The following is a 72089-nucleotide window of genomic DNA, read 5'->3' on the forward strand; positions in this document are numbered from 1 at the left end:
ACAGACTATCTATGTAAGCAGTTTGCAGTTGTTTACTTCAAAACCACTTCACCGACATGAAACTTCCTGACTTAACAGTTGCTAGACTCTTTGAAGTAAAAGCTTTACCAACTGTTATCTGTATCTAATGGATCCTTGCTACCCGTGTTGATTACCCTAAAGCTAAATCACTCATGGGTGACGTCATTACTAACACTTATTTCCTTACACAAGCACTTTACATCTCAGAAAACAAGCAATGCATTCCTTTTATGACGCTTCAAAGTCATCCTGTTTACATACTGGAAAGACAGGAAAGCCTGTTAATCCAAGGTACAATGAAGTTCGACTGTTAACCATTAACTCCCTAAGATGTCCAAAATAAATCTCTCCAGGATGTCCAGCAATCCCCACTTCTGACCCTATGATGGAGGGAAGTTTGTTGATGAAGCAGTTGAAGATGGTTGGGCCTAGGACATTGCCCTGAGGAACTCCTGCAGTGATATCCTGGGGCTGACATGATTCGCCTCCAACAACCACAAGCATCTTCCTTTGTGCTTAAGCAGTTTAAGTAAAGTGGAAAAGTTAAATATTTGGGATTCTGTTGGTTTAAGAAGAGTAAAACAAGGTAACACTGCAGTAGGAGTTAATTGGCAGGCAGTGAAAACCAGTTCTCTAACCAATCAGCAGGGGTGAGTCAATTGGCTACAAACAATTGAGTTAGGGTAAGTGGGGTGTTAGGTGCTGTTTCTGTTTTGTTTCTGGCCTTGTTTTTCCTGCCAGTCTCAGGATTAGCAGACATCGCAGAGGCGGAGCAGTGAGGCGAGGCCCAGTCACAGAAATCACAGAAATCACAGAAACCCCACAGTGCAGATAGAGGCCATTTCGGCCCATCGAGCCTGCACCGACACATATCCCACCCGATCCCCGTAACCCCTACACCAACACATATCCCACCCTATCCCTGTAACCCCACGTATTTAATCCCCCTAACACTAAGGGTCAATTTATCATAGCCAATCAACCTAACCCGCACATTTTTGGAGGCAGCCAAGAGCAGCAGCGGGTGTTGAGTCGAGTCAGAGCAGTGAGGCGAGGCAGCCTAAACAGGCTCCACAGGCAACATTCCAAGGGGAGGTCAGAATTCAAAAGTGACATCACAGCCAAGCTGGTAGGTGATTGGCTGGTTGGTGAGTACTTTTCCTTCCCTTTTAAACCTTTATAAGTTGGTAAGTTCAATTAAATAGAGGTGTGATATTCATCATCTAGAATCGGGGCAGTGGGTATTTAAAAATAATATTAATAAATTTAATTAATTACATAGAATGGGAGAGCAGGTGATGTGTTACTGCTGCAATATGTGGGAGCTGGTGGAGACCATTGATGTTCACAGTGATCACATTTGCAGTAAGTGCTGGCTGTTCGAGGAACTCCGGCTCCGTGTTGATGAGCTGGAGTGTGAGCTTCAAACACTGCGACACATCAGGGAGGGGGAGAGTTACCTGGACTCTGTGTTCCAGGAAGTAGTCACACCAATTAGATTAACTAATTCAGATGTAGTCTGTGGTCAGGGACAGGAGGGTGTGACTATGAGTGAGGCAGGTACGGGGATCCAGGAGGTAGTGTTGGAGGAGTCGCAGACCTTGCTCTTGTCCAACAGGTTCGAGGCTCTTACTCCCTGTGAGGACGGGAACGGGGACTGCAGGGAGGATGAGCAACCTGGCCACAGCACCGTGGAACGAGGGGCCATTCAAGTGAGGGGAGTAAAAAGAAATGTTGTAGTGGTAGGGGATAGGATCATTAGGGAGATAGATAGGGTTCTTTGCAGCTGAGAGCGAGAGTCCCGAAAGTTGTGTTGCCTGCCCGGTGCCAGGGTTAAGGACATCTCCTCTGGGCTGGAGAGAAACTTGGAGTGGGAGGGGGAGGATCCAGTTGTCATGGTCCATGTTGGTACCAACGACATAGATAGGACAAGGAAAGAGGTTCTGCTGAGGGAGTATGAGCAGCTAGGGGCCAAATTAAAAAGCAGAACCACAAGGGTAATAATCTCTGGATTACTACCTGAGCCATGAGCAAATTTGGCTAGGGTAAATAAAATCAGAGAGTTAAATGCGTGGCTCAAAGACTGGTGTGGGAGAAATGGGTTTTGCTCCTTGGGACGCTGGCACCAGTACTGGGACAGGAGAGAGCTGTTCCATTGGCCGGACTTCACTTGGCCAGTGCTGGGACTAGAATCCTGGCGAATCGAATAATTAGGGCTGTAGAGAGGGCTTTAAACTAATTAGTGGGGGGGAGGTTTCAAGAGAGCCAAAAATAAAAATGTCAACGGAGAAGGCAATAGAGCAAGGTAGCAGTGGGGGAATTAAAAACCAGAGCATGTCAGGAAGGGACAGAATATATAAAGATAAAGGTAAAGTAGTAAAGGGGGTAAAAGCAGGAATAAATTGTCACAAAACATATTTAAAAGTTCTTTATCTGAATGCACGCAGCATTCGTAACAAAATAGACGAGTTGACGGTACAAATAACTACACATGGGTATGATCTGGTGGCCATTACGGAGACATGGCTGCAGGGTGACCATGACTGGGAACTAAACATCCAGGGGTACTTGACTATTAGGAAGGACAGACAGGAAGGAAAGGGAGGTGGGGTGGCTGTTTTAATAAAGGATGGAATCACTGCAATAGTGAGAAATGATATTGGGTCAAAGGATTAGGATAGTGAAACAGTTTGGGTGGAGATAAGGAATAATAAGGGGAAAAAGTCACTAGTGGGCGTAGTCTATAGGCCTCCTAACAGTTGCAACTCTATTGGTCGGAGTATAAATCAGGAAATAGTTGGGGCTTGTAATAAGGGAACAGCTATAATCATGGGAGATTTTAACGTTCATATTGACTGGACAAATCAAATTGGGCAGGGCAGCCTTGAGGAAGAGTTCATAGAGTGCATTAGGGACGGGTTCCTTGAGCAGTATGTTACTGAACCAACCACGGGGCAGGCAATCTTAGATCTGGTCCTGTGTAATGAGACAGGATTAATAAAAAATGTCCTAGTAAAGGATCCCCTTGGAATGAGTGACCATAACATGGTTGAATTCCAAATTCAGTTGGAGGGTGAGAGTTGGATCTCAAACTAGCGTACTAAGCTTAAATAAAGGAGACTATGAAGGTATGAGAGCAGAGTTGACTAAAGTGGACTGGGAAAATAGATTAAGGTGTAAGATGATACATGAGCAGTGGTGTACATTCAAGGAGATATTTCACAACTTTCAAGAATATATTCCACTGAAGAAAAAGGGGCGTAAAAGAAAATACAGCCATCCGTGGCTAAGTAAAGTAATAAAGGATAGTATCCGACTGAAAACAAGGGCATATAAAGTAGCCAAATCTAGTGGGAGGATAGAAGATTGGGAAGCATTTAAAAGCCAGCAAAGAATAACTAAAAGATTAATTAAGAAAGGGAAGATAGATTATGAAAGTAAACTAGCAAAAAATATAAAAACAGATAGCAAAAGTTTCTACAGTTATATAAAAAGAAAAAGGGTGGCTAAAGTGAATATTGGTCCCTTAGAGGACGAGACCAGGAAAATAGTGGTGGGGAACATGGAGATGGCAGAAACGCTGAACAAATATTTTGTATCAGTCTTTACAGTAGAGGACACTAAAAATATCCCAACACTGGACAAACAGGGGGCTATAGGGAGGGAGGAGCTAAACACGATTAAAATCACTAAGGAGATGGTACTCGGTAAGATAATGGGACTTAAGGTGGATAAATCCCCTGGACCTGATGGCGTATATCCTAGGGTCTTGAGAGAAGTAGCGGTAGGGATTGCGGATGCATTGGTGGTAATTTTCCAAAACTCCCTGGATTCAGGAAAGGTCCCAGCAGATTGGAAAACTGCTAATGTAACGCCCTTATTTAAAAAGGGAGGTAGACAAAAGGCTGGAAACTATAGACCAGTTAGCCTAACATCTGTGGTTGGAAAATGTTGGAGTCCATTATTAAGGAAGCAGTAACAGGACATTTGGATAAGCATAATTTAATCGGACAGAGTCAGCATGGTTTTATGAAGGGGAAGTCATGTTTGACAAATTTGCTCGATTTCTTTGAGGATGTAACAAACAGGGTGGATAAAGGGGAACCAGTGGATGTGGTGTATTTGGACTTCCAAAAGGCATTTGACAAGGTGCCACACAAAAGATTACTGCACAAGATAAAAAATCATGGGATTGGGGGTAATATACTGGCATGGGTGGAAGATTGGCTATCTAACAGAAAACAGAGAGTTTCATTCTCTGGTTGGCAATCAGTAACTAGTGGTGTTCCGCAGGGGTCAGTGCTGGGACCCCAACTCTTTACAGTCTATATTAACAATTTGGAGGAGGGGACCAGGTGCAACATATCCAAGTTTGCTGACGATACAAAGATGGGAGGGAAAGCAGTGAGTAAGGAGGACATAAAAAACCTGCAAAAGGACATAGACAGGCTAAGTGAGTGGGCAGAAATTTGGCAGATGGAATATAATGTTGGAAAGTGTGAGGTTATGCACTTCGGCAGAAAAAATCAAAGAGCAAGTTATTATCTAAATGGAGAGAAAGTGCTACAGTACAAAGGGATCTGGGGGTCCTGGTACATGAAACACAGAAGGTTGGTATGCAGGTACAGCAGTGATCAGGAAGGCCAATGGAATTTAGGCTTTTATTGCAAGGGGGATGGAGTATAAAAGCAGGGAAATCTTGCTTCAGTTATACAGGGTACTGGTGAGGCCACACCTGGAATACTGCGTACAGTTTTGGTTTCCATATTTAAGAAAAGATATACTTGCTCTCGAGGCAGTTCAGAGAAGGTTCACTCGGTTGATTCCGAAGATGAGGGGGTTGACTTATGAGGAAAGGTTGAGTAAGTTGGGCCTCTACTCATTGGAATTCAGAAGAATGAGAGGTGATCTTATCGAAACATATAAGATTGTGAGGGGGCTTGATCGGGTGGATGTGGGGAGGATGTTTCCACTGATGGGTGAGACTAAAACTAGGGGGCTGCCATTTCAAAACTGAGATGAGGAGAAACTTCTTCACTCAGAGGGTAGTAAATCTATGGAATTTGCTACCTCAGAGAGCTGTGGAAGCTACGACATTAAATAAATTTTAAAAGGAGATAGACAGTTTCCTAGCTGATAAGGGAATTAGGGGTTACGGGGAGTGGGCAGGGAAGTGGATGTGAGTCTAGGTTCGGATCAGCCATGATCCTATTGAATGGTGGAGCAGGCCCGAGGGGCCGTATGGCCTACTCCTGCTCCTACTTCTTATGTTCCTATGTTCTTATGCTAAGTATTACTCCAGCCAATGGAGAGTTATCCCCCTGATTCCCATTGACTAAAATTTTGCAAGGGCTCCTTGATGTCACACTCGGTCGAATGCTGCCGTGATGTCAAGGGCAGTCACTCTCACCTCACCTCTGTAATTCAGCTCTTTTTTCCATGTTGGGTCAAGGCTATAATGAGGTCTGGAGCCAAGTGGCCCTGGCGGAACCCAAACTGAGCATCAGTAAGCAGATTATTGGTGAGTAAGTGCCGCTTGATGGCACTATCGATGACAACTTCCATCACTTTGCAATGAGAGTAGACTGATGGGGTGGTAATTGTCCAGATTGAATTTGTCCTGCTTTTTGCGAACAGGGCATAACTGGGCAGTTTTCCACATTGTTGGGTAGATGCCAATGCTGCAGCTGTACTGAAACAACTTGGTTAGAGGCGCGACTAGTTCTGGAGCACAAGTCTTCAGCACAACAGCTGGGATGCTCCCAGGGCCCATACCCTTTGATATATCCAGTGCGCTCAGCCATTTCTTCACATTACATGGAGTGAACCAAATTGGCTGCAGACTGGCTTCTGTGATGGTGGGGACCTCAGGAGGAGGCCAAGATGGATCAGAGACATGGGTACTGAATTTAAATAAAGGAAACTACAATGGTATGAGGCGCGAGTTGGCTAGGATGGATTGGGGAATGGCACCCAAAGGGTTGATGGTGAATAAGCAATGGCAAACATTTAAAGAGCACGTGGATGAACTACAGAATTTGTTCATCCCTGTTTGGCATAAACATAAAACAAAAAAGGTGACTCAACATTGGCTAACAAGGGAAATTAGGGATAGCATAAGATCCAAGGAGAGGACATATAAATTGACCAGAAAAAGCAGCAAACCTGAGGATTGGGAGCAGTTTAGGATTCAGCAAAGGAGGACAAAGGGATTCATTAAGAGGGGGAATATAGAGTATGAGAGTAAGCTTGCAAGGAACATAAAAATTGACTGTAAAAGCTTCTATAGATATGTGAAGAGAAAAAGATTGGTGAAGTCAAGCGTAGGTCCCTTGCAATCAGAATCAGGGGAATTTATAATGGGGATCAAAAAAATGGCAGACCAATTAAATACATACTTTGGTTCTGTCTTCACAAAGGAGGACACAAATAAACTCCCAGAGGTGTCGGGGAACATAGGGTCTAATGAGAGGGAGGAACTGAGTGAAATCAGTATTTGTAGGGAAATGGTGTTAGGGAAATTGATGGCATTGAAGGCCGATAAATCCCCAGGGCCTGATAATCTACATCCTAGGGTACTTAAGGAAGGGGCCCTAGAAATAGTGGATGTATTGCTGGTCATCTTCCAAAATTCTATCGACCCTGGAACAGTTCCCATGGATTGGAGGGTAGCTAATGTTACCCCACTATTTAAAAAAGGTGGTAGAGAAAAAACGGGGAATTATAGACCGGTAAGCCTGACATCGGTAGTGGGGAAAATGCTAGAGTCCATTATAAAAGATGTAATAGCAGAGCACTTGGAAAACAGTGACAGGATCGGACAAAGTCAACATGGATTTACAAAAGGTAAATCATGCTTGACTAATCTACTGGAATTTTTTGAGGAGGTAACTGTTAGAATAGATAAGGGAGAACTAGTGGATGTGGTGTATTTGGACTTTCAGAAGGCTTTCGATAAGGTCCCGCATAAGAGACTAGTGTGCACAGTTAAAGCACATGGGATTGGGGGTAAGGCACTGACTTGGATAGAAAACTGGGTGGCAGACAGGAAGCAAAGAGTTGGAATAAACGGGTCTTTTTCTGAGTGGAAGGCAGTGACTAGTGGGATACCGCAGGGATCAGTGCTAGGACCCCAGTTATTCACAATATTTATTAATGATCTAGACGAGGGAACTAGATGTAATATCTCCAAGTTTGCAGACGACACAAAGCTGTGTGGGCATGTGTGCTGTGAGGAGGATGCAGAGAAACTCCAGTATGATTTGGACAGGTTGGGCATTTGGGCGGCTGCATGGCAGATGCAGTATAATGTGGATAAATGCGAGCTTATCCACTTTGGTGGCAAAAACAGGAAGGCAGATTATTATCTGAATGGCAATAGATTGGGAGAAGGGGAAGTGCAACGAGACCTGGGTATCCTTGTGCACCAGTCGCTGAAGGTAAGCATGCAGGTACAGCAGGCGTTTAAGAAGGCAAATGGTATGCTGGCCTTCATAGCGAGAGGATTCGAGTACAGGAGCAAGGATGTCTTGCTGCAGTTGTACAGGGCCTTGGTGAGACCACACCTTGAGTATTGTGTGCAGTTTTGGTCGCCTTATCTGAGGAAGGATGTTCTTGCCATGGAGGAAGTGCAGCGAAGATTCACCAGACTGATACCTGGGATGGCAGGAGTGACGTATGAGGAGAGTTTGGGTCAATTAGGCTTATATTCGCTAGAGTTTAGAAGAATGAGAGGGGATCGCATTGAAACTTATAAAATTCTAACAGGACTAGACAGACTAGATGCAGGAAGGCTGTTCCTGATGGCGGGGAAGTCCAGAACCAGGGGTCATATTCTAAGGATAAGGGGTAAGCCATTTAGGACTGAGATGAGGAGGAATTTCTTCACCCAGAGAGTGGTGAATCTGTGGAATTCTTTACCACAGAAGGCAGTTGACGCCAATTCATTAAATATATTCAAGAAGGAGTTAGATATATTTCTTAAGGCTAAGGGGATCAAGGGATATGGGGAGAAAGCAGTCCCAGGGTACTGAATTTGGATGATCAGCCATGATCGCATTGAATGGCGGAGCAGGCTCGAGGGGCCGAATGGCCTACTCCTGCTCCTATCTTCTATGTTTCTATGTTTCTATGGTCATCCTCTCTGCACTTCTGGCTGAAGCTGGTTGCGAACGCTTCAGCCTTGACTTTGCACTCACGTGCTAGGCTTCACCATCATTTAGGATGGGGATGTTCATGGAGCCTCCTCCTCCTGTTCTTTGTTTAATTGTCCACCACCATTCATGAATGGATGTGCCAGCACTGCAGAGCTTTGTTCTGATTCATTGGTTGTGGGATCGCTTAGCTCTGTCTATACATGCTGTTTCCACTGTTTAGCATATATGTAGTATGTGCTGTAGCTTCACAAGGTTGCTCCTCATTTTTAGGTACTACTGGTGCTGCTCCTGGCATGCTCTTCTACACTACTCCTGTCTTGATGGTAATGGTAGCCTCAGGGATATGCCGGGCCATGAGGCTACAGATTGTGGTAGAGTACAATTCTACAGCTGCTGATGGCTCACAGTGCCCTATGGATGCCCAGTTTTGAGCTGCTAGATCTGTTCTGAATCTATCCCATTTAGCATGGTGGCAATGCCACACAACACGATGGAGGGTGTCCTCAGGGTGAAAATGGGACTTTGTCTCCACAAGTACTGTGTGGTGGTCACTCCTACCAATGCTGTCATGGACAGATGCATCTGCGACAGGTAGATTGGTGAGAACGAGGTCAAGTAGGTTTTTCCCTCGTGTTGGTTCCTCTCACCACCTGCCGCAGGCCCAGTCTGAAAGTGATGTCCTTCATGACACGGCCATTTCATTCAGTAGTCATACTACCAAGTAGGGTTGCAAAGGGGTGGAAAGTTTCCGGTAAATTTCCGGAAATTTTCCACGGGAAGTTTAGCTTGGGAATTTTGGGAATTTTGCCCAAAAAAGCACATGCTAGCATAATATTGTTTTTTTTGTATTTCTTTCCTTTTTTTCCACAGGTCCTCTCTTAAAATTACGAACAGAGATGGAATCTTAATTATTAAGGAATTTCTTAATCAATATATGTTTATCTTCTTACTTGGCTTGTTTTAATAATTACAAGTTTTGTGTGTGACTGTGAACAAATGTGTCCTGATTGGTTGGATGAGTGGATGAGCGATTAGCTCCCTCTATTTGTAATATTTGCATATCGAATTGTGATTGGCCTGCAGGCATCTTTAAGACTGCTATAGTTTTTTTAAGATCCAGGTTAGGGGTCCTGAGGGAAGTCATTTTGTTTTCTGCTGATGTTGTGATGATGCAGTAAGTAAGTCAGACTTTATACCAAATAAACCAGTTACTTGTTGAACTCTGTTGTCCTTCAATTTAAAATATACAAAATAATACACTATTGGTGATGTAGCGTCATGTGTGTACAGGTCATGCTTCCATCACATGGAGCATCAGCAAAAATGTACTCACCCTGTTGCAATCGTGCTGATCGACCGCAGTTTGACACAGAGATGAATGCCCTTTATTTCTCTGCATAGAACAATGCCACGTTTACCGTCGGATGTGTGGAAGCATTTTACCCCAGGCATTAAAGATGGAAAGACTGTGTACATGTGCAAACACTGTAGAAAGCCATATGTAAAGATTGCCACAAAGATGCAGCAGCATTTATCCAAATGCAACAACTTCACTCATATTACGTCTATTGGGTGCGCAGCTCATGGGCTTAACCTGCTCCCCAAGGACATCATGGGTTTGAGAACCATGGAAGCACTGTACAAGAGAGCCAAGCAAGTTGTTGAGTATGTCAGGGGAAAACAGGTAGTTGCAGCAACCTACAACTCCAAGCAAATGACAAAGAACAAGAACACCACACTGAAGCTGCCCAACAACACTAGATGGGGTGGTGTTGTCATAATGTACAACAGCCTTCTGGAGGGTAAGGAGTCGCTGCAAGAAATGGCAATATCCCAGTCTGGGGATATGGAAACCACCATCAAGAAAATACTGCTGGATGATGTGTTTTGGGAGAGAGTGGTTAGCAGCCTTAAACTACTCTCACCAGTAGCATTTGCAATTGCTCAGATTGAAGGAGATGACGCTGTCTTGTCAGATGTTCTCAGGCTTTTTACTGATTTAAAAGAACAAATCAGCATTGCCCTACCAACATCCCTGCTGCTCAAAGCAGAGGAGAAGGCAATTGTTCAATTCATACAGACGCGTCAAGAATTTTGTGTCAAGCCGATTCATGCTGCAGCATACATGCTGGACCCAAAGCATGTTGGGAGACCAAGGGCTAGATTTTCAGTTGCTTGCGCCAGCAGTTAGCGCCTTAAGAGAAGTGATTTCCGGGCGCTATGCGTGTAGCGCCCGGGCGCAGCGCAGTTTGCGCCCCGCCCCAAATTAAGTTGCCCGTTAGCGCCGGCGCAAAGTTTAGCGCCCGCCCGGATGCGCGCGCAGAAAATGACGTCACATCCTCGTGCAACGCCCTTTGGCCGCCCCGATTGCAAACTTCAGTCGGACCGCCCCATTGTGCGGCGGGCGGCCGGAGCGTTTGGAAAAAGGAACGCAACACAACCAGCGCGGGCCCCGGGGGGCGCTAATTAAAGGGAACGTCCTCTCCAGTATAAAGGCCATCCTTTTTTCAGAAAACAGTCTTGTGCAACGCATTTCTGGAGACACAACAAGGAGGATAGCTAGCTGGTTTCAAGCAGCAAGAGCCAGGTATTTTTGGACTCAGGCAACAGCGCTGCAAGTGGCCATTTGGAAATTAGAGTGTTTGCCAGGATTTGATGGGGGTTGCATGGGGTGCCAACGCGGAGCTGCAGCTCCATGTCCGTAGGGCTCGCAGACGCATTGTGAGAGGGGCAGCCCTGGCTAGAGGCAGAGGGGGCTACAGGCGTCGGCCACGTAGGCCTTACCCAGTCAGGCTATACCGCCAGCAGCGCTCCTACCTAAACATGAGTGCCGCGCGATGTGTTAAAAGGCTCCGATTCCGAAAGGGGGTGATTGCAGAGATCTGCCACCTGCTTCGCCGAGATCTGCGGCCAAAGCTCAGGTGCAGGACGTCTCTGTCGGTGGAAGTGAAGGTGACAGTGGCATTGAACTTCTATGCCACCGGCTCCTTCCAATACGCTGCTGGGGACATAGCAAACATCTCCCAGTACGGCGCGCATCGCTGCATCCGCCAGGTGACCGAAGCACTGTTCAGAAGGAGAAGCCAATTCATCTCCTTCCCCATGGCCCTGGAGAGCCAGCATCAGCGCGCATTGGGATTTTCCAGACTCGGGGAATTCCCCTTGGTGCAGGGCGCCATTGACTGTAACGCATGTGGCTTTGCGGGCCCCTCTGGAGCATGGCGAGCAGTATCGCAACAGGAAGGGCTACCATTCTCTGAATGTGCAGCTGGTCTGTGACCACAAGCAGCGCATCATGGCAGTCAATGCCAGCTTCCCAGGCAGCAGCCACGATGCCTTTATCCTGCGGCAGAGTACTGTGCATGACATGTTCCAGGCACAGCCTCCCCCAAGAGGATGGCTACTCGGGGACAAAGGCTATCCTTTGTGCACCTGGCTCATGACCCCGCTCCGCGCGCCCAGGACCGCTGCTGAAGAGGCCTACAACGAGAGCCATCAAACCACCCGCAACATCATCGAGCTAACTATTGGGGTCCTCAAGCAGCGGTTCCGCTGCCTTGATCGCTCCGGAGGAGCTCTCCAGTATTCGCCGGACCGGGTCTCCCAATTTGTGGTGGTTTGCTGCATGCTACACAACCTGGCTATCCGCAGGACTCAGGCACTGCCACCTGACGTTGGACCAGCACCTCAGGAGGAGGAGCAGGAGGAGCATGAGGAGGAGGAGGAGGAGGAGGAGGAGGAGCAGGAGTACGTTCCCAGGAGGGAGCGACCAGGGCCAAGGGCCGCACGACGCCACCTTATTACACGGTACTTCTAAGCCCCCTGTCAGGGAATGGCCAGGGGCCATGAGGGAAGATGAATGCAGCCGCTCCGCAAGCCCTCAGCCGGCGAAGCCAACAAACACTAAGAAGAACAACCATGGAGACTGCATGAATAAAGATAATTTTTTATTACACAAAAATGAAAAGCCCTTCCCACATGAATCCCCAAAAACAATAAACGGGCCCCACAAAAAGCCCAACAAATGACTCACTCCCACAAACTGGGGAGGAGCCACTCCACCTTTATTGAAACCGGGCCTCAACGTCGGCCTAACGCAAAAAAAAAGCCCTCCAAAAGCACAACCATGGGCAAAATAAAGATGGCCACCGCCATATTAAAGGAAAGCTGGCCACACCCTCTACTGAGTGGCCCGCGAGGGCGAGACCTTGGCCAGCATTTTGCCTCCCCTGCCCTGCCTGCTGCTCCTTCGCAAGCTCTGCCCAGTGGCTGCTGCGAGGCTGGGGGAAGGTGCCTGAGGCTCAGATGCCCTTCCGCCAGATGCCGCTGGTGGGCGGCCTACACGGCGTTTGGGCCTCGAGGGGCCGTCTCCTGAGTGGCGCACCTGAGCCTGGCCACCATCAGCTGCAGCCGCTTGCCCTTGACGCCCCAGAGGGGGAATGGCGGCGACGGATGGCGCAATGTGGGCCAGCTGGCGTCTGGGATGCGCTGGCTGGTGCTGTGGCGCGGTGGCACTTGGCCGGGCCCGCACTGCAGGATCCGCAGCAATCAGCCGACGGCCGGCTTGCTGGGATGGTCCAGCGCGGCGCCTGCCCTGGCGATGCCTGCCTGAGACAGCGCGTGTGGCAGCAGTGAGTGGCCCTGTGGTCCTGGTGTGCGCGCGCATCACATCCGCCAGGGTCTTGACGGCATCAGTTAGCATGCGGCCAGTCGCGGCAGTTGCTGCCCCGAACTCGCGCACACTGGTCGCCAGCGACTCGATGGCCTCAGGCATGCGCCCCACCACGCTCATGAGCTCCGTGTGGCGCCGGTCCGAGTCGTCGGCCATCTGATCGAGCTTCCGCACCTCCTCCGAAGTGAAGGTGTCCGGACTGGAGTCGCGACTCTCCCGCTGGGGAGGAGGGGGCCGAACTAGGGGGCCGAACTAGGGGACCCTTGCCGCGTTGGTGACAGCGAGTGTGCCGAGCAGCAGCACTCCCCTCTGATCCTTCCCCCCTTTGGGGGGAAGGCCGCGGGCCACGCGCACGGCTGCTGGGTGGCTGGACGCCACTGGTCCCAGAAGCTGCATTGCCCTGCGACAGTTCCTCCAGGCACTCGTCCAGTGAGGAGGTGTCGAGCATTTCCTCCTCTCCTGCGGGACGTGACTGTTCCCCCGAAGGTCCGGCTTGCTCCTCCTCCTCCTCCTGGTTGGAGGTGCTGTCACTGGCAGCCTCAGGGTCCTGGTCGTCACCAGCTGAAAGCAGGAATGCACAAGAGTAGCTTCAGAGTGAGGAGACGGCGTCAGCGAGGGAGTTAGGACTGGTGGGATTCAGCGCATTGGTGGGACAGTGGCAAAGGAGGTAGCTCGGATGGGCCAGTGCGACGCGAGAGGGCCAAAAGGCGAGGTCCTTACCATTGCCGGGCAGTGGAGGGTCGGATACACCGCACGCTGTGGGGACAATCACACGGGCTCCCATGAGCACACACACGCGCTCCTCCAGCCGAGTGAGCTTCTGCAGCTTAGCGCGGCCACCCCTGGCACGGGCCTGGTGATTAAACGCTACTTTAGCCTGCAAGAAAAAGGACGGGCTGTAAGTGCGCAGTGAAGCCCTGATGTAGTGTGCACTGCCTCCCATGGTGGAATAGCTTGGACAGAGTGAAGCCCTGATGTAGTGTGCACTGCCTCCCATGGTGGAATAGCTTGGACAGAGTGAAGCCCTGATGTAGTGTGCACTGCCTCCCATGGTGGAATAGCTTGGACAGAGTGAAGCCCTGATGTAGTGTGCACTGCCTCCCATGGTGGAATAGCTTGGACAGAGTGAAGCCCTGATGTACTGTCCACTGCCTCCCATGGTGGAATAGCTTGGCCAAAGTGTAGAGTGCCGAATGGCCATTTGATGCTCATGACTGTCCCAATGCTGCTGGCTGAGGGCTGGCCAAAAGGACTTTCAGGTCCCTTTGCCCATCATGTCAGGTGTACATGCAAGAATGAGGAGGAGACTGGAAAGGCTACTCACCCTCACAATCCTGGTCAGATCGTTGTATTTCTTACGGCATTGTTTGTGGGTCCTGGGGGCCTCGCCGGTGAACGTCACCCTCTGGGCGATCTGCTTCCAGGCTTTGGTGTAGTCGTGGTGGGTTGGATTCCTCCCACTCTCTGGAAACAAGATCTTGCGCCTCACCTCCAGAGCTGTGACCATTATGTCCAGATCACCCTCTGAGAAGCGCAGGGCACGCTGACGGGCCTTCTCTGGCGTTGCCATGACTCCCTGGGGCTGAGCAGTAGTGTTGAGGCCTCTTTGCAAGGCTGCAGTGTGCAGGGCGTGGCAGCAGACCAATTCGTCCCTTCCCCCTTTAAGAGCTGGTCGGCACCACGGGGTCTGCTGTCAGTGCAAAAATGACAGCACCCGTGCTGCGCCCCGCCTGGGCGCTATCCCTCTGGACCGCCGGCTTAGCGCCTAAAGAGAGTAGTGGAACGCCTCTTTTAGCGCTCCACCAACCTCTTAGGGCGAAGCCACTGAATTCCCGGCAACGGGGCGCTACTTTGGGGCGGGCGCTAACTTCGGGCGGGCGCTAAGGTTAGCGCCCCAAAACTGCCTATACTGAAAATCTAGCCCCAATACTTTCTGGAGAACAGATCAACAGCGCTTACAGTGTGATTTCTACCCTCTCACACCATCTCAATCTGGATGTGGGCAAAGTTCTGGGAAGTCTGGCAAAGTTCTCTACCAAGCAAGGTCTTTGGAATGGGGATGGGATATGGGAATCATGGAAGCATATCAGTGCACATACCTGGTGGAAGGGACTTTGTGCATCTGAGGCCCTGTCACCTATTGCATCGGTGATACTCCAAATCCCACCTTCATCAGCGGCCTCTGAACGAAACTGGTCACTTTTTGGGAATACGCATACAAAGGTGCGCAACAGGCTGACTAACAAGAGAGTGGAGAAACTGGTGGCTATCCGGGCGAACCTACAACTTATTGAGCCAGATACAGAAGTGTCCACCACACAGCTAGACACTGACACAGAGGAGGAAATGGACACGTCAGAGCCAGAGTCAGAGAATCAGGAGGAGCAATGAGGAGTAGAAGACTCAGAAGACTCATGAGTAGAAGACTCAAAGGGACAAAATAAGGACAAATTACAGGCTAAATAAGCTGACGCTCTTTTTATTTTATTTTAGATGGGTCTTTTTTGTGGGGGTTCAATAAAGTTCAAAATTATAACCTAAATAAAGTTTTGAAAGCCTGTTTTTATTTGTATGGAACAGTATGTCTATTTTGACGACAAAGATAATATAAGGGTCAGAGACAAAAACCATCAGTGTGCAAAAAAACTCAAAATTCCCATAAATTCCCATAAATTCCCAAAATTCCCATAAATTCCTGAGAATTCCCATGGAAAGTTTCCTCTTTTAAAAATTCCCAGAATTTTGCAACCCTACTACCAAGCCACTTTTGGTGATTGACATTGAAGTCCCCCACCCAGTGTCCGTTTTGCTACCCTCAGTGCTTCTTCTAAGTGGTGTTCAACATGGAGGAGTACTGATTCATCAGCTGAGGGAGGGTGGCAGGTGGTAATCAACAGGAGGTTTCTTGCTAGTGTTTGATCTGATACCATGAGACTTCATGGGGTCTGAAGTCAATGTTGAGGACTCCCAGGGCCACTCCCTCCCGACTGTAAATAACTGTGCTGCCACCTCTGGTGGGTCTGTGCTGCCGGTGGGATAGGACATACCCAGGGATGGTGATGGAGGCATTTGGGACATTGGCTGAAAGGTATGATTCTATGGGTATGACTATGTCAGGCTGTTGCTTGACTAGAATAAAAACAGAAAATTCTGCAAATACTCAGTAGCTCAACTTGACTTGTCTGTGGGACAGCTCTTACAATTTTGGCACAAGTCCTCAGATGTTAGTGAGGAGGACTTTGCAGGGTCGACTGGGCTGGGTGTGCCATTGTCGTATCTGGTGTCTAGGTTGATGCCGGGTGGTCCGTCCAGTTTTATTCTTAGTATAATTCTCTGTAGTAGTTTGGTACAACTGAATGGCTTGCTGGGCCATTTCAGAGGTCAGTTAAGTGTCAACCACATTGCTGTGGGTCTGGAGTCACATATAGGCAGACCAGATAAGGACAGCAGATTTCCTTCCCTAAAGCACATTAATGAACCAGATGGGTTTTTATGACAAGGCTGTCATTACTTTTATTATTTTATTACTTTTTATTCCAGATTTATTTAATTGAATTTAAATTCACAGCAACCATGGTGGGATTTGAACTCATCGGGCTGGATTTTACCATTGGGGGCGGGTCAGGTGGTCGGCGGTTCCTGCTTCCGCCTCCGATGTCAGGAGGGATAATTTAGCAATTTTACCCTAATTGAGCAATTGATTCCCAGCATGTGCGAACCCCTGGTCCAATGATTCTTTTGGTCCTGAAACTCGCCTCTGATGATGTCATTTATGCAGCTGCATTCAAGGCCTGCAAGCAGCCTTGGTTCATTTTCTGCCTTACAACTTTTATTTGGGATTGTTCTGAGGGATTTGTGCTGCGGAGATGTCAACTTCAAGGTCCAAGGCCGCACCCTGCTTTGATGAGGACTCCCTACATGCTCTGAAAGAGGTGTTGTTTCCTTCCTCTGGGAGGAAAAAACCTCCCCAGCAGACCAAAGCTGTGTGGCTGCAAGTGGCACAGGAGGTCAGTGCAATATCAATGTGCAGCAGAACCTGGCTGCAGTGCAGAAAGAAGTTTAATGACCTTCTCCGCACAGGAAAAGTGAGTATGACATCACCATGACCCTCAATCTGCTCCCCATCGCCTCTCATGACCAGCATTCTGCATTGTCAACCTCCTCCTCCACATCCCACATGACAATTACATCCCTTGCACCCTTTACCATTCCCTCTCTATGTACACATTCACTGAACTATTCGACTATGCTGCCCTCACACTCCCTATCACTGTTATGCTATGATAACAACTTACAACACACAGGGAGGGCCCTTGGTCTTGGTACCTCACTCCATCTTTGTGTCCTTTTAAGCATCTATGCTATGGATTCTCTATACTTACACCATCATTCTCCAGTTGCGTCCCTCATTGCAGGAAAAGAGAGCCCACAATAATAGGGAAAGGGCAAAGACAGGAGGATGGCCACCCTCAATAGCCCAGCTCACCACTGCAGAGGAGGTGGCCCTCGAGATCGAGGGAGCCGAGGAGGATGTGCAAGTGGGGGACGGACAGATGGGTGCATCAGAGCAAGCTGGTGACAGAATAGTTTTCCATCTCTCTCATTTACATTGCATGAGTGACTGATATTGATTCTGGTGCTCTAACAGATTGACTTATGATGATCTGCACAATTCCATGTGCATGCAATGTTTATATCACATGTCTAACTCTTTCCTTTACTCCCCCACAGGACCATCGACAGCCCCCCTCCCCATTGCCCAGGAGGAACAGCCTGAGCCAGAAGACTCCTCAGAGGAAGCTGCAAACTCTGAGGGCGCAGCATCACCAGAATTAAGTGCAACCAGCACCAGCGCAGACACTCACACCTCGGTGGGACCTTCGGGAGATAGAGTAGTACTGTCACCTGGTGTATCATAGCTCACAAGTGAGCATCAGCAGATGGTGGAGACAGGGACAGCAGTGGAGAGTCCTCGTCGAAGACCACAGGGCGTTCGCAGCTCGGCTCAGCTGCATGTCGACCCTGTGCCTCGGGTCCATCCAGAAGGAGAGCAGTGATGGAACTCCAGGAACAGGTGCAGGAGTCTGCAGGCTTTGTCTCCAGGGTCACTGTGAGTGTGGAGAGGATAGAGGAGTCTACCGCTAACATGAGCAGGGTCTTTGTGGGGGCATTGGCACATGAACGCATCACCACAGAAAGGATGGCAACCTCTGTGGAAAGGATGGCTACCTCCATGGTAAGGATGGCTACCATAGAGGAGAGGATGGCTATGGTAGAGGAGAGGATGGCTACGGCCATGGAGGAGCTAAGTTGCCAAGGCCTTGAAAACATGGTCAGAACAGACTGATATCTCTGGAGGAGCGATGGTCAGCTATTGAGCAGAGAAACCAGAGCTTCATGGAAGTCCTCTGGAGTAGGACTGCCAGTGCAGAAACGGGTCCTCATGGCCCCCTGATGAGCAGCAAAGTGCTGTCAAGCAACTTGCTAGCTCTGAAGTGGGGCTGACCCATGAGAGGGATGTTGGTGGCAGACAACAAGGACTTGGTGGCTCCTCTCCAATCGTTCAAATGACCATGCCACTGCAGAGTCCTCGGTCAGAGCCCCACCAGGGTCCTCACCCAACTGAGATGGGCGTCTCAGCCCCTGCACAGCCGCAGGAGCAGCAGACTGTTGGCGAGCCCTTGCAGGCTGGCAAAACCCCAGAGGATGCCCGCCAAAGTGTCGAGGCAGGAGCAGCAAGAAAGTGAGCAAGGGGCCTCCACATCTGCTGAAGCCACAGGGGAAGCACCACGTAGGAGAACGCATGAGAGGAAGATAAAGCACAAGCAGTCACAAGGGTAGTCACTTGGGTGTTCTGTTGTGTTTAATTGTGAAATGCCATCCTTGACTGAATGTTATAAAATAAATTGATGGCAAAATGTTGAAGTTGTGGGCTGTGTCATTTCGCAAATGGGACTTCCACATTGAGGGCTCAGGGTGACTTGGATTTGTCAGTATGCTGGTCAGAGTGATAGGAAACCGCAGGTTCTTGTCCATTGTCGATGGTGTGGTAAGAAGGTGCGAGCCAAATGTGTTTGATTGGGCGATTTGGTTGATGCGCCTCTGCAAGGTCTTCGTTCTCGCTCTACTCATCTTCCTCCTCCTCCTCATCCTCATCCTCATCTGAGGAGGCTATGCGATGAGCCACTTGTACCTCAGGCAGCTGCAAGCCATGATGCTGTGCCATGTTGTGAAGTGCACAGCAGACCACAACAATTCTGGAGACCCTGGCTGCTGAGTAGTGCAGGGCTCCACCTGATCTATCCAGGCATCTGAATCATATCTTCAGCAAGCCGATGGTTTGCTCGATAGTGGATCTGGTGGAAATGTGGCTGGAGTTGTAGCGCTCCTCAGCTTTGTTGGATGGCCTCCTGAACAGCGTCATTAGCCACGTCTTCAAGGGATAGCCCTTGTCTCCAAGGAGCCATCCGCAAAGTTGGTTTGGTGGACTGAAGAGCGGAGGAACACTAGACTGCCACAGGATGAACGAGTCATGGCAACTGCCAGGGTACTTGGCGCAAACATGCAAAATTTCCTTCTTGTGGTTACACACCAGCTGCACGTTGAGGGAGTGGAAGCCCTTGCGGTTGACAAAAATACCTGGATTGTGATGGGGTGCCTTAAGGGCCACATGTGTGCAGTCTACGATGCCCTGCACCCTTGGAAAGCCTGCCATATTAGCAAATCCAATCGCATGCGCGGTTATACTTGCTTGATCTTTGGGGAAGTTGATGTAATTGTGTGTGATGGCAAAGAGGGCATCGGTTACCTGCATGATGCAAGTGTGTGCGGCTGCCTGGGAGACGCCACTGATGTCTGCTGTTGATCCCTGGAATGAACCTGAAGCAAAAAAGTTGAGTGCGGTGGTGACTTTGACGGCCACTGGTAAGTGGTGTCCACCCACTCCTCTGGGCTCCAGGTGTTGGTGCAGCATTGCGTAGATGTCACCCACTACCTCTCGCGAAAGTCTCAGCCTCCTTTGGCACAGCTGCTCAGCCATGCTGAGGTAGCTCATCCTCTGTCTGTAAACCCTGTTTTGGGGGTATCTCCTGCCGTGACGTCTTTCCATCCGCTGGCGCCTTCTGGCCTGTGCAGCTTCAGGTGGGTGAGCAGCAAATTGGCGCTCCTGTTGTTGCTGCTGCTGTTACTGCTGCTGTTGTTCTGGGTTCTGCTGCTGCCATGGCTGGTCTTCGTCCGAATCTGATGTCCAGGAGGAAAGGAAATAAATGGTTCCCATGCTGCAGGTATATACCTCAGTTGAGGAAGCGCTCAGTCAAGGTGGGGAGAGGGTTTTCCCAGGAGGTCACAGTGGAGATGGATCTCAGCTTCAACACTTGCAAAACCAGTAGACCTGCAAAAAGTTCTCCAAGACCTGTGAAAAGAAAGTTCTGCCACCTGTAAATGATCATTGTGGAAAATTCTGTTTTTATGGTGGAGCTGCAGCTGTTAGTAAGCCAACCACTTATGAACCCGATAGGATTAGCTGGCATGTTCCAGCGGAAACATGCAGCACGCGGGAAATGTGATAAACTCTGAAAGGCCTCTCAAAATAGGATTATAGAGGTACTTAAGTGGTAGTTAAGTGCCTTAAGGGCCTATCCCGCCAGTTGGAGGCAGAACCGAAACAGAGTCTGCAAGCCCGCCTTTGGGAAAGTTGCGCAGAGGCGGGTTGAAAGCAGGATCGGAGCCCGCCATCATTTTTTGCAACTTTCCTACCTGACCCGCCTTCAAACCCGCCTCCTCGGGCCTGGCAAAATCCAGCCCATAGTCCCCACATCATTAGTCTAGGCCTCTAGGATTACTAGTCCAGTAACATAACCACTATGCTAATGTGCCCACGCGACTCTACAAATGTTATTATTTCATTTTGTTAATACCATCAAGTTTAAACTATCTGAGCAAGAAATGTACTATATTGTACAAAAATAACAACAGAAAATGCTGGAAATACTCAGCAGGCCAGGCAGCATCCATGGAGAGAGAAACAGAGTTAACGTTTCAAGTCTGGGACCCTTCATCAGAATTTCAGCATCCGCAGTATTTTGCTATTGTACTATATTGTACACATCATTAAAAATGTAACAATTTCCATTATCGGAATATATTCTGTTACAAACTATCTGACTGTAATGCATCTTACATAAAGGTACTCATTAAAAATACAATGACCTTGTTCAGAAAGTTATAAATCCTTTGGGGAAAATATACAGTGGTGAAAGAAAGGATTTATAAAGAGTTTTGTAATAACCATATTTATTACATTAGAAAGAGATAATCAATTGAAAAAAATGTATTGAATGTGTCTACAGTGAGACGGTATCTTATTATCAGGAGACAGGTCCAGATCTAAAATAGTTATAGCCTGGACAAAGCCACTCACATGGATTTCAGCTAAATCAATATTAGCCTCTCCTCTCACTTAACATGTTAAAGCATCCTTACAAATTATTTGAAGTTAGCCCATGTTGTGTTTGTTTTGGATGTTGTTTACTTTTTGGACAAAAGTATGTTGTGTAATATTTTAGATATATAGGGTAATCTGTCCATAAGGATTAGCATTTCATGTTTTGCCTTTAATAGCTAAGAAACAACATATAAATCTGAATATTTATAAGATTAGTTATCAACTTGTCCCATTTGATCATTAGCAGATAGATTCTCCATTTGAAGAATTAAAAAAAATATTTGCCCATTTATCATCATGGCACAAACAGCACTGAGTTAATCCTGGCAACCTTTGGTATATTGAAGTGTATAGGTGCAGTCAGACAAATTGTGTTGCAGAAATAATAACAGAAAATGCTGGAAATACTCAGCAGGCCAGGCAGCATCCGTGGAGAGAGAAACAGAGTTAACGTTTCAGGTCTGGGACCCTTCATCAGAACTGGAAAAAGCTGGAGATGTAACAGATATTAAGCAGGTACAGAGACAGGGGGCAGGGTTTAGGAGGGGAGGAAGGAATTGAAAGAACATACAGTGCTTATGTAAGAGGCAGGAAAGATAAAATGTTGCAAATGGGAATGGCAAAATCATACAGCATGAAAAATGAGGGCAGGGATTATTGTCTGAAATTGTTGAACTCGATTTTGAGTCCGGAAGGCTGCAAAGTGCCTAATCGAAAGATGAGGTGCTGTTCCTCGAGCTTACGTTGAGATTCATTGGAACAATGTAATAGGCCGAGGACAGAGAGATCAGAGTGGGAGTGAAGCAGTCGCCCAATCTGCGTTTGGTCTCCCCAATGTAGAGGAGCCTGCATCGTGAGCAGCGAATACAGTATATTAAATTGTAAGAAGTACAAGTAAATCGCTGTTTCACCTGGAAGGGGTGTTTGGGGCCCTGGACAGTGGGAAGGGAGGAGGTAAAAGGGCATGTGTTGCATCTCCTATGCTTGCGGCCTCCTCTACATTGGGGAGACCAAACGCAGATTGGGCGACCGCTTTGCGGAACACCTCCGTTCAGTCCGTAAGGGTGACCCTGAGCTTCCGGTCGCCTGTCACTTTAATTCTCCACTTCACTCCTACTCTGATCTCTCTGTCCTTGGCCTATAACATTGTTCCAATGAAGCTCAACGTAAGCTCGAGGAACAGCACCTCATCTTTCGATTAGGCACTTTACAGCCTTCCGGACTCAACATCGAGTTCAACAATTTCAGACAATAATCCCTGCCCTCATTTTTCATGCTGTATGATTTTGCCATTCCCATTTGCAACATTTTATCTTTCCTGCCTCTTACATAAGCACAGTATGTTCTTTCAATTCCTTCCTCCCCTTCTAATTCCCCCCCCACCCCCCCCCCCCCGTCTCTGCATCTGCTTAATATCTGTTACATCTCCAGCTTTTTCCAGTTCTGATGAAGGGTCCCAGACCTGAAACGTTAACTCTGTTTGTCTCTCTACGGATGCTGCCTGGCCTGCTGAGAGTTTCCAACATTTTCTGTTGTTATTTCAGATTTCAAGCATCCGCAGTATTTTGCTATTAAATTGTGTTGCAGTATTGCTTGTGAAATCTCAGTTAGCTTGCGTCACTAAATACTATATCCTGGATATGAGACTATTCATTACATTCTCTTGAGGCTTTGTAAAGTTTCTGCTTAGGTCTTGGTTAATGGCAGTGAAATATTTCTTCATTCATTTATGATTGAGAAGCATTTAGTTTGAAGCTATAAGGTAAATGGGGCTTTTTAAGACCCTATATTGAGCAGATACTTGGGCCGCAATTTCGACGATCGAGGCGGGTCCGGGCTGGCCGGGGTTGGTGTCGCGGTCCCAGCCCGCTGCCTACTGCAGCCCACACTCTCCAAGAGATTTTACGTTAATAGGGTTTGTTAAGCCCTCCCAACACGTTTCCCGGCCAATTAATAGCAAGTGGGTCTGATGACATCATTTGATGACGCGTCATCAGCCGATTTCCTTAAAGGGGCCATGTCCAAATTGATCTTGACAATTCTGCTGTCAGTGTTCTACAGCATTGAGGTGCTGCAAACACTGACAAGCACTGCACGGCTGCACCCAGGCTCTCCCATGACTCCCTCCATATGCTTATGGAGGGAGTCACAGCAAGCAGGGAATTTCTCTTCCCTTCCCATGGGTGGAAGAGACCTCCCCAGGAGATCAAAGCAGCCTGGATGCACAATGCACAGGAAGACACAAGCAGGGATATCGTCAGAAGGACCAGGCTGCAGTGGTGCAAACCTTTCAATGATCTGAGTAGATCACGAAACGTTACTGCCGAGCCACACTCAACCTCGTCCTGCTGTGCCACTCATCACATCCACATCACTCTGCCTTCCCTACCCTACTCCTGCACATCTTTACTCACACCAATTTACCTTGTGCCCCCACCCATCCCTCTCTATCTACATTATCACTTCCCCATCTCACTACCCTCATCCTACTGCAAGCATATGAACTAACAACACACTAGGGTAGGCTCTTGGGTGGTTTAGCCAATGTTCACGTGAAGTTTCTGTTAATGTGTTGTCAAACATTGAAATCTATATTTTCAACACTTTACCTTATTGGACAGATATGTGTTCACCTTTGGAAGTGTCTTAGTGAGATCCAGAGAATGTTGAGACATAACTTAACCCCTCCCCACCCCGCACCCAATTGTGATGAGTGTGAAAGGAATGGCTTGGACATTGTAGGGATGCTTTATGATGCTGGTGTGGGGTGTTGCCAACCTGCCGCTTTATGTGGCAGCCAGGGTGTACAGTGTCAAGTGAAGTAAATCTGGCCATGGTGATGCCATCGCTGGCCTCCCAGGCAGCAATGTTGCCGGGTGCTGATGCCCTGCGTCCTGTGCAGCATCAGGTGATTGCGAAGAAGGTTGATGCTGTTATTGGTGATTTTGGTTTGCCTGGTGATGTTGGTGTTGGGGCTGATTGTGGAGGGATTCAGAGGACCTGTCAATGGTGAGAGAGCTTGGTCCAAGGAGGTGACAGTGGATAGAGAGTTTACTCCAAACAGCTCAAAAGTGTCTTCCAAGTGCTGAAGGCTCAAGTTTCTGACATTGGAAAGTTACCAGCTTTGAAATGGTAGCTTTCATACCACTTTTGCAGCTGTCACCTCTTCACAGCAATGGGGAGACATAAAGAATCCAGCCTACTTACCTGACGTGATCTCTGATCGACGTGAACCTCATTAAAAAAAGTGGTAAAATAGAAATAGGCTGGCAAAATAGTAGTTAACTAGCGTTTAACAAGCATTTAACTATCTTAAATGCCTCCCCCACCGCTTGGTGTCGGGTCTGTTCTGAAATCGTAGACCCGACACTTTGGAAACTTACATGGAGGTGGGTTCAGAGCAGGATCCCAACCCACTGTCAATCATTTCAATTTTGCTTGTGGACCCGCCTCCGAACCCGTCCTCTGCGCGCCGACAAAATCATGGTTCTGGTCTCAATAGGATTAGCTTCAGATATGCCTAATCATGGCATGCTGGTAGGAATTCCCTTGGTAACCCAGGATCACCCCCAGACAGGTCCTCAAAAATGGCCACCTAATCCAAATTTACAATGCAGCATAAGCCGCGGGTGGGGGAGACTGTGGGGGTGGGGGGCGGGGAGCGGGACGGGTGGGTGGACCCAGCAGATCCAGGTTAAAATTAACAATGTTAGTTGGAAAATAAAGCAAGCACTGAATAAGTTTGATTGATTCTCATTAAATTGTATTAACAATTCTAGACGTCCATGATAAATAGTCAAAGCCCAACTAACCCAGTCCTTATATATTCCTTGGGGGCTACAAATTTGGCATCGCCCCGTTTGGGGCACTAACTTTTGAGAAGTTGGAAGTTTAGCGCCAGGCACTAATCAATCTCACTGCCCACTAAATTTAGTCTCAAATCAAATCAAATCAAATCAACTTTTATTGTCATTGTTAGTGCACAAGTGCAGTACAACGAAATGTAGGCTTGCGGCTCCCGAGAGTGTACATTTAGATTAAGACATTTAAACATTCAACATACATTTGGCTTGTAATACATTAACATAAACATAACCATAATAAAGTGCATTGGCAGATGTGCAGGCTTTAGAGTTTATTTGTGGAGTTCAGTAGGATGACAGCCCTGGGAAAGAAGCTGTTCCTAAATCTGGTCGTACGGGTGCGAATGCATCTGTAGCATCTCCCAGATGGCAGGAGGGTGAACAGACTGTGGCTGGGGTGGGTAGGGTCTTTGATGATGGACCGTGACCTCCGTAAACAGCGTTTCTGGTATATGTGCTCTATGGTCGGTAGCCGGGTGCTGGTAATGCGTTGGGCAGTTTTGACTACCCGCTGCAGGGCTTTCCGGTCATAGTAGCTACAGCTGCCATACCATACTGTGATACAGTTTGTCAGGATGCTCTCTATTGTGCAGCGGTAAAAGTTAGAGAGGATCGGGGGTGACAGGTTACATCCCTTCAGCCTCCTTAGGAAATATAGGCGCTGCTGGGCCTTCTTCACCAGAGAGGAGGTATTGAGGGACCAGGAGAGGTCTTCCGCTCTCAAAGAATGCAGGGGAGCACTAAATCAGGCACTACTGGCATAGGTGAGTGGCGTTAGGCTCCATGCAATGCCGAACATCAGGTGTTCTGTAATTGGGAGTGAGCATTTGCAAAGGCACCTTGCAGCCATTGAAAGGGAGGATCACTGGAGTCTGCACACCAGCCCCCAATGATTCGGGGAGTGCAGAACGGCGATATGCTGTGGGATGAAATACAAAGTCATTTGACGGCCCGCAACACTAAGCAGCCTTTATTTGGCTGCAGATACACCCTGTGCTCTCTGGCACTCATCTCTGACCTTTGGAATGGAAGTTCCTTAACAGCTGGGGCACATCCTTTTAAGTAGCGCCCTGCCAGCTGTCAGCTGGCTGGTTCACACCTTCGCTCCCTGGCGTTGTCGGCGTGAGGCGGTAAGGCTCGGGGCACTACTGAAGTTTGCAGAGCGGGCGTCCAGCGAGCATTGCACACTCGCTGACGTCACGATCTGTATGGCGAAAGGTGCCGAGGTGCTAACTGTTATTGCCGGCACTACAGGGCCGGCAAATTTGCCGTTCGGCGCAGGATTTGTCCTGCCGCGGCGCTACTGCCTGAGCGCCCCATTAGTGCCCCGCCAGGCGCTAACTGGGGACGCTACCATGCTGAATTTCTTCCCCCCTATGTTTTATTTTTGCTTGCCAACATTCCCCAGGTAAAGTACAATAAAATTAAATGGTTTGTTATTTATTTTGTTAATCAAAGGCTGTTAAAATGATGAAAATCAAACACAAAATGCCAGGGCAAAAATGCTTACAAGAAACAAGGCTGAAGGAATTAATAACAATATATTGAAGACAATGGGCTAGAAATTCGTCTCGGGCAGTGGTTCAAATTGGGCGGTATCGGATCGGCCGCCCGTTCCACACAGCGTCTGATATTCAGTTCTATTGCAGTCAACGGAGCTGAATATCAGGCACTGCGTATAATGGGCGATCCGATACCGCCTGTTTTTCGCCCCCACCCGAGAAGAATTTCTAGACCAATGACTTTGAAATTTTTATATAGAGGCAATGGAAAAATATTTAGCGTCAATTCAATTCAATTGTCACTTTGTGCTATCCCAGTCAATGTTACTTTGAATTGAATAGACAGTTTATATTCTAAACATCATAAAACCATATACACAAAAAGTAAACTGAAAATGAGAACAACTTAGAATCACATATCAGGGTTTGATAATGGCATTATTGTAACATGATGGCACAATGGATTGGAGCCAATGTGGTGGGACACAGAATCAATTCCCCTCTCTCCCACTATGAGAACTATTGTCCTTATCAGTTATTTTGTGAAGAGATGATGACTAGATTCTAGCCATATCACTGGAGAATTGGTTGAAAACCAACAGGAAACTCAACACTGGAATCCTCTCGTGCACTTCCTCGTGGCCAGCTCAAGAGTGGGTTTTGGAGGCCTGGAAGCAAACCACCATGATGCCTTCCATCTCTGCCACAGGTGATCAATGGCTAGAAAAGGCGTGTCCAATTTATTGGCTATGAGCTATATATGGCCCATGAAGTTGAGGCAACTATTTGGGGGAGAAAGTCAGTGTCGCCCCGTTTGGGGCGTAAGTATCGACCGGGCGCGAAATTTTGCGCCTGGCGCAAATTATCACCACCTACTGGTAAATTGACTTGCTTCACCCCAGGAGGTGCTTGGAGCGCTAAAACAGGCGCTGCACGACTGTCTTAAGGCACTAAGCCGGAGAAGCGAGGCGCTACCACCGAGGGCAGGCGCAGCGCAGGTGCGGCCAGTTAGCGATTGCATGCAGACACGCTGGCACCGGTCAGCTCTTAAAGGGGAGGTTTGATCTTGGATTGCAGGCACACCCTGCGCATCGGAGCCCTGATTCTCGGCCTGGACAGACCTGCTGCCACATTCTTACACCTAGGACCATGGAGAGGGCCAGGGAGCGAGCGCAGCGGTTCAGTGAGGGGGCCCTGAAGGTTCTGGTTGGCGCAGTGGAGCGCAGGCGATCTATCCTGTTTCTGGACAGTGGCAGGAGGCCGCTGCCCAACGACTATCGCAAAGCTTGGAGGGAGGTGGCTCACCGAGTGACTTCCAGCAGCATGGTGCCTAGGACCCTTGTGCAATGCAGGAAGAAGTTCAACGACCTCACTCGGGTCGTCAGGGTGAGTACCCTTTTCAGAATCCTCTTCATCCCTGCATGTCGACCTCACTTTATGGCCAAAGGGTCCTGAAAGCCCCAATGCCCAGCCCTCATCCAACACCTATGGGCCTTTCATGAAACTCACACGCACATTGAGCACTTTACAGACTGTAAGGGCTCTTCCACCATGGGAGGCAGTGCAGCCAAGATCAGGGCTTCACACTGTAAGGGCTATTCCACCATGGGAGGCAGTGCAGCCAAGATCAGGGCTTCACACTGTAAGGGCTATTCCACCATGGGAGGCAGTGCAGCCAAGATCAGGGTTTCACACTGTAAGGGCTATTCCACCATGGGAGGCAGTGCAGCCAAGATCAGGGCTTCACACTGTACTCAGAGCCCGTCCTTTCCCTTGCAGGGCAAGCTGGCCCATAACAGGAGGCAGCAGCAACGGACCGGGGGAGGCTGGCCTTACCTTCAAGCCCTCACCGATCTGGAGCAGTGAGTCCAGCGGATTATGGCAGGCCGGATGATTGGCCCCGTCGCCACTGGAGATGCCGACCCCGTCCTGGACAGCAATGGTAAGGTCATCACCTTTTTGACCTCTCTCCTTCCACTTGTGCCTCACACCAGCATCCTTTGTCACTATCGAACCAATACAGTACATTGCAGCACTCATGCCTCCCTCGCTGCCACCCTGTCCTCACGCTAAAGCCACTCTTGTACCTCCCTGCTTTCAGATGCTGATTCGCCAGGTGAGGAGGCGGGCCCTCAAGCTGCCACTGTGAGTGACTCTGAAGGCGACGAGGAGGAGGAAGCTGGACCATCAGTGCCACCCTCAGCCGAGGCAGCCCATGGCCATGATGGGGACACGTCTTTCCTGGAGGGGAGCAGGGGGGAATGGTTTGAGGAGGGTGAAGCTCTGGGGCCCAGCGGGCTGCAGCAATGCGGGGGGTGTAGGGAAGCTCGGCGGCCTTCTCCCCAGAGGGAGAGTCTGGCCTCGAGTCCTGCTACAGTGAGCGCAGAAGAGGTGCGGCTCCTCGCTGAAATGAGCGCCCAGGCGGAGCACTGGCACACTGAGCTCATGGCTGCAGTGGCAAGGATGCCCGAATCCATTGAGTCACTGGCAAGGAGTGTCCAGGACTTTGGCGCAGCACTGGCAAGGAGTCTCCAGGAACTCGGTGCAGCACAGGCGGCTGCCACGCAAGTGCTTAGTGCTGCAACGCAGTCAGTGGCTGGTCTCATGCAGATGCAGATTGAGGCCACACGAGCACTGACTGCTGCCACCCTCGCTGGATCAGGCACGAATCACCGGGGCCCTCGCCGCGCTGCAGCAGGCCAGCAGTCTGTGCTTCAGCAGATTGCTCCGCATGCTGCAGTGCTGCCCCGTGGGAGTGCCAGTGTGTCGTCCGACCAGGGAGTTGCTGTCCTCTCTCAGGATGGCAGCATTCCTGCTGCCAACACTGTCACTTCTCCACTGCAGCTGCCACCACCTGTAGGACAGACTGCTGCTGCCCATGCAGAGTTGGAGCAGTCAGCAGCCGGGTCCTCCAGGCCCAGAGCTGGTCCAGGCCGTCCCTCAAGGGCATCTGCAGTCTCAGTTTCTGACACGCAACAGCCTTCTCCCAGCCTTGCTGCAGCCACTGGGGTCCCATTGCGGAGGAGCTGCAGGGTGGGAAGGGGTGAATCTCGCAAGCGAAGCAGATCACCCTTGAAGGGCAAAAAGTAGGAGGTGTGGCAAAATGCTGTTAAATGTTTTACTGAAGGCCGAGGATCGTGGTCATTTTTTGGTTACTCTTTTGTTCATTGTCTCCAGGTTGTGAGAGCCAGTTATGTGTCTGACTGCTTTTTTGGGGGTTTCTCTCTATTACTTTGTCATATGGGAAGGGCACACAGTTTGTTAAATAAAGAAGTGTCTTTATTCAGAATGTGCATGTTTGCTCTTTGAAGTATTTGTAGCCTTGACCGGCTCAGGGGTTGCGGCACGGTTCCATTCATGTTCTTTGAATGGCAGAAGCCATTCCCTCAGAGGGGGCCTAGAACCGACTTGCTATAAGCCGCTGACGGACGGCCCTTGCACTTTGTGCCTCCCTCTTGTCTTGGTGCTCCTCCTCCTCCTCCTCCTCTGCTGGTGCTCCAATGTCTGGTGGCAGTGGCTGAGTCCTGAGGATTGCCAGGTTATGCAACATGCAGCACACAACAACAAAATGAGAGACTCGCTCAGGTGAGTACTGAAGGGCTCCTCCGGAATGGTCCAGACAGCGGAACCGTTGCTTGAGCATGCCAATTGTGTGCTCAATGATGTTCCTGGTCGCTTGATGGCTCTCATTGTATCATTCTTCAGCAGGGGTGCTGGGCGAATGGAGCGGGGTCATCAGCCAGGTGCACAGAGGATAGCCCTTGTCCCCGAGAAGCCAGCCTCCTGGGTGAGCCGGGGCCTCGAAAAGGTCTGCCACAGAAGTCTGGCGCAGGATGAAGGCGTCATGGCTGCTGCCTGGAAGGCGGGCATTGACAGCGACTATCAGCTGTCTGTGGTCACACACCAACTGGACGTTCAACGAATGGAACCCCTTCCGGTTGCGGTAATCCTCGGCATTCCCTTGCAGCGCCCGCAAAGCCACATGTGTGCAGTCAATGACGCCCTGGACCATGGGGAAGCCCGCTATTCTTGCAAACCCCATTGCGCGTTCTTGCTGCTTGTCCTTTGGGGAAGGAAATGTACTGACGTCTCCTTTTAAAGAGGGCATTCGTGACTTGACGGATGCAGCAATGCACCGCGAACTGGGAGATATTGGCAATGTCCCCAGTAGCGGATTGAAAGGAGTCGGTGGCATAGAAGTTGAGAGCCACTGTAACCTTCACTGCCACCGACAGAAACGTCCTGCTCCTCAGTTGAGGCTGCAGATCTGGCTGAAGCAGGTGGCAGAGCTCAGTGACCACCTCCCTGCTGAATCGCAGCCTCTGAAAACACTGCTCCTCAGACATGTTGAGGTATGAGAACTGTTGGCGGAAAACCCCGGGACGGTAAGGTCTTGTGTGCCGATGCCTGTTGGCCCTCTTCCATCTGGCCATGATTGGCACTCTCTCTCGGTGTCTCTGTGCCCTCTCAATGTAATTGAGAAGCCCAACGTTCCCACCCATTGCAGCCCCCATAGTATATGGCCACTCAAGGTTATGCCAGTGAAAAAGCAAACCAACTACAAATTTCTGGTCAGAAGCCAAAAGTACCTCTGCGAGCGCTCACTCAATGCAGAAAGCTCTCTCCCTTTGTCTCTCTGCAAATATCTCACTCTCTCACAGAAGGGGTGGTCCAAAAATGACTACCACAAAGAAGCCAGGAAGAGTCCCCTTTAAATAGCACCCCCCCAGCCCCACAGCGACTGGGAACCGTTCCAGTCAACCAGTCGCTGGGAGCGCCAGGCAGAAAGGAGGGGGACGCCACTGAATTTCCGGTTCGGGGCGCCCCAAGGGCATTGCACCATGAAATGACGTCAGGATCTGCATGCGCAGCTGAGCGGGCATTGCGGTTTAGCCCCAAGAGGGAAGCGGGGCGCTACTGGAAGCACCCCACATCCCTCTTGAGGTGCTGCGAGTCAATATCGCGCCACGGTATTGCAGGCCTTCCTCTCCTTCTTAAAGGGGAGGGGCCTTGAGCAGTGCCACCCAGGGCCTAGCTGGGCCCCTGGGGATCGGGAGTGCTGGCAAAAGAGCCCGGAACTCAAGAGAAGTGCCAGGCAGGCAGGTGCTGACAGGGGGCCAGCAACAAAAATGGCCGCCCCGCACCTCGCCTTTAAATAGCACCTCCCCGGCCGCAGGTAGGTCCCTCTGATCCCGTTGGACATAGCGTCCGGCGGTAAGTCAGAGGGCGCTCCAGAAGATCGCGGCCGGGGTGCGAGCGGGTGCTGCGCACGGCGGTGACATCATTGTCATGTGGCGCAGCGCCGCGGGGTGCTACCGGTTAACACCTCCCGCTGAATTTTGTGGGAGGCGTGGGCAGTGCTGTGCCCAGGTGCTAGTTGCTTTGCACCCCATTAGTGCCTTTAGGGCGCTATTGGGAGGCGCAAAGCAACCCAATTTTTCCCCCTATATAGAGTCATAATGGCACAGAAGGAGGCCATTCATCCCATCGAGTCCGTGCTGGCTCTCTGTAGAGCAATCCAGTCAGTCCCATTCCCCTGCTCTATCCCCGTAGCCCTGCAAGTTTATTTCCCTCAAGTACCTATCCAGTCTCCCCTTGAAAACATTGAGTGTCTCCGCTTCCACCACTTCCGTCGGCAGCAAATTCCAGGTCCGCAGCACTCGCTGCGTAAAAAAGTTTTTCCTCACATCCCCCCTGTATCTCTTGCCCAAAACCTTAAATCTGTGTCCCCTAGCCCTTGTACCATCAACTAGTGGGAACAGCCTTTCCCCGTCTAGCCTGTCCAAACCCGTCATAATCTTGTACACCTCTATCAAATCGCCACACAACCTCCTTTGCTCTAATGAAAACAAATCCAGCTTCTCCAACCTGTCCGTGTAGCTAAGATTCCCCATCCGCGGAACCATTCTGGTAAATCTCCTCTGCACCCTCTCAAGGGCATTCACATCCTTCCTAAAGTGTGGTGACTAGAACTGGATGCAATACTCCAGTTGTGGCCCAACCAGCGCTTTATAAAGGTTCAGCATAACTTATCTACTTTTGTACTCAATACCTCTATGAAGCCCAAGATCCCATATGCTTTGCTAATCATTCGCTCAATATGTCCTGCCACCTTCAGGGACGTATGCACATTAACCCCCAGGTCCCTCTGTCCCTGCACACGCTAAGTGTATATTGCCTCTCTCTGTTCCTTCTGCCAAAATGCATCACCTCACACTTCTCTGTATTAAATTCTATCTGCCACTTGTCTGCCCATTTTGCTAGCCTTTTTATGTCCTGTTGCAGTCGATTGGTATCATCATCACTGTTTGCCACACCCCAGATTTGGTGTCATCGGCAAATTTAGCAATTCTACTCTGTATTCCAATATCCAGGTCATTTATATATATGTATGTATCAAAAAAGCAGTGGCCCCAGCACTGACCCTTGGGGAACATCACTGTCTACCATCCTCCAATCTGAAAAACAGCCATTTACCACAACTCGCTGTTTTCTGTCCTTAAGCCAATTCCTCATCTAAGCTGCCACTGACCCACCTATTCCATGAGCCTCAATTTTGTTAACCAGCCTTCTATGTGGTAATTTGTTAAACGCCTTCCGAAAATCCATGTGGACAACATCCATTGCATTCCCTTCATTAATCCTCCCTGTTACTTCATCAAAAAATTCAATTAGATTAGTCAAATACGATCTGCTTGTTACAAATCCGTGTTGGCTCTCCTTAATTAGCTTAAACCTCTCCAAGTGCCCGTTCATTTTTTCCTTGATTATTGTTTCTAAAGCTTTACCCACCACTGATGTTAAACTGACCGGCCTGTAGTTACTAGGATTGTCCTTACACCCTTTCTTGAACAATGGTGTCACATTTGCCACTTTCCAATCCTCAGGCACCTCCCCTGCACCTCAGGAAGATTGGAAAATTACAGCAAGCCCTTCCGCTAACTCCTCCCCCAATTCCCTTAGCAACCTGGGATGCAAGCCATCTGGACCAGGTGACTTATCCACTCAAAGCATACCCAGCCTTTCTAGTACATCCTGTCTATGAATTTTCACCCCTTCCATTGCTTCTACTTTTTCCACTTCTACTGACATTTTGTCAGCATCCACCTCCTTAGTAAACACCGATACAATGTACTCATTGAGTATTCTAGCCTTGCCCTGCGCCTCTAAACATATATCACCTTCTTTGTCCCTAATAGGCCCCAACCCGCCTCTTACTACGCGCTTACTGTTTACATGCTGGTAGAAGATTTTTGGGTTCCCTTTTATGTTAACCACCATTCTACTCTCATATTCACTCTTTGCCAATCTTATTTTCATCTACACTTCCCCTCTTAACTTATTGTATTTAGTCTGGTTCTCCCTTGAAGAATTCACCTGACATTCATCATACACCCTCTTTTTCTGTTTCATCATCTTCTCTATCTCCCTCGTCATCCAAGGAGCCCTTGCTTTGGTTCCCTTACCCTTCCCTCTTGTTGGAATGTACCTAGCCTGTACTTGGAACATCTCCTCCTTAAACATCACCCATTGTTCCATTACAGTTTTTCCTGTCAGTCTTTGGTTCCATTTTACTCTGGCTAGATCCTTTCGCATCCCACTGAAGTTAGCCCTATTCCAGTTGAGAAGTTGCACTCTAGATTGTTCCTTGCTTCTCTCCATTGCTAATCTAAATCTTATGAAACGATGATTACTTGTACCCAAGTGTTCGCCCACAGACATTTGGTTGAACTGGCCCAGCTCATTCCCCAGCACCAGATCCAGCAATGCCTCCTTCCTAGTTGGACCAAGAACATACTGGTTAAGGAAATTCTCCTGAACACATTTCAGAAATTCCTCCCCCTCCTTTCCCTTTACCCTAGCATTATCCCAATCGATATTTGGGTAATTAAAGAGCCCCAATATCACCACTCTATAGCTCTTGCATATCTCTGCAATATCCCTGCAGATTCGCTCCTCTACCTCCTTCTCACTATTTGGAGGACTGTAGAATACCCCCAATAGCGTGATCATACCCTTTTTGCTCCTCAACTCTAACCAAATGGATTCTGTCCTTGTCCCCTCAAGAATATACTCCCTTTCCAACACTACAATGTCTTCCTTACTCAGCACTGCCACCCCAACTCCCTATTTTCCTTCCCTATCTTTTCTGAACACCTTGTTCCCTTGAACATTAAGTGCCCAGTCCTCACCATTTTAAGCCATTTTTCCGTTATTGCCACAACATCATATTGCCACACAGCTAATTATGCTTGTAGCTCCCCAACCTTATTCACCACACTTTGTGCATTTATGTGCATGCATTCTAAACCCATTTTTAATTTTTTCGTAGTCTTTCTTAGCCTGTAAAAAGGAAGAGAGTAGCAAAAGTAAGTGTTGGTCCCAAAGAGGCTGAGTCGGGACAAATTATAATGGGGAATAAGGAAATGGCAAAGACTTTAAACAAATATTTTGTATCTGTCTTCACAGTAGAAGACACAAAAAGCATACCAAATATATTGGGGAACCAAGGGGCTAATGAGACAGAGCAACTTAAAGTGATTAAAATCAGTGGAGTAAAAGTACTTGAGAAACTAATGGGACTAAAAGCCGACTAATCCCCAGGACCTGATGGCCTACATCCTTGGGTTCTAAAAGAGGTGGCTATAGAGATAGTGGATGCACTGGTTGTGATCTTCCAAAATTCTCTGGATTCTAGAACTGTCCCAGCGGAGTGGAAGGTAGCTAATGTAACCCTGCTATTCAAGAAAGGAGGGAGAGAGAAAACAGGCAACAACAGGCCAGTTGGGAAAATGCTGAAATCCATTATTAAGGAAGTGCTAACAGGGCACTTAGAAAATCATAATATGCTTAGGCAGAGTCAACATGGTTTTATGAAAGGAAAATCGTGTTTACCAAATTTATTAGAGTATTTTGAGGATGTAACAAGCAGTGAACCAGTGGATGCAGCATATTTGGGTTTCCAAAAGGCATTCGATAAGGTGCCACATAAAAGGTTGTTACGCAAGATAAGGGCTCATGGGGTTGGGGGTAATATATTCGCATGGATAGAGGATTGGTTAATGGACAGAAAACAGAGAGTAGGGATAAATGGGTAATTTTCCATTTGGCAGGCTGTAACTAGTGGGGTGCCATAAGGATCAGTGCTTGGGCCTCAGCTATTTACAATCTATATCAATGATTTAGATTAAGGGACTGTAGGGGGTGGCGGGTGCTGGTGTTGCTTGGCGCGTGCGTGCGCCCAGTCAGCTATGCTTCTGACTGTTTTGTGAGCGGTTCGAATCGCTTCCACGCCCCTGGGTTCTAGACACCGGACTTAGGTACAGGCGGCGATACAGAGAAGACTCGAGTAGACAAGTGGTTGGATGTAAACAAAACCAAGATTTTATTGAAGAGGAAAAACTTACTTAATACAATCTCATGGAAAAGAATTACTAGTGTACACTTCTACAGGCAAAAATTACAAGAGAATCATAATAATACTTATACTTATGCAGGGAATGGGGAACACACGGCACATCAAGAGAAAACAACTACCTTAACAATCCCCTTATCCTTATCCCACCCCCTATACCTAACTAGATTAAGCTATGAGGGGTCAGAACTTCATGCTCACCAATCAAAAGGTTTGTTAGACTCAAAACAACGGTTGGGTTCGGGGTTCGCTCTTGGTGCTCTCTGGAGCTTGTCGTCATCATGTGGTCTCCAGGCGCTGCAAGGGCGTTGTCCGAGTTCACGTACCCCAAAGTTAAAGTCTCTGTTTGGGTACTTTACCTTGCAGGGATGGTTCTTCGTCGACAGCGGCCAGTTTGAGTTGGTGTGCAGATATTCAAAGGTCGGCCGAGGCTGAAGGCCTGATGATTCGAAACCTCCGCTCGTTTGGTCTTCTCCAGCCGGTCTGCCCCTCGGTGGTTTTCCCTTCTCCCCTCGTCGCGTCCCACCTCACCTGGCCTGAATCTGTCCGTGTCCGCCCGACCCGGTGCCGGGGCAGTTGCAGATGGAGTGGGGAAAGGGCACGGGCAAAGGCCAGGGGGTAAGCGCGGGACGGGGAAAGAGTGGCAGCCACGAGGGCGAGGGGCCGAGGAGCAGCACCAGCACACCAACCAACGAACGCACCTGACGATCTTGGACACCAACTCACCAACTCCCTTTTCTCACCAACCTTCTCCGAACCCACTCAATGCTACCCGGGGCCTTCAATTATACCTTCATCAAAAAACCTTATCTGCCTGCCAAATCAGGTTAGTCCTTTGTCTTAATCTTGGCGGGCTATTTTAAATAATGGTAGCACTCCATATTAACTGGTTTTGGATGGCCGGTAATCGCATCTACCGGCCCGATAATTGACTTGTATTGTCCTGAAAGTTCCTTGATGGGCCTTGTCCGGCCTCGATGGCTCGGTTAATCTGTTTCCGATAATATATGCAGACTGCTAGATGGCCTTAACTATAGGCCTAAACTGAATTTAGATTTGCCTCCAATTCGGTCTAATGCATAATTCAGAGTCCTGTCTGGTTCCAAAATACAAAGTTTCTCTTCACAGAAAGCCTGCAGCCTTAGTTTCGATTTCTCCCAAGCTGTCTGCGTTGCAGAATCCACTTTGGAATCCCACAGGCTTTCTGCCACGAGGCACGGACGCCATCTTGGGTACGCTTTTTAATTTAAAATGTCCACGCAGGGTCCCGTTTATTAATAACAGCCTTCGGGGAAATGCAGAAATTTTGCAAATCTTACAGGACCAAGTACAATGTTTACTGATGATACAAAGCTAGGTGGGAAAGTAAGCTGTGAGGAGAACACAGAAGGCTAAAAATTCGTGGCCGCTGCAAGAGCTGGCGGTGCCACCCCAGCCTCGGGTTAAAAGCCGCTGAAAGTGAATGAAGCGGTACAAGAGTAAAATATGCATTAGGAGCTAAAGATTTTACCCCAGCGCTAACTTACCATGTAACACCCTTCTGGTGGTGTTAGTGCAGGCATCGGAGGTGAAGTTGCTGTCCTGAAGCAGTGTTTGATCTTCCAACAGCCTCTGGAAGCATAGCAATGGAGTTCGCTAGGCATTGTGGGAAATTAAAAGGGCAAAGCCTTCTGTACTAATAAAAATAGAAATAAAGTTTTTTAAAAATACAGTTTTTAGCCCTTACTGCCTTTAAAAAAAAAATTAACATAAAAAAAAGTCCCGAATGGGAGTCTTCAGCTCTTAAAGCTGAATTCCCTGCTGCACCTCAAAAAATGTGAAAAGTGCTTCAGCACTAACACAAATAGCTCAGCAAACCAGGGAAAGGGCACCCAGGGTTTCGCACGCAGCACTCCAGCTTTGTGCAGGGGGTCAACACTGCAAGAGAGGACCTCTACCCACAGGGACCAGGAGGCCCTCCAGATAGAAGGATGTGGGACCACATCACTGATGCTATCACTGCCAACAGTGTCGCCCTGACCACCTGGTTCCAGTGCCCAAGGAAGCTTCATGACCTCAGACCAGTGGTCAAGGTCAGTGAATGTATCTTCAAAAGCCTTCTCCTACCAACTGCATCACTAGCCTCACACACTTCTCAATGCACAACTCCCTCCCGCCAATCATTCACCTACCAGCAATCTGTACCAATCACGAGTTACACTGTAGGAATGGAGGTTCCTATCAAAAGATTGAGTTCGACTCAGATAATTAAACTAAGTGTCACAAAACACATTTGAAAGTTCTCTATCTGAATGCACGTAGCATTCGTAACAAAATAGATGAGTTAATGGCACAAATAGCTACATATGGGTATGATCTTGTGGCCATTACAGAAACATGGCTGCAGGGTGACAATGCCTGGAAATTAAACATACCAGGTTATTTAACAATCAGGAAGGACAGGCAGGAAGGAAGGGGAGGTGGGGTGGCTATGTTAATAAAGGAAGGAATCACTGTAATACAGAGAAATGATATTGGGTCAAAAGATCAGGATAATGGAACAGTTTGGGTGGAGATAAGGAATAATAAGGGGAAAAAAACACTAGTGGGCGTAGTCTATAGGCCTCTGAACAGTCGCAACTCGGTTGGACGGAGTATCAATCAGGAAATAGTTGAGGCTTGTAATAAGGGAACATCTATAATTATGGGGGATTTTAACTATCATATTAATTGGACAAATCAAATTGGGCAGGGCTGCCTTGAGGATGAGTTCATTGAGTGTATTAGGGATGGGTTTCTTGAGCAGTATGTAACTGAACCGACCAGGAGGCAAGCAACCTTAGATCTGGTCCTGTGTAATGAGACAGGATTAATTAAAAATGTTCTAGTAAAGGATCCCCTTGGAATGAGTGAACATAACATGGTTGAATTCCATATTCAATTAGAGGGTGAGGAGGTTGTATCTCAAACAAGCGTGCTAAGCTTGAATAAAGGAGGCTATGAAGGTATGAGAGCGGAATTGAGTAAAGTGGATTGGGAAAATAGATTAAAGGGTAAGACGATACATGATCAGTGGTGTACATTTAAGGAGTTATTTTACAACTTCCAAAAAAAGTATATTCCACTGAGAAAAAAAGGGTGTAAAAGAAAAGACAGCCATCCGTGGCTAAGTAAAGAAATTAAGGATAGTATTCGACTAAAAACAAGGGCATATAAGGTAGCCAAATCTAGTGGGAGGATAGAGGATTGGGAAAACTTTAAAAGACAGCAAAAAATAACAAAAAGATTGATTAAGAAAGGGAAGATAGACTATGAAAGTAAATTAGCAAAAAATATAAAAACAGATAGTAAGAGTTTTTATAGTTATATAAAAAGAAAAAGGGTGGCTAAAGTAAATGTTGGTCCCTTAGAGGATGAGACTGGGAAATTAATGGTGGGAAATATGGAGATGGCAAAAACACTGAATGAATATTTTGTATCAGTCTTTACAGTAGAGGACACCAAGAATATCCCAACACTGGACAAGCAGGGGGCTATAGCGGGGGAGGAGATAAACACGATCAAAGTCACTAAGGAAGTGGTACTCGGTAAAATAATGGGACTCAAGGCGGATAAATCGCCTGGACCTGATGGCTTACATCCTAGGGTCTTGAGGGAAGTGGCGGTAGGGATTGTGGATGCATTGGTAATAATCTTCCAAAACTCCCTGCACTCAGCAAAGGTCCCGGCAGACTGGAAAACTGCTAATGTAACACCCTTATTTAAAAAGGGCAGTAGACAGAAGGCTGGAAACTATAGACCGGTTAGCCTAACATCTGTGGTAGGTAAAATTTTGGAGTCCATTATTAAGGAGACAGTAACAGGACATTTGGATAATCATAATTTAATAAGACAAAGTCAGCATGGTTTTATGAAGGGGAAGTCATGTTTGACAAGTTTGCTGGAGTTCTTTGAGGAAGTAACATATAGGGTGGATATAGGTGAACCAGTGGACATAGTGTATTTAGACTTCCAAAAGGCATTTGACAAGGTGCCACACAAAAGATTATTGCTTAAGATAAAAAATCACGGGATTGGGGGTAATATTCTGGCATGGATAGAGGATTGGCTATCTAACAGAAGGCAGAGAGTTGGGATAAATGGTTCATTCTCAGACTGGCAATCAGTAACCAGTGGTGTTCCACAGGGGTCAGTGCTGGGTCCCCAACTCTTTACAATCTATATTAACGATTTGGAGGAGGGGACTGAGTGTAACATATCAAAGATTGCAGATGATACTAAGATGGGAGGGAAAGTAGTGAGTGAGGAGGACATAAAAAACCTGCAAGGGGACATAGACAGGCTAAGTAAGTGGGCAGAGATTTGGCAGATGGAATACAATACTGGAAAGTGTGAGGTTATGCACTTTGGCAGGAAAAATCGTAGAGCAAGTTATTATCTTAATGGCAAGAAACTGAAAAGTACTGAAGTACAAAGGGATCTGGGGGTCCTGGTGCACGAAACTCAAAAGGTTAGTATGCAGGTGCAGCAAGTGATTAAGAAGGCCAATGGAATGTTGGCTTTCATTGCTAGGGGGATAGAATATAAAAATAGGGAGGTATTGCTTCAGTTGTACAAGGTATTGGTGAGACCGCACCTGGAATACTACATACATTTTTGGTGTCCATACTTAAGAAAAGACATACTTGCTCTCGAGTCAGTACAAAGAAGGTTCACTCGGTTAATCCCGGGGATGAGGGGATGGACATATGAGGAGAGGTTGAGTAGATTGGGACTCTACTCATTGGAGTTCAGAAGAATGAGAGGCGATCTTATTGAAACATATAAAATTGTGAAGGGGTTGGATCGGGTGGATGCAGGGAGGATGTTCCAGATGATGGGTGAAACTAGAACTAGGGGGCATAGTCTTAGAATAAGGGGCTGCTCTTTCAAAACTGAGATGAGGAGGAACTACTTCACTCAGAGGGTGGTAGGTCCATGGAATATGCTGCCCCAAAAAGCTGTCGAAGCTACATCATTACATAAATTTAAAACAGAAATAGACAGTTTCCTAGAAGAAAAGGAAATTAAGAGTTACGGGGAGCGGGCAGGAATTTGGACATGAGTCTAGGTTCGGATCGGTCATGGCCTTGTGGGTAGCGTAGCAGGCCCAGGGGCCGTGTAGCCTGATCCTGCTCCTGTTTCGTGTGTCTAATTCTGTTAGATTCAGGAGATAGTCCTGTCATAGTGGATTGGCGGTAAGGATCAGATCAGCCATGATCTTATTGAATGGCGGAGCAGGCTCGAGGGGCCAATTGGCCTACTCCTGCTCCTATTTCTTATGTTCTTATGTTCTTATGTTCTTAAACGAGTTTAAACTGGAAACTGCTAGGACACATCAATAACAGGTCTATTCTTCTTCAGGACTCCACGAGGACTGATCCCCTGATCAGGAGAGTGACGGCATGACGTCATCACGTTCTTCCCGCCGTTGGGGCATCACGTGACTAATGGCATGACGTCATCACGTGCTGTAAAGGTAACTGGCATTGTACAGTCAAACAGTGTAATTAAAGGTACAGGCACAAACAGTAACTACATTGCTGTTAAAGGAATTATGTACAACCGCTCTGAGTCCTTTGTGTTATGTTCATTCATAACTAGACATTCTTATTATGAACACAGCTAGCTTCTAGCTAGTTATTTATTCAGTACATGTTCTCTAGGTACAGTATCTGTAGAGGCTTCCATGTGTGCTCCTGTGTGCAGGCTGCCATCTTGGTTGTTGCCTTCTGGGCAGCCTAGCCTCATGGGTAATGTAGTCTTAATATAATATATACTGGGTAGTGTAGTTTTATACATACAGCTCTATACAGCTCTGCTGCTCCACCTAGTGTCCACCACAGAATGACATGTTATTGATCACTACATCCCCCTTTCTTTGGAGGTTTAACAAAATCAATATTAATCAACTTTCAAGAAAACAATAAAGATAATATCAGTAACACTTTTGTTAGTGCTCTATAAACATAAACATTTTCAAAACAGTCAACACATTTTCAATGCTTTACATTGTACTCAAAGATTAAGTCTATCAGGCTCTTTTACTTCACGTGTGGATCTTCTCAACACGGGTAAGTCTGATGTGTCTTCATGAGATTGTTCTGGCGGTGAATGACAAGATGCAGTTGCGGCATTGTCATCAATCTGCTCTTGTATAGATCGAGGTCTCCTTGCGATCTTTGCTTGGAGAGGGTTTCAGTGTTTCCTTCACTCTTCATGCCATAACTCTCAATGTAGTCAATGCACTCTCGAAAAACTGCTGGCAGCTGGATCCCATCATACAGCATAGTCCTCTTAGCAGCCTCGGCTAATGGAACACCAAAGATTGGCCTGAGGGAAGAAGGAATATCCACCGGAACTGCTTCCTGCTCTGGTGCAGGCTTCTTCTTTTTCTTTTTCTCTTTCCACTGCTTAACAACATCTGCTGCGGTTATATCTTTGGACTTTTTCTCCTGGCGTTTTTCCTCTTTGTGCTTTTCTTCCTTTGGCTTCTCTTTGACCTTAAAGTCTTTTTCTTTCTTCTTGGAGAAACTAGGCTTTTTGAAGACATGGATACCCTTTGGCCTTTTCATCCTTGATGGGCTCTCTGCTTCATCACCTGAGTCATCTGGTCTGCTTATGGCACAGTTTATACGGTAGACTCTCTTGACCAGTTCTAAGTCTTCACAAGCTTTGTCACCCAGTAGTGAATCAAGCCTTTCAGCCACAACAGAAAACATGAGATGATGCACGTTGTCTTTGACTGTCACTTTAAGTCTGCATACACCTAAGCTATTTATTTTCTGCCCATTATAGTCCTTCAGTAGTACTGACTTTTTCTGTATTTTGGGCTTTTCTTTCATATTGTTAATGTCACTCACACTGATTAAGTTTGCTTTTGCCCGTGTCCAGTTTCAATGTAACTAATGCTCCATTTACCTGCAATGGGATCATCCATTTGTCCTCTTTTACTGCATTAACTTAATGTTCAGCATTGTCTATTTCTGAGGGCTGCACATTTTCTGTATCTTTTTTGATATCGTCACATGACACCATTCCTACAAAAAATGTCTCACTTACATCAGTGTCCTCAATCACATTAACTCGTTGCCCTTTCGTCGTTTTTACTTTTGAAAAGCATTGTTTGGCAAAGTGATTCTTTCCATTACACTTTGTGCATATTTTTCCAAACGCTGGGCATTGTCTTAACTGGTGTTTGTAACCACAGCGTTTACAATTAAAAATTTCATCCTCCGATTGCTTTTCGTTTCTGTTCTGCCCACGTTTCTTCCCCTTGTAGGACACAGCACCGACAGCAGCATTATCACTCATTACATTCGCATCATTATTGATTTCACTGAAAGTCTTCGCGTGCTTTCGAGCTAGCTCGCTGGCTTTGCATATTTTCACTGCATTTTCCAAATTTAGTTCGGTTTCTCTTAACAGACGTTCCCTGACTTTTTTATCATGAATACCAAACACAATCTGGTCACGAATCATGGATGCTTTGAGCTCAGAGAAATTACATGTCTGTGCTTTCAGTTTCAGATCAGTTATAAAGCTAACAAAAGTCTCATTTTGTTGCTGTGTCTGAGAATGGAAGATGTATCTTTCATACGTCTCATTCTTTTTGGGAGATCAATGTGCATCAAATTTTTTTAGCACATCTTCTAATTTTTCTCTGTTCTCCGCTGGATTAAATACAAATGTATTAAATACCTCTATCACCTGTGGGCCTGCAACCGTAAGCAGCAACGCTATCTTCCTTGCGTCTGGCTTCGTACCGAATCCGATGGCTGCAATGTAGAGTTCGAATTGCTGTTTAAAAGTCTGCCAGTTGTAGTCAATTTTTTCTGTGAGATTCAAACGCTCTGGTGGCTTCAAATTCTCCATGTCGCTTTTCACAATTTTCAGCAGATCTTCACCACCCTGGTACCATGTTATGTTCATTAATAACTAGACATTCTTATTATGAACACAGCTAGCTTCTAGCTAGTTATTTATTCAGTACACGTTCTCTAGGTACAGTATCTGTAGAGGCTTCCATGTGTGCTCCTGTGTGCAGGCTGCCATCTTGGTTGTTGCCTTCTGGGTAGCCTACTCATGGGTAATGTAGTCTTAATATAATATATACTGGGTAGTGTAGTTTTATACATACAGCTCTATACAGCTCTGCTGCTCCACCTAGTGTCCACCACAGAATGACATGTTATTGATCACTACACTTTGGTGGCTCCGCAACATGCGCCCCCCCAGAATTGTCTTTAACAAAAAAGGTGAGGCGAGGAGGAGGCCTGATGAGCCTGTCCGATCGACTTCGATACCCTGGTAGAGGAAGCTGACGACCGGTGGACGTGTTGGCAGATGGTGGCGGCTGAGCAGGCGCGGCGAGCACAGGCGGGATGTCAGGTGGCTTTGTTTGGGTGGTTGAGCGACTACGACAGGGTGATCCAGGTCCAGGTGAGCCGGCTTCAAGCGGTCCACTGAGATGTGATCCGGTTTCCCTCCGATGTCGACCAAAAAGGATTTGTCACCCGGTTCGATGACGCGGAAAGGACCAGTGTAAGGAGGCTTGAGCGGATCCTGGTGAGCGTCATGTCAGATGAATACATACTCCGCAGTCTTCAGTCCCGGTGGCACGTAAGAGGTCTGCAAACCGTGGTTGGATGTAGGGATCGGGGTAAAGCATCTGGCCGCTTCTTGGTGGCGAACAAGTTGCCGGGAGGTGGACCATGGCTCTGTGGGCGAAGGGAGGAAATCGCCTGGTACCCGGAGCGTTTGGCCATAGACGAGTTCAGCTGAAGACAATTGTAGATCATCTTTGGGCGCCGTACGGAGACCCAACAGGACCCATGGGAGTCTGTCCACCCATCCTGCACCTTGAGGACTGGCCCGCAGAGAGGCTTTAAGCGACCTGTGGAATCGCTCGCAAAGGCCGTTTGCCTGAGGATGGTAGGCAGTGGTGCAATGATGCTTGGTACCGAGCCCCTGAGCCACAGCATTCCAAAGATCCGAGGAAAACAGCGGCCCGCGGTCAGAGGAAATGCCCGCCAGTACTCCGAAACGGGCGACCCAACAGGAGATGAAAGCTCTAGCGACGTCTGCCGATGTGGTGGAAACCAAAGGAATTGCCTCTGGCCACCTAGTGGTGCGGTTCAATATGGTAAGGAGATGAGTATAACCCTGAGAAGGCAGAAGCGGCCCCATGAGGTCCACATGCACGTGGTCGAAATGACGCTCCGGAACAGTGAACGCAGCTACTGGAGCTTTGACACGACGCTGGACTTTGTCCTTCTGGCATATGACGCAGGTATTAGCCCAGTCATGGACATCGATGTGCATCCCCTTCCAGACGAACTTGGCTGACATAAGCCGTTGCGAAGCCTTCATCCCTGGGTGCGACAACCCGTGTATGGCATCAAAAACCTTCCGGCGCCATGCGACTAGCACTATGGGACGAGGGACTCCCATGGAAACGTCGCAAAGGAGCGTGGCACCTGCGTCCTGGAAGATGACGTCGGTCGCTTGGAAGCTGGAGGGAACGGTTCGATATGATTGGACCTCCGAATCCGAAACCTGATCTTTCGCCATGAGGGCGTAGTCGATCCCCAGGTGCACTGCGTGGACCGTCGCACGGGAGAGGCAATCTGCCACCAGGTTGTCCTTACCAGACACATGTTGAATGTCCGTAGTAAATTCGGAAATGAACGTCAAGTGACGTTGTTGATGAGTGGACCATGGTTCAGTGGTCTTGGCCATGGCGAATGTAAGGGGTTTGTGGTCGACAAAAGCCGCGAAGGGGCGCCCCTCCAATAAAAACCGGAAATGGCGAATGGCGAGGAAAAGGGCCAGTTGTTCCCTATCAAAGGTGGTGTACTTTTTTTCATTTGTTTGCAATTGACGGCTGAACAACGCCAGCGGTTGCCATGTGCCGTTGACCCATTGCTCTTGCACCACACCAATGGCATAGTCTGACGCGTCGGTGGTAAGGGCGATAGTAGCACCTGGAAGTGGGTGTGCCAGCATGGTTACGTTGGCCAAAGCATTCTTGGTGTCACCGAATGCCTGGATCATTTCAGCTGTCCAGTTGATTGGGTCTTTACCGGACTTGCACTTGAGGGCCCCAAACAAGGGTTGCATGAGTTGAGCCGCCTTGGGGACAAAACGGTGGTAGAAGTTAACCATCCCCAGGAACTCCTGCAAGGCCTTGACTGTCGATGGCTGCGGGAAAGAAGTAACCGCCTCAACCTTCGTCGCCAAAGGGACGGCGCCGTCCGATGTTATGCGATGTCCCAGGAAGTCGATTTGTTGTAGGCCGAACTGGCACTTGGCCGGGTTGATGATTAACCCATGCTGGCTGAGGCACGTAAAGAGGGAACGCAAATGGGAGATGTGCTCCTCCTTGCTGGTACTGGCGATGAGTATGTCGTCCAGGTAGATGAAAAGGAAATGCAGGTCCCGAAGAACAGAGTCCATTAAACGCTGGAATGCCTGTGCTGTGTTCTTTAAGCCAAACGGTATCCGCAGGAACTCAAAGAAGCCAAAAGGGGTAATGACCGCGGTTTTCGGGACGTCTTGTGGGTGCACTGGAACTTGGTGATATCCACGGACGAGGTCGACTTTAGAGAAGATAGTATTTCCCGCCAAGTGGGCCGAGAAGTCCTGGATATGCGGGATCGGGTACCGATCCGGAGTGGTGGCATCGTTGAGGTGTCGGTAGACACCGCATGGCCGCCAGCCGCCGCCTGGTTTTGGCACGATGTGGAGAGGCGAAGACCAGGGACTGTTCGATCGCCTAATGATGCCGAGCCACTCCATTGTGGCGAACTCCGCCTTTGCAGCTGCAAGCTTGCCGGGTTCGAGCCTTCTAGCCCATGCATAAACCGGGGAGCCAGTAGTGGTGATGTGATGTTCAACACCATATCTCGTCGCTGAAGAAGAGAAGGTGGGCCTTGTCAGCTCCGGAAACTCCCCAAGGAGCCGCGTTAAATCATCTGGAGGAGGAAAAGCACAGGCAATGGAATGGGTCACGGAGGTACCGTGGAAGCACTACCGATGAGGCTGATGATCCGGGATGCAGTTGCGCTGTCGAGGGCGGAGACCACGTAATAATAACGGGTCTGACCCGCATTGATGTTCCGGATGGCGAACTGGGCTTCAGCCTGGATGAACCAGGCGTCTGGTTGTTGCTCCTAGAACTGTGGCAGTTTCAGCGTGACGGCGTTCGTGTCCATGCCGAATCTTCCACGAAAATCGTTCGTAGAAGTTGGGGTCACCAATGTAGGAATGGAGGTTCCTATCAAAAGACTGAGTTCGACTCAGATAATTAAATTAATGAACTTTAATGAAAACAAACGAGTTTAAACTGGAAACTGCTAGGACACATCAATAACAGGTCTATTCTCCTTGAGGACTCCACGAGGACTGATCCCCTGATCAGGAGAGTGATGTCATGACGTTCTTCCCACCGTTGGGGCATCACGTGACTAACAGCATGACGTCAGCACGTGCTGTAAAGGTAACTGGCATTGCGCAGTCAAACAGTGTAATTAAAGGTACAGGCACAAACAGTAACTACATTGCTGTTAAAGGAATTATGTACAACCGCTCTGAGTCCTTTGGTGGCTCCGCCACAACACCACCATTTCTAGCCTCACATCACCCGCCTTGGATGAGATGGTGCAGGCAATTCTTAGCAGGAGCAGAGCCCTTGGCCAGCAGTGGGCAGAAATGATACAAGATGCTAGTATTCTCAATCCTCCTTCTCATATGCACCTCTTGCTTTCCCACCCACCCCTCACCACAACTCTACCCTTGTGTCTTCCTCATTTCACACACCCAAGAAATGCAGCCTGCCCAGCCAGTGGTTGACCAAGAAGAGGGAAAAGAGAGTGAAGAAGACGAAGAAAAAGAAACACCTTCACTCGATTTCACACTCCCAGCCACCAGCTCCTCAAGGTCAACCAGCAAGGCCATTTGGAGTGTCCCCCACTGAAAGTCAGCAGCCTTTCACCAGCCATGCTGCAGCCACTGGGGTACCACTGCGTGACATCAGTAGGGTAGGCAAAGACACACGCAAGGCAGTCACTAAGAGAATGCATAAGGGGAATGAGTTGATTTCTTAATATCATATTAGATGGATAGATGTATAAAGTTGGATTGGAAAGTTTGCTTTGAGGTGACTTTTATTTCAGCATCATGGCCAAGAGGATGCTGTGATGGTCAGTAAGAGTGGGACAAATGTTGAAAGGAGAAGTAGGGTTGTGGTCACTGATACCTCAGGCGATGATTCCATCCCTGATACCCCGGCCAGAAAGGGGCTGTCTGGGTTCACAGAATCACAGAAACCCCACAGTGCAGATAGAGGCCATTTCGGCCCATCGAGCCTGCACCGACACATATCCCACCCGATCCCCGTAACCCCTACACCAACACATGTCCCACCCTATCCCCGTAACCCCACGTATTTAATCCCCCTAACACTAAGGGTCAATTTATCATAGCCAATCAACCTAACCCGCATCATTCCGTCTGTTTCCTCCTCTTCTGCTTCTTCCTCTTTGGCTTCTTCCTCTTCCCTCTGCGAGCGGATGCTGTAAATCTGAAATGGCAGCAGAAAATTCTGGAAATACTCAGCAGGTAAGGCAGAATCTCGACCTGAGACGTGAACTCTCTATCTCTTTCCACAGATGTTGCCAGACCTGCTGAGTATTTGCAGCATTTTCTGTCTTCTCAGAGGCCTTCCTTTACCATCTGCAGCCTTGCAAGTGTCTAGCAGCACACCCTGCACACTTAAAAAACTTTTAACATGTACTGCAGCAAGCCACTACTCCAATAAAATCAAACAAACCCAGTCCAAAAGCTTAAATGCAAACTTATCTGGAAGATGTGTGTGTCCCTTAAGAGGTGCTGACAGCACCTCTGTCAGTCTGCTGCATGTTAGGTTTATCTGGCGAGCTTAGGACCCAGTGCTGAACTCAGTGCAAATGTCCAAGTTCGCTATCACCTCTCCCTCATTATAACTTGCAGTGTGATGGATGTTACCAGCAGCACTGCCGAGCCTTGGAAAATGGTGAACTCCGTGGACCAGCTGGTGAAAGAATGGTGGCTGCCCTTTTTATGCAACTTTTTGCAAGTAACGGGTGGCATTAAGCCCCAGAATTTTTAGCCCAAACAGCTTGCAAAAGGATAAAGACAGGTTAAGTGAATGGGCAGTAAGGTGGCAGATGGAGTATAATGTGAGGAAATGTGAGGTTAATCACTTTGATCAGAAGAATAAAAAAACAGAACATTTTTTAAATGGTAAGAAACTATTAAATGTTGGTGTTCAGAGAGATTTAGTTGTCCTCGTACAGGAAAGACAGAGATTAGCATGCAGGTACGGCAAGCAATTAAGAAGTAAAATGGCATGTTGGCCTTTATTGCAAGGGTGTTGGAATACAAGAGTAAGGAAGTCTTGCTACAATTGTACAGGTGAGACCACACCTGGAGTACAGTGCATAGTTTTGTTCTCCTTATCTAAGGAGGAATATACTTGCCCTAGAGGCGATGCAATGAATGTTCACTAGATTGATTCCTGGGATAAGAGGATTGTCATATGAGGAGAGATTGAGTAGATTGGGCCTATACTCTCTGGAGTTTAGAAGAATAAGAGGTGATCTCATTGAAATATAAAAGATTCTGAGGGGATTTGACAGGGTAGATGCTGAGAGGTTGTTTCCCCTTGCTGGAGAATCTAGAACCAAGGGACAGTCTCAGGATAAGGGGTCGGCCATTTAAGACTGAGATGAGGAATTTCTTCACTGAGGGTTGTGCATCTTTGGAATTCTCTACTCCAAAGGGCTGTGGATGCTGAATTGTTGAATATGTGCAAGGCTGAGATAGATAGATTTTTGGACTCTAGGGGAATCAAGGGATATGGAGATCAGGCTGGAAAGTGGAGTTGAGGTCCAAGATCAGCCATGATCTTATTGAATGGTGGAGCAGGCTCGAGGGGCCGTATGGCCTACTCCTGCTCCAAATTTTTATGTTCTTATATTCATTCAGCCCCTCGAGCCATTTTCACCATTCATTTAAATCATGGCTGATCTGTAGCTTACCCAACTTGGTTCCATAACCCTTAATACCCTTGCCTAACAAAAATCTATCAATCTCAGTTTTGACATTTTCAATTGACCTAGTCTCAACAGCTTTATGCGGGGAGAAAGTCGCAGATTTCCACTAACCTTTGTGCGAAGAAGTGCCTTCTGACATCACCCCTGAACGGCCTAGCTCTAATTTTAAGGTTATGCCCTGTGCCCTTGTTCTGGACTCTCCCACCAGAGGAAATGGTTACTCACTATCTACCCTATCAAATCCTTTAATCACCTCAAACACTTCAATTAGATCACCCTTTAATCTTCTATATTCAAGGTAATACTAGCCTAGTCTATGCAACCTGTCCTCATAATTTAACACTTGTAGATTTTTTTTAAACCCTGTACAATAGCAAAATGCTGGAAGCCTGTTTGGTCCAGTGGTAAGGGCATGATACAGTTAAACCTAGAAGCACAGACACCTGTGAGTTTTAATTTACTTTGGACAATGAGTGTCTCGATAGGTGATTTAACGGTGAATAGGTAACTTTGGACAATGAGACTTCGTGTTTTAATGGGTTTCAATGGGTCTTCAATGGATAAGACAACGATGCCAGTTTCGCTGTAACAATGGACTTCCTGGCCTCAATGGAAAACACTTTAACCTTGGGCAAAACACATCAGCAGCAAGGCTAAATCACATTAAATATGTACCACGGGGGGTCGGGGGGGGGAGACAAAATAAGGAGTTATCTTCCATCCCTCAGCCCTGTACATATCCTGTGGCTTGGATTACTAGGTGTGTACTGGAAAACAAGAGTTGGGGGAAAGCCCAGACTCGAAAAGGCGTGACGGAAAAGCTGTAAAAGGAACCACACCACAGCTCTCTCTCTCTCTCTCTCTCTCGGAAGCTAGCTCTGACTACAGCAACTGCCAGGTGTAAGAATGAAGGGAAGACGGTCATCTCCAGCTCCCAGCCTGCAATTGACATCGGCAACGACCAGCCAGACGGGTGATTGTAAGTATCAGTTGACTCTACAAGGGGTTTGTGCTGTGTAGGCAGCTGCAGTCAGATAAAGGAGGACGGGGACAGGTCATCTCCGATCCAGGCCCACAATCCACAATGGTAACGACCGGCCGTATGGGTGATTGTAAGTTTCAGCCAAATCTCAACAGGTTTTTGTCTGTGTTTTGTTGGTTTTAATAAAATTCTTCTTCTTCTTAGGCAGTCCCTTGGAACCGAGGATGACTTGCTTCCACATTAAAAATGAATTCGCAGGTGACTGATGAGTCCAATGTGTGACCTACAGTCTCTGTCACAGCTGGGGCAGACAGTGGTTGAAGGGGCGGGTGGGTGGGGTGCTTGGGTTGGCGTGCGCTCCTTGCGCTGCCTGCGCTTGGCTTCCGCTTGCTCCCGGAGAAGAGACTCGAAGTGTTCGGCGCCTTCCCGGATGCTTCTCCTCCACTTTGTGCGGTCTTGGGCCAGGGATTCCCAGGTGTCGGTGGGGATGTTACACATTTTCAAGGAGGTTTTGAGGGTGTCCTTGAAGCGTTTCCTCTGCCCACCTGGGGCTCTCTTGCCGTGCCGGAGCTCCGAGTAGAGCGCTTGTTTTGGGAGTCTCGTATCGGGCATGACGACAATGTGACCCATCCATCGGAGCTGATTGAGTGTGGTCAAAGCTTCAATGCTGGGGATGTTGGCCTGAGCAAGAACACTGACGTTGGTGCGCCTATCCTGCCAGTGGATTTGCAGAATCTTGCGGAGGCAGCGTTGGTGGTACCTCTCCAGTGCTTTGAGGTGCCTGCTGTACATGGTCCATGTCTCTGAGGCATACAGCAGGGCGGGTATCACTGCTGCTCTGTAGACCATGAGCGTAGTGCTGGGTTTGAGGTCTTGGTCTTCAAACACTCTCTTCCTCAGGCGACCGAAGGCTGCACTGGCACACTGAAGGCGGTGTTGGACTTCATCGTCAACGTCTGCCTTTATTGACAGTAGGCTCCCGGGGTATGGAAAGTGATCCACGTTGTCCAAGACCTTGTCGTGGATTTTGATAATCGGGGGGCAGTACTGTGTGGCGGGGGCAGATTGGTAGAGGACCTTTCTCTTACGGATGTTTCGTGCAAGGCCCATGCTCTCGTACGCTTTAATAAACTAACAGTTTTGCGCTGAACCTAAACCTTTGTGTCATCTACCATTTATTCCTGTAAAACCCAGAGTCAAAGAACCCTTCTAAGAATGAGGAAACCAAACACCTTACACCCTTTTAGCCCTTGTATCATTCTAGTGAATCTGCGCCACCTCCCTCCAAGGCCAATGTATCCTTCCTGAGGTGTGGTACCTAGAACTGAATGCAATTAGTCCAGATGGAGTCTAACCAGAGATCTGTACAGCTGTAACATAACTTCCACCCCTTTGCATTCCAACCCTTTTGAGATAAAGGCCAACATTCCAGGAGCCTTTTAAATTATTTTTTGTACCTGTCCATTAGCCTTTAGTGATTTCTGTACTTGGGCCCCCAAATCAAATCTCTCTGCTAGTCCACAGTTCCTAGTTTCTCGCCATTTAGAAAATATTTGGTCCTAGGGTCCAATGTGGATGACCTCACACTTTCCCATATTGAACTCCATCTGCCACAGTTTTGCCCACACACTTAATCTAGCAATGTCCCTTTGCATTTATATGTTTATAAATGACTTGGATGAAGGAACTGAGAGCTGTATTGTAAGGATTTCGGGGGCTTCTTTTAAACTGGTTTAAGGTAATCTACCTGGCCAGCAGTCTTTTTGCTGCTGCACTCTAAACCAATTTACAAACAGCGGTTTCAAATTGCTACCCCTCCTTTAGTTCTGAGTGGAGGAGCTTATAATTAATGATATTAAAACGGAACAAGTGGTTTGGATGAGTGAACAAAAATCAAGCTTTATTAACTAAAAGAAACTACAATCACAATATCAAACTATCCCACACGAACACAGTAAAATTGTAAAACTATATATCAAGGGGGTATACACGGCAAAAACGAGGGATACAATGGCTACAATGTATTTAAACAATCTTAGCAATTCCCTTAAATCACCATCCCCCCCCTTAACTCCTGCTAGGTTGCCTTGTTGAGAGTCAGAAAATCTCTGCTCACATGGTCCAGCGAAGAGAGAGAGAGAGAGAGAGAGACTCACCCTATGGTCCCAGGAAGTCAAGAGCCAAGAGCCAAGAGAGCGAGCTGGCTGCTCAGCCTTTTTTTATACCTGGTGAGCCCCTCACATCCTGCCTTACAAGGGCTGTGTGCAAAATTAACCCCAAAGCTGTGATAGGCTAACTCAAAGTGGTTAGATTGAGTTAATGTGATTTTCAGAGCTCCCTTTGCTGAAACAAAAGGGAGATACATCTGCTCCATAGTCCAGTACTGGGTGATTGGAAACCCATTCAAGATACAAAGAGCCTCTTCTGCAGTTTAGGTATATCCACTCGATATACAAACAAATGCTAATAGCATTCAATTGCTTTGTAAACAAAGCATTGTCCTTTGTCTTCATTGAACCTTACTTCCAGACACAGAAAGCTGCATTCCAAACCTCTTTTGTCATTCGGCCATGTGGTGTGACAGCCATTTTATCCCTGGAAATTTAAAAAGCACATTGCACAGGGATACTTTAATCAAAAACATGAATCTTCAGAACTGTAAATCATTGCGAATTCTTACAGTCCGCCCTTGGATACTTCCAGCTTGCTTGTAGTATCCTCTTGAAGAAATGAGCAATGATTTCTGACCCCCCACAAACAACCATCCCCTGTATTTACCTAATAGCTATCTGCCACTGATCCCCGTCCCGTCTATTCCCCTTAAATTCAAGAAAAAAAACCATGGTACGGTAGGCATCTTACAGATACTTCAGTTTTCACTAAGGGGTCTCATACCCCTACACGCTTGTAAAATTATACAGTGTAAACCAAATTTACAATCACCTTTTTTTTTACATCATAAGTTATTACAAAATGTTGCAATCTTAGTTACACAATGTACTCAAAAATTATCGCAAGCACGGAGAGGGTCCTACGCCTCTGCTCAACTTGGAGTTGTCACAAACTGGTCCCAAGCACGGAGAGGACCTCACGCCTCTGCTCAACTTGGGGCTGCAACACAAAATACAAAAAGTCATTAAACAACATGCTTAAATGAACCCCGATCATCACGTGCCGATGATGGGTCGCGAAATTCGAGTGGGTATTGTTCCTCCCACTCGGGCAGTAAAAGTACCTTCCACCCCCCTTTGATCAGCTTAAACTTTAAAACAGGCAGAATGGATTTAGCGACCAGCCTGCTCCGCCAGCCCCGAACCGTTCCCTTGTCCTTTTGTGGAGGCGGGGTACCCCTCACGTTTAAATTACCTTGGCACAGACCGAGACCGGGGAGTATGGGATCTCATGACTCCCAGTCCCTCCCCCTCCCGTCTTCCCTCGACTGGCTGCAGAAAATGATGGGTGCCTGTGTGGCGGCACTCCCTGGCCCCACACGATCCGGCCACCCACTCATCCTTCCCAGCCACAACTTATCTTTTGCCCGTGGGCCCCCGGGTGAGTTCCTCCCTCCCCCGACCGCACCCACGCATCTCTTGGGTCTCCCCCTCCTCTATATAATCATTCCCAGGCCATCACCACCCACCCCCGGGGAACGCGTCCCTATGACCAGGCGCCTGCGCTTCCCCATCGTGACTCCTCTACAGCGAGGTCTCCCGCACGTGAACTTCGGTGAGGATAGTGCTGGGTTGGGGGCCATGCCCCACCCAGCTGGGGCCATCTCCTCCCCGTAGGAGGAGTAGGCAAGTTCCTCCAGACTCTGTCCGGTTTTTCCCGAAGATCGTTGTGGGGTCTCCTGGATTCGTCCAGTGGCGAGGTGATCCCCAACATTCCGTATCTTCATTCGATATCCAGCTCGGGCTGGGCGAACATGGCTGCTTCATTTTCCCATCTCCTGCAAAAACTTAAAAGGGACATGCAGCCAGGTCTCACTGACCTGCTGCCTTAGGTGGAGACATGGTCGGGTCCCTCGACCTCGGACCAAAATACAAACATTTGGCACACATGTGAACTTAAACTCTATTGCTTGCTTAAAACTAGTTAAATCACACAATACTTAAAATACACCTTAAAGCAAGCTATATACACACATAGCTATAATACAAATGCCGCCCGTCTCCGGACGGCCAGTCTAATCTCTATCACTGTCGCAGATTGCTGCTGGCTGCAGCGAAGCTGGACTGTCTCCTGTCTCTGGTCCCCCGCAGCTTATGGCTGTTGAGTGGGGGCCTCTGTTCTCTGGCTTCTCTCTGGCTCGGGAAACCGCCCTACTCCACTGTAAAGTGGGTGACCAGGCTTTCTTAGGCTGGGGCACCCGCTGAGACCTTCTGAGGGGTGTCTCTCTGGGGGAAACTTTGGCTGGCAGACCCTGAGCTTGGGTCACAGCCCCAGCTGGCTGGGAACCTTCTCCCCCATGTCCAAATAGCCTGCACTGTATAATGTATCTGGAAGCCTGCTGGTACAAATCTCTCTCTCCTGATCCAAAACCTGGTGTCAGCTCCCTCCCTATGTTTCCTACTACCTCATTGTCCACCCCTCCTCGCTGCCAGAGCTCCTCAAGACCCGGAGCTGTGGGCTGCTGTCTTGGGATCTCTAATTCCCAATCCAGCACCGTTCTGGGTGTTGCCTGTGGGATGGTTCTACTTGGGCTGCCAGTAAAATCCAGCTGACCTGCCTTCGGGCTGATCAGACAAATCATCCCCTTTGATGCATTTAAAGCCATGTTAAGGCTTTCTATCTCTGCACTACAGGGGCCATGATCTGCTTCCTCATACCTTAGGGCACAGGCCAGCTTATAAGCTGCCTTTGCTTCCCTAAACCTTTCCTCCTGCTCTCTCTTCACAACCTTCCTAACCCAGCCACCTATACCCCGATAGATCAGCCTACACGCTGCTGCTAACATCCGCAGGGCTACCCACATACTGAAAGCAAGAAAGACAATAATTGATGCTTTCTCTAGATCCAGACCACTTATCATATCAAAACTGCCTCCACTCCTACCTGGCTCGCCATTGTAAGGATTTCGGGGGCTTCTTTTAAACTGGTTTAAGGTAATCTACCTGGCCAGCAGTCTTTTTGCTGCTGCACTCTAAACCAATTTACAAACAACGGTTTCAAATTGCTACCCCTCCTTTAGTTCTGAGTGGAGGGGCTTATAATTAATGATATTAAAACGGAACAAGTGGTTTGGATGAGAGAACAAAAATCAAGCTTTATTAACTAAAAGAAACTACAATCACAATATCAAACTATCCCACACGAACACAGTAAAATTGTAAAACTATATATCAAGGGAGTACACACGGCAAAAACGAGGGATACAATGGCTACAATGTATTTAAACAATCTTAGCAATTCCCTTAAATCACCATCCCCCCCCTTAACCCCTGCTAGGTTGCCTTGTTGAGAGTCAGAAAATCTCTGCTCACATGGTCCAGCGAAGAGAGAGAGAGAGAGAGAGACTCACCCTATGGTCCCAGGAAGTCAAGAGCCAAGAGCCAAGAGAGCGAGCTGGCTGCTCAACCTTTTTTTATACCTGGTGAGCCCCTCACATCCTGCCTTACAAGGGCTGTGTGCAAAATTAACCCCAAAGCTGTGATAGGCTAACTCAAAGTGGTTAGATTGAGTTAATGTGATTTTCAGAGCTCCCTTTGCTGAAACAAAAGGGAGATACATCTGCTCTATAGTCCAGTACTGGGTGATTGGAAACCCATTCAAGATACAAAGAGTCTCTTCTGCAGTTTAGGTGTATCCACTCGATATACAAACAAATGCTAATAGCATTCAATTGCTTTGTAAACAAAGCATTTTCCTTTGTCTTCATTGAACCTTACTTCCAGACACAGAAAGCTGCATTCCAAACCTCTTTTGTCATTCGGCCATGTGGTGTGACAGCCATTTTATCCCTGGAAATTTATAAAGCACATTGCCCAGGGATACTTTAATCAAAAACATGAATCTTCAGAACTGTAAATCATTGCGAATTCTTACAGTATATCTAAGTTTTCTGATGAAACTAAGTTAGGTGGCACCATAAGTAGTGTAGATGGGAGCAGAAAGTTGCCTTTATTTTTATTTTTCCTTGTATCTCTGGTATTTTATCCTCATCCTCTACTGCGAAGACTGATACGAAGGCCATGATTTTGCCGGCGCTCAGAGAGGCGAGTCAGAGGTTAAAGTCTTATTGATTGACACCTCCAAATAGCCTTCCCGAGTGTCGGGTCCCCGATTTGTGAATGGACCCGACACCTAACAGCGGGAAACCGATTAAAGGCAATTACCTGCCTATTAACAGGTACTTGTCAGAAGTTTTCAGCCTGTTTATCGATTTTTCCGCTTCTGGGTCGGGTTTCACTACACCAGACACCACGCCAGGTAAATGTGGCGTGTTGTGAGTCTGGTGTAATGTTTGTGAAAAGATGACAGCTGCAGAAGTGATGTGAAGGATGCAATGTTGCACATGGTGAGTTTCAGACCAAATAAAATGTTGGTTACTGCATTTTTAAAACATATACAGATTTCTTTAGCTTACAAGTTTTTAAATCCACCTGTATGTCCAGTGCCACCTCATTGGGAGAACTTCTCTCACCAGTGATAGATCGCTTCTGTCCTCTCACCTGCAGCTGCCATCTATTCCAGCATATGGAGGGAGTCATTGGAGAGCCTGGGTGCAAGAGTTCACCTTTGTGCTATGATTGTCAGTGTTATCAGCACCTCAGTGCTGTCAAACACTGAGAAATCAACTGTCAAAATAAAATTGTGCATGGTCCCTATAAGGGAACCGGTAGATGACGCGTCATCAAATGATGTCATCAGATCCGCTTCCTGTTAATTAGCAATTAAGCCCACAGGGCGGGCTCAAAAGGGAAAATCACGTCTGTGGAGTGGAGGCAGCTGGGGGCAGGACCGGAAACTGGAAACCAGTTGACCCGCACCCATCCCAACACCGAATGCAAAATCGCGGTCAAAGTAGCTATTTAGTAAGTTTGCCATTTCCTGATTTCCAATTATAATATTATCTGCATCTGTCATTAAAGGCCCACATTACTCTTAGCCACCCTCTCTTCTGATATATTTGTAAAAAAACCTTTAGTTTTATCCTTGAAATTCCTTGCAAGCTTTTTTTTGTATTCCCTTTTTGTGGCTCTTACCACTTTCTTTGTATCCCACTGCTGTTCTTTATGTATGTCCCAGTCTGTGGAATCTCTATTTCTTTTGCCTATTATAAGCTCTTTCTTTTAGTTTTATACTATCTCTCACTTCCCTCGTTGACCATGGTTGTTTAATTACACAAATAGCGCTCTTGCCCTTTAGGGGTATGTACAGGTCTTGTATTCTACCAAATACATTTTTGAACACCGCCCACTGCTCATCCGTAGTTTTATCATTAGTAGTTCTGCCCAGTTTATTGAGGTCAATTTCTCCCTCATCCCTCCAAAGTCAGACTTAACTAAATTTAAAACCTTGGTTTGTGATTCACCCTTCTTCCTCTCAAATCTAATATCAAATTCAATCATATAATGGTCACTGTTAGTTAGGTGTTCCCTTACCATTAGATTATTGACTATTTCAGGCTCATTACTCATCATTAAATCTAAGATGGCTGTTCTCTTGTTGGTTCAAGAAAATACTGTTCCGGAAAATGGTCCTGAATGCACTCAAGAAATTTGCTGCCTTTGGGACTCTAGGGCAGGATTTTCATTGGGCCGTGGAGTCGGGATTGGAGGCATGTGGGGGGTTAAAATCCTGAAATCAGGGGTCCCGACCCCATCCTGCCCCCAACCCGCCTCCATGCCAGTTTCAAAGGAGGCGGGTACCCGCCCTGCACTGGGACCCGCCTACCCGAGGCGGGAAGGGATTAGTGCCAATTAACTGCCTGTTAACAGGTAGTTAACAGGCAGTTTTTAGCCTAATCCCTATTTTTAATGCTGAAGTGTGGGATTCTCGATGGCTCCAAACCACGGCAATTTGCGAGGCGGGCCGTCGGGTTGAAGGACTTGGAGGGGTCGAGATGTCGGTGTTCAGGTGAGTGATGTGTGCATGAGTGCAAAGATAAGTGTGTTTGGTGTGTCTAAAGTGTTTTAAAGAAGTTTAAATTACCTTTTCTTGCCTTTTCAGCCTTCCTTCCTTTAGGTCTCGGGAGTCCCTCATCTCACCGGCACAGAAAGCAGAATGGCTGCGAACTGTCAAAAGTGACAGCCTTCAGCTTTCTGTGCAGGAGAGATTTCTAACTGAGTCTGTGGAGAAGGACTCATGTTGGAAGTAAGACTGTCAGTGTTTGACAGCTTCAAACAGCTGTGAAACACTGATATTTCATCTGTCAAAACCTCTTGACAGATGAAATTTCAGTCTGTGACGTCACCTGTTGCTGGGTGGCCCTTAATTGGCCTGCTGAGCCCGCTGGGCGGGCTCAACAAGGTCAATCAAGTTAAAATCGCGTGGATTGGCCACATCTCAATGGAGGTGGGACTACAACCCCGAAAGTTGTAGTCCCACCTCCTACCCGACTCCTGAATGAAAATCCAGCCCTAGTTGTTCTGCTTCTCCCAGTCTATGTGAAAATGTCATTTTTAAAACATGTTTTAACTTATCACATTGCTTGTTTTTTTTATCACTTCTGTTGTATTTTGATCAGTTATTTTGTTATTATTTCCTATATTTTTTTCTGAACCTGAAATATTTATATTACCTTTAAATCTATTGATGACCTAGACTTTGATCCCATCCCTTCTTTTTGTCTTTAGGCAACTTTTATTTTTATTTCTGTCTGAGCCCTCCCCTCCCTTTATGGGTTTAAAATCCTTTCTACAGCCCTATTTATCCTTTCAGCTAGGACCTTGGTACAGCTCCTTCCTGTCCCAGTATTGGTGCCAGTGTCCCATGAAATGGAACCCCTCTTTCCTACACCAATCCTTTAGCCATGTGTTAACTTTCCTAATCTGTTTGTCCCTATACCAATTTGCACGTGGCTCAGGTAATAATCCAGAGATTATTACCCTTGAGGTCCTGCCTTTTAATTTAGTTCCTATCTCCTTGTACTCCCTCAGCAGGACCTCCTCCCTTTTCTTCCTAATTCATTGGTCCCGTCATGGACCACAACAACTGGATCTTCTCATCCCTTTCCTAATTCCTTTCCAGCTGCATCAATAAATCCCTTACCCTGGCACCAAATAGGCAACATACTCTTCGGGATTCTTGATCATGACTGCAGAGGATGCTATTTATCCCCTTCATTATTTAATCCCCTATAACTATTACATTTCTATTCTGCTTCTGCCCCCTTTGGACAGCCTTCTGCTCCATGGTGCTTAGGTCAGCATTGTGGCTGTACTCTCCACAGTCTTTCTCTGTCAGTTGTGGCTCAGTTAGTAGCACCCTTGCCTTTGAGTCAGAAGGTTGTGGGTTCAAGTCGCAACTCCAGAGACCTGAGCGCACAAACATCTAGGCTGACACTCCAGTGTAGTACCGAGGGAGTGCCCCACTGCTGGAGGTGCTGTCTTTTGGATGAGATGTTAAACCGAGGCCCTGTCTGCTCTCTCAGGTGGATGTAAAAGATTCCATGGCACTATTTCAAAGAAGAGCAGGGGAGTTACCCCCAGTGTCCTGGCCAATATTTATCCCTCAATCAACATAATAACAGATTATCTGGTCATTATCACATTGCTGTTTGTGGGAGCTTGGTGTGCACAAATTGGCTGTCACATTTCCTACATTACAACAGTGACTACACTTTAAATAGTACTTCATTGGCTGTAAATCGCTTTGGGACGTCTGGTGTTTGTGAAAGGCGCTATATAAATGCAAGTTTTTCTTTCCTTGTTTATCCTCACAGGTATCAAGTACATCATACCTGTTGGACAGGTCCTGTGTCTGCAGGTCCTCCTTCTCCAGTCACACTCTCCCCTTCCTGCACCTGTGCTTTCCTCTGTGACTGAACTCCAGAGTAAACTATCTTTAAGTTCCTCTCCCACCCCATCCCTTATGCATCTGAGTGGGTCTAACTAGCACTCCAGTTCAACAACTCTGAGCTGGTGTGACTCAAAGTAAAGACATTTCCTGCAGATGTGGTAATCTGAGACAGTCTCGCTGTCCACAAACTCCCACATACTGCAGCCCCGACACACTGCTACCATTTCGATTCTTTATTTGTGTATTTATTAGTTTGCAATAGTTTATTTTTAGAACTAATAGAATCACTAGAGTTCTAGATTATAATTAGGATTTAGCTTGATTTCAAATCAGTTAGTAATTAATTAATTTCTCTGATTATTACTTAATTATTTCTTTACTTATCCTTTGTTAGCAGTTATTTCTCAATCAATGATAACCAACTGACAATTAATGTTATAGAGTGTATACTAAATTGAAAAACGTTAGCTATCCCAGGTTCCTCTGGTACATCGACTGTGACGTCACTTTTGCAAGTTTTCTCGGAATGTTTTTTCCCTGCTCTGCTGCCCTGCTGTTTAAATACTCGAGGCCACCCCTGTGGTGTTTGCCGCTCTCCTGACATTCTGCCACGCTGCTGTTTATGTTAGATCCGTGGTTCAGTGGATAAAGAATTACACGGATGCTGTATATAACAAACAACAGGTCTTTACTGGAGGAGGGTCATCTCTAGACTGGAGTACAGAGGCATGCGCACAGCTTATATACCGGTGTGGTTACTGCCGGTACTACAGTATACAGGAGCTGTAAAAAGTAGTTCTGACTTAAAGCACATACACTACAATTCCTCCCTTTTTAGATTAATAATACCCCCTTAATATTCAAATAACAATTACATTTTTACATGTACATTCAATAACAAAAAGTCCATTTATAGATTCAGTCTTTGGGGCGGCTTCCTGACCCTTCCGGGATAGCGCCTTTCCGGAGGTTCTTGTTCTTGGTGCAGAGGCGATTCTGACCCCTTTTCATCGGGTAGTTCATTGTGTTCCACTGCTACTGGGTCTGAAGTAGATGTTACCGGTATGTCGGGTTGATCCCCAGGTACTCGAGACATGGGGTTGACGCCTTCCTGTGACGCTAAGATCTGATCGACGTGGCGTCTCACAATGTTCTCCCCGACATCCACTGTGTACATTAATGGCCCCTGCCTTGTACATATCGTTCCGGGTTGCCATTTCTCTGTTCGATAGTCATGGGCCAAGACTGGTTGCTCGACATTGAAGCTCCTTGTCGGCTTCTCGTTGATGTGCTGGAATTGTTTGTCCTCGACATTTCTTCGCACATTTGGTCTGAGCAAATCCAGACGAGATCTCAGCCTTCTGTTAAAGAAAATCATGGCCGGGGTCTGGTTGGTAACTGCATGTGTCGCGTTTCGGTAGGCTAATAAGAAATTGTCCAGCTTATGCTGTAGTGGAATTTCCTCGTTGCACATGGCCTTTATCGCCTTCTTAAAGGTTTGTACGAACCTCTCAGCCAATCCATTGGTGGCTGGATGATACGGGGTGGATGTGTAATGCCTTACCCCATTCCTTTTCATGAATTTTTGGAACTCGTCGGACACAAACTGGGGTCCATTATCAGAGCAGATCTGCTCTGGCAAACCGTTTCTGGCAAATATGGTCCGCAGGACTGCAATCGTTTTCTCTGTAGTGGTTGAAGACATCTTTATCACCTCAGGCCACTTTGAATGAGCATCCACTGCTATTAAGAACATTGAGTCCATGAATGGACCAGCGAAATCAGTGTGCACCCATTGCCATGGAGAGGAGGGCCACTCCCATGGATGTAGAGGGGCATGTGGTGGTGTATTTTGGACCTTCTGGCATCCTAAGCAGCTCTTAGTTAGGTCTTCGATTTGTTGATCGATTCCCGGCCACCACACATAAGCCCTAGCAAGGCTTTTCATTTTCACTCTACCCAGATGACCTTCATGTAGCTCCTTTAGCACTCTCTCCCTCAACTTGGGTAGAATCACCACTCTAGATCCACACATCACTGTCCCCTGGCATACTGACAGCTGTTCTCTTCTGGATGAGAATGCTGGCAACAGTGAGTCGCCATGTGTTGGCCATCCCCTCACCGTCAATTCATATACCCGTGACAGCGTCAGATCATTGCGGGTCTCCTTCTCTATATCCGCGTTTGTTACTGGCAATCGTTCAATTATCGATGATTAAAATATCTCGATAGGGTTCACTGCTGGTGCTTCCTCCACCGTAGGCAGTGGCAGGCGCGATAGCCCATCAGCGTTCCCATGCTGTTTCGTGCCTTTATATTCTATTTCATATTGATTCGCCCCTAGAAACAGGGACCAACTTTGTAACCACTGTGCAGTCATTACTGGCACGCCCTTCTTAGGATTAAAGATGGAGACAAGTGGTTGGTGGTCAGTCAGCAAGGTGAACTTCTGCCCATGCAGATAATGGTTGAATTTTTTTACTCCCCATACTAGGCTGAGGGCCTCCCTGTCAATCTGGGCGTAGTTGCGCTCGGCTGAGGTTAGTGACCGAGACGCAAAGGCCACTGGCCTCTCCAACCCATCTGGGAATTTGTGCAACAGCACCGCTCCAATGCCGTAGGGTGATGCATCACATGCCAAACGAATTGGTAGTGCTGGGTTGAAATGGGCCAACACCTCTTTTGATGTGATCAATTCTTTACACTTCTGGAAAGCTCGTCTACGTTCATCATCCCACTTCCATGGCACCCCTGTTTGCAGTAGGATGTTCAGCGGGTGTAGTACCGTAGACAAATTTGGTAAGAACTTGTGGTAATAGTTTACCAGCCCGAGGAACGACCTCAGTTGTGACACATTTTCCGGTGCTGGAGCCTTGACTACTGCCTCAATCTTGTCAGGGGACTTATGCAACCCCTCTTCATCGATGACATGGCCGCAATACGAGATCTGTTTCTGGAAAAACTCGCACTTGTGGCGATTAGCTCATAGCCCATATTCCTTTAATCTGGTGAGCACCTTCTCCAAGTTAGCGAGGTGATCACCGTCATTTTTGCCCGTGACCAAGACGTCGTCCAAATAACACTGGGTCCCTGGAATCCCTTGCAGGACCTGATCCGTTGCCCTTTGCCAGATAGCCGGAGCCAAGGCTACTCCAAACACCAGCCGGTTGTATTGATAGAGACCTTTATGGGTGTTGATCGTAAGGTAATGTTTCAAAGCTTCTTCTACCTCCATTTGCAAGTACACCTAGGCTAGATCAATTTTGGTGAAGCGTTTACCACCAGATAGCGAGGCAAAAATATCCTCAATTCGTGGAAGCGGATATTGCACCCTGTGAAGGACTGGGTTCACTGACACCTTAAAATCCCCACAGATGCGGATCGTCTTTGGTTCCCCAGGCGTATTGCTCAATGACCTCTTCATTACAGGGACGATGGGTGTAGCCCACTCGCTCCAGTCCACTTTGGACAGTACTCCTGAACGTTCCAACCCTTCCAGCTCTGCTTCAACCGCTGGTCTGATCGCATAAGGCACTGGTCTGGCCTTAAGAAACTTTGGGCTTGCATTATCCTCTATTTTAATTGTTGCTGTTATTCCTTTTAGTGTTCCTAGTCCCTCCTGGAACACTTCTTTTGCGTCAGTTAGCATTTTTGACAGTCGTCCAGGTGTGATGTCGTCATCCTTTTTGGCCTCCACCTTCAGTGCCTGTATGGAATGCCAATCTAAATGTATCTTCCGGATCCACTCACGTCCTAGCAGTGGTGGTCCTCCATTTGGCAATACATATATATCTATTTTAGGTATTTCCTGACCTTTATATGTCACTTTCACCCTTATTTTTCCTTTGGGGTAGACTTTTTGCCCCATACACGTCTTCAAGACAATCTCTGTAGCTTTCAAGGGTATGTGTGAAAATAGCCGCTTGTAGTCTCTTTGATTTATGACTGTTAGAGCTGACCCTGTGTCCAATTCCATTTCCACTTGGACTCTGTCTATCTTGAGTGTAACCCAGATAGTTTGGTGATCCTCTATTTCGGTTACATTATGTAGTGTCAGACAACCCAGCTCCTTGCTTCCGGGTCTGTGTCCCTTTTCTGTTCGTCTGAACCACTGTCCATCACCTGGTGTACCTTTTTGTACTTCTCCTGTGGAGATTTCTTACTGTTGGTTTTCTTCCCAGACCTGCAGGCTCTTGCTATGTGTCCTGCTTTCCCACACTGTCTGCACACTTGGTCCTTGAACCAACAATCTTTCTGGTCATGTGTTGTTCTGCCGCAGCGATAGCACTTCCCTGATCCATAGGTCATTTCGTTGGTGCCGTATTCTTGCGGCCTCCGTTGTATCGCTACAGCGCCCCTTGCGGCTGCTTTGTGTGATACTGCCATATTGAAAGCTTTGTCCAGCGTAAGGTCCTTTTCTGATAGAAGCCGTTTCTGGGTTCCTTCACTTTGTAGCCCACACACAAACTTGTCCCTTAACGTGTCTGCTAGTCCCGCTCCAAACTGACAGTATTTCGATAGCTTGCGCAGTTCCGTTAGGTACTCAGCATTGCTTTCATCTTTGTGTTGGTTCCTTTTATGGAACTTATGGGCTGTAGAGAGGGCTTTAAACTAACTAGTGCGGGGGAGGTTCCGAGAGAGCAAATAATAAAAATGACAACAGAGAAGGTCATAGACTTAGGTAGCAGTGGGGACATTAAAAACCAGAGCGTGTCAGGAAGGGGCAGAAGGTATGGAGTAAAAGGTAAAGGAATAAAAAGGGCAAAAGCAGGAACTAAGTGTCACAAAACATCTTTGAAAGTTCTCTATCTGAATGCACGTAGCATTCGTAACAAAATAGATGAGTTAATGGCACAAATAACTACATATGGGTATGATCTTGTGGCCATTACAGAAACATGGCTGCAGGGTGACAATGCCTGGGAATTAAACATACCAGGTTATTTAACGATCAGGAAGGACAGGCAGGAAGGAAGGGGAGGTGGGGTGGCTATGTTAATAAAGGAAGGAATCACTGTAATACAGAGAAATGATATTGGATCAAAAGGTCAGGATAATGAAACAGTTTGGGTGGAGGTAAGGAATAATAAGGGGAAAAAAACACTAGTGGGCGTAGTCTATAGGCCTCCGAACAGTGGCAACTCTGTTGGATGGAGTATCAATCAGGAAATAGCTGAGGCTTGTAATAAGGGAACATCTATAATTATGGGGGATTTTAACTATCATATTAATTGGACAAATCAAATTGGGCAGGGCTGCCTTGAGGATGAGTTCATTGAGTGTATTAGGGATGGGTTTCTTGAGCAGTATGTAACTGAACCGACCAGGGGGCAAGCAACCTTAGATCTGGTCCTGTGTAACGAGACAGGATTAATTAAAAATGTCCTAGTAAAGGATCCCCTTGGAATGAGTGACCATAACATGGTTGAATTCCATATTCAATTAGAGGGTGAGAAGGTTGGATCTCAAACAAGCATGCTAGGCTTGAATAAAGGAGACTATGAAGGTATGAGAGCGGAATTGAGTAGAGTGGATTGGGAAAATAGATTAAAGGGTAAGACGATACATGATCAGTGGTGTACATTTAAGGAGTTATTTTACAACTTCCAAAAAATATATATTCCACTGAGAAGAAAAGGGTGTAAAAGAAAAGACAGCCATCCGTGGCTAAGTAAAGAAATTAAGGATAGTATTCAACTAAAAACAAGGGCATATAAGGTAGCCAAATCTAGTGGGAGGATAGAGGATTGGGAAAACTTTTAAAAGACAGCAAAAAATAACAAAAAGATTGATTAAGAAAGGGAAGATAGATTATGAAAGTAAATTAGCAAAAAATATAAAAACAGATAGTAAGAGTTTTTATAGTTATATAAAAAGAAAAAGGGTGGCTAAAGTAAATGTTGGTCCCTTAGAGGATGAGACCGGGAAATTAATGGTGGGAAATATGGAGATGGCAAAAACACTGAATGAATATTTTACATCAGTCTTTACAGTAGAAGACACTAAGAATATCCCAACACTGGACAAACAGGGGGCTAAAGGGGGGGAGGAGCTAAACACGATCAAAATCACTAAAGAAGTGGTACTCGGTAAAATAATGGGACTCAAGGTGGATAAATCACCTGGACCTGATGGCTTACATCCTAGGGTCTTGAGGGAAGTGGCGGTAGGGATTGTGGATGCATTGGTAATAATTTTCCAAAACTCCCTGGACTCGGCAAAGGTCCTGGGAGACTAGAAAACTGCTAATGTAACACCCTTATTTAAAAAGGGCAGTAGACAGAAGGCTGGAAACTATGGGCCGGTTAGCCTAACATCTGTGGTAGGTAAAATTTTGGAGTCCATTATTAAGGAGACAGTAACAGGACATTTGGATAATCATAATTTAATAGGACAAAGTCAGCATGGTTTTATGAAGGGGAAGTCATGTTTGACAAATTTGCTGGAGTTCTTTGAGGAAGTAACATATAGGGTGGATAAAGGGGAACCAGTGGACGTAGTGTATTTAGACTTCCAAAAGGCATTTGACAAGGTGCCACACAAAAGATTATTGCTTAAGATAAAAAAATCACAGGATTGGGGGTAATATTCTGGCATGGATAGAGGATTGGCTATCTAACAGAAGGCAGAGTGTTGGGATAAATGGTTCAGTCTCAGACTGGCAATCAGTAACTAGTGGTGTTCCGCAGGGGTCAGTGCTGGGTCCCCAACTCTTTACAATCTATATTAACGATTTGGAGGAGGGGACCGAGTGTAACATATCAAAGTTTGCAGATGATACTAAGATGGGAGGGAAAGTAGTGAGTGAGGAGGACATAAAAAACCTGCAAGGGGACATAGACAGGCTAAGTAAGTGGGCAGAGATTTGGCAGATGCAATACAATACTGGAAAGTGTGAGGTTATGCACTTTGGCAGGAAAAATCGTAGAGCAAGTTATTATCTTAATGGCAAGAAACTGGAAAGTACTGAAGTACAAAGGGATCTGGGGGTCCTGGTGCACGAAACTCAAAAGGTTAGTATGCAGGTGCAGCAAGTGATTAAGAAGGCCAATGGAATGTTGGCTTTCATTGCTAGGGGGATAGAATATAAAAATAGGGAGGTATTGCTTCAGTTGTACAAGGTATTGGTGAGACCGCACCTGGAATACTGCATACAGTTTTGGTGTCCATACTTAAGAAAGGACATACTTGCTCTCGAGTCAGTACAAAGAAGGTACACTCGGTTAATCCCGGGGATGAGGGGATGGACATATGAGGAGAGGTTGAGTAGATTGGGACTCTACTCATTGGAGTTCAGAAGAATGAGAGGCGATCTTATTGAAACATATAAGATTGTGAAGGGGTTGGATCGGGTGGATGCGGGGAGGATGTTCCCGATGATGGGTGAAACTAGAACTAGGGGGCATAGTCTTAGAATAAGGGGCTGCTCTTTCAAAACTGAGATGAGGAGGAACTACTTCACTCAGAGGGTGGTAGGTCCATGGAATATGCTGCCCCAAAAAGCTGTAGAAGCTACATCATTACATAAATTTAAAACAGAAATAGACAGTTTCCTAGAAGTAAAGGGAATTAAGGGTTATGGGGAGCGGGCAGGAATTTGGACATGAGTCTAGGTTCGGATCGGTCATGGCCCTGTGGGTAGCGGAGCGGGCCCAGAGGCCATGTAGCCTGATCCTGCTCCTATTTCGTGTGTCTAATTCTGTTAGATTCAGGAGATGGTTCTGTGATAGTAGATTGGCGGTTAGGATCAGATCAGCCATGATCTTATTGAATGGTGGAGCAGGCTCGAGGGGCCGATTGGCCTACTCCTGCTCCTATTTCTTATGTTCTTATCTTCTTATATTCTAACTTAAATCGTTCTGCTATCAGCAGCGGTGTGGGGCTTAAGTGGTCCTGTAGGATTTCTACTATGCTTCCAAAATCCTTGTTTACCGGCTTCTCTGGGGTTATTAGATTCTGCAGTAACCCATAAGTTTTTGCACCCATGGAATTTAACAGAACCAGTGCTTTATTAGCATCTGGCACTTCATTCGCCCTGCAGTACACCTCAATACGTTCCACATATGTCGCCCAATCTTCGACTTCATTGTCGAACATAGAGATACTGCCACTCTTCGGCATCCTTGGTTGTGCGTTAACTATCCCCAATGGCGCGTCGCGCGCTTCCCCTTCTTCTCCGCTGGCACAAAATGGCGTCTCCCGCGCTTTCCTTCCTTCCCGCGCTCGCCCATCTTCTCCACTGCGGCTTCGCAAAATGGCGTCTCCCGCGCTCTTCCTTCTTCTCCGCGGCTCAATGGCGCCTCCCGCGCTCTCCCTGCTTCTCCGCGGCTCAATGGCGTCTCCCCTTGCTTCGCCCCGCGGACCCTGATCAGCCCGTGATCCCTGGCTGTGCTCTGCGTGTTCTTCTCTTGATATTTGTCGACGCCGCTCGGTCTAGAACCCGGCTGTTTCTTACCCTCTCGCTCTCCGTTTTTTTTTTGTATTTTTCCATGACGCCGCTCGGTGATCAACCCCCGGCTGCACCCTGCTCTCTTCACCCTTTTTCTTACCCCGTCGACGCTGCTCGGCTCTCTCTCTCTGCCATCGGTCGGCTCCAGCCGCCGCTGCTCGGGAAGGGTCTGCTCAGGACCTGTCGTCGGTCTCTTACTGCTCGTTGTGGCTGGGGAACCAAGCCCGGCTCTCCACAGCCTCCCCAGTGAAGTTGGATCTCTGCCTGACTGCTGGGCGGTTGCTCGTGGTCGACGCCCGTGTTCCTGGACTCGACTATTTTTTTGTTTTGTTTTTGTTTAATGTTGCAGGTCGATTCGCATCAACACTCGTCGCCACTGTTAGATCCGTGGTTCAGTGGATAAAAAATTACACGGATGCTGTATATAACAAACAACAGGTCTTTACTGGAGGAGGGTCATCTCTAGACTGGAGTACAGAGGCATGCGCACAGCTTATATACCGCTGTGGTTACTGCCGTTACTACAGTATACAGGAGCTGTAAAAAGTAGTTCTGACTTAAAGCACATAAACTACAGTTTAAATACTCTAGGCCACCCCTGTGGTGCTTCCCGCTCTCCTGACTCTCTGCCACGCTGCTGTTTAAATACTCGAGGCCACCCCAGTGGTGCTTCCCGCTCTCCCGACACTCTGCCACGCTGCTGTTTAAATACTCGAGGCCACCCCTGTGGTGCTTCCCGCTCTCCCGACACTCTGCCACGCTGCTGTTTAAATACTCGAGGCCACCCCAGTGGTGCTTCCCGTTCTCCCGACACTCTGCTGCCCTGCTGTTTAAATACTCGAGGCCACCCCAGTGATACTTCCCGTTCTCCCGACACTCTGCCACGCTGCTGTTTAAATACTCGAGGCCACCCTTGTGGTACTTCTCGCTCTCCCGACACTCTGCCACGCTGCTGTTTAAATACTTGAGGCCACCCCTGTGGGGTTTCCCGCTCTCCTGACACTCTGCTGCCCTGCTGTTTAAATACTCAAGGCCACCCCTGTGGTGTTTCCCGCTCTCCCGACACTCTGCCACGCTGCTGTTTAAATACTCGAGGCCACCCCTGTGGTGCTTCCCGCTCTCCTGACACTCTGCTGCCCTGCTGTTTAAATACTCAAGGCCACCCCTGTGGTGTTTCCCGCTCTCCCGACACTCTGCCACGCTGCTGTTTAAATACTCGAGGCCACCCCTGTGGTGCTCCTCGCTCTCCTGACACTCTGCCACGCTGCTGTTTAAATACTCGAGGCCACCCCTGTGGTGTTTCCCGCTCTCCTGACACTCTGCTGCCCTGCTGTTTAAATACTCGAGGCCACCCCTGTGGTGTTTCCCGCTCTCCCGACACTCTGCCACGCTGCTGTTTAAATACTCGAGGCCACCCCTATGATACTTCCCGCTCTCCTGACACTCTGCTGCGCTGCTGTTTAAATGCTCGAGGCCACCCCAGTGATACTTCCCGCTCTCCCGACACTCTGCTGCGCTGCTGTTTAAATGCTCGAGGCCACCCTGTGATACTTCCCGCTCTCCCGACACTCTGCCACGCTGCTGTTTAAATGCTCGAGGCCACCCCTGTGACACTTCCCGCTCTCCCGACACTCTGCCACGCTGCTGTTTAAATACTCGAGGCCACCCCTGTGATACTTCCCGCTCTCCCAACACTCTGCTGCCCTGCTGTTTAAATACTCGAGGCTGCCCCCGTGGTTGGCTAACTAACAGAAAACAGAGAGTCAGGATAAATGGATCATTTTCAGGTTGGCAAACTGTAACTAGTGGGGTGCCGCAGGGGTCAGTGCTGGGACCTCAACTATTTACAATCTATATTCATGACTTGGATGAAGGGACCGAGTGTAATATGGCCAAATTTGCTGATGATACAAAGATAGGTGGGTTAGCAAATTGTGTGGAGGACACAAAGAATCTCCAAAGGGATATAGACAGGCTAAGTGAATGGGCAAAAATCTGGCAGATGGAGTATAATGTGGGAAAATGCAAGGTTATCCACTTTGGTAGGAAAAATAAAAAAGCAAATTATTATTTAAATGGGGAGAGATTACAAAATGCTGAGGTACAGAGGGATCTGGGGGTCCTTGTACATGAATCACAAAAGGTTAGCATGCAGGTACAGCAAATAATTAGGAAGACAAATGGAATGTTGGCCTTTGTTGCAAAGGGAATGGAGTATAAAAGCAGAGAAGTCCTGTTACAGCTGTACAGGGTGTTGGTAAGACCACACCTGGAGTACTGCGTGCAGTTTTGGTCTCCTTATTTAAGGAAGGATATATTTGCATTGGAGGCAGTTCAGAGAAAGTTCACGAGGTTGATTCCGGAGATGAAGGGGTTGTCTTATGAAGAAAGGTTGAGCAGGTTGGGCCTATACTCACTGGAGTTTAGAAGAATGAGAGGGGATCTTATTGAAACATATAGGGGAAAACATTCAGTTGGTAGCGCCACCCGTTAGCGCTTTAAGAGGGCG

Source organism: Somniosus microcephalus, chromosome 7 (genome assembly GCF_052327205.1).
Source record: "Somniosus microcephalus isolate GS21.2 chromosome 7, FLI_Smic_1.0, whole genome shotgun sequence".
Lineage (NCBI taxonomy): Eukaryota > Metazoa > Chordata > Chondrichthyes > Squaliformes > Somniosidae > Somniosus > Somniosus microcephalus.